This window comes from Lycium barbarum, chromosome 4, assembly GCF_019175385.1.
Source record: "Lycium barbarum isolate Lr01 chromosome 4, ASM1917538v2, whole genome shotgun sequence".
Classification (NCBI taxonomy): Eukaryota; Viridiplantae; Streptophyta; class Magnoliopsida; order Solanales; family Solanaceae; genus Lycium; species Lycium barbarum.
The window spans coordinates 23,489,692-23,561,780 of NC_083340.1; the positions used below are offsets into that span (position 1 = coordinate 23,489,692).

The window sequence follows — 72,089 nt, forward strand, 5'->3', positions numbered from 1 at the left end:
CGTCTCATATTTCTTGGCCACATTACTTGACTTTTCACGTTCTTTAAGAATAATAAATGAAGTACTCTCTTCGTCCCATATTACTTGGCCACATTATTATACTTGATTTTTCTTGTTCTTTAAGAATTAATAAAAATGAAGTACTCCCTTCGTCCCATATTACTTGGCCACATTACTAAAAATATATGTCTATTTTTCTATTCTATATTTTTCTTCTTTTCTATTATATATAAGTGTGGTGACTGGACTAACACATGCATAAAATGTTGTACCACAAGCTATATAAATTGTACATTTTAATCAACTGTTTTTTTATCCCACGTGGACATATGTCATAGTACTGAATATTTATCTCTTCTCATGTATACACGTATGCACTTCAAATTTAATTCTCCGATACATTTATTTCCTCCGTGCACTTATATTTGTTGACTTTTGACTTTTCAAGTTCTTTAAAAATTAATAAATGAAGTACTCCCTCCGTCCCATATTACTTGGCCACATTACTAAACTACTTTTTTATCCCACGTGAACATATGTCATAGGACTGAATATTTATTCTCTCCTCATGTATATACATATGCACTTCAATTTTAAATCTCCGACACATATTTATTTCATTCATGCACTTTTACTTGTTCATAAATGAAGTACTCAACATTACTAAAAATATATCTTCAAATTACTTGTTCATTTACAAAATCAAGATAAAATTAATTAAATCTTTTCCATCTTGCCGTTAGTAATAAATGTTCTTGAAAATAGTCAATTTTGATTAGAATGTATTTATTGGAGAGAGATATGGGTAAGATAGTGATAACGTCCAAATTCACTCCTCAAAGAGAAAGTGTACACGGTCGTCGCAATATAATTTACCCAACTATGAGTTGGGGTCGATCCCACAGGGAACAATATACTAGGCGATTTAAACAAGTAAGGAATTATCACCAACTAAGCTAAGCCAAGCACTTTTTTAATATTTGGTTTTTGAGAAAATTATAACTAATGCGGAAATGTAAACTAACCTAGAAAGCAAGTAAAATGATCAATGGCCACTCAAGTTTGGATACAAAGGAAATTACACTCAAGTAACGATCCAATGTATTTCATGGTTTTACAACTAAGAGCAGGTTTATGTTAATAGATAATGGTTTCTACAATCTCATTGAAAGTCTTCCAACCAAATCAATGAATTTCACTTTAAGCTTTTCCAAGCCTTAGAGTGTGATATCAAGCACAACCAATTGAATCTCAAGTAACTTTCCTATTCCTAGCTCAAGTTATTAGATGGGTTTAATGACCCAAATTCTTGTTAATTAATCTTTCCCAACCTAGATTTCCTCTTCTGAGCTCAATCAAAGTAAATGGGCGAGTCTTAGGGTTAGCTAATCCCTTAAGAAGCATTAAAGAACAAGATTAATTAAATCAACAAAGACCCACTTCAATAGCAATTAAAATCATTCAATACATAAGCAAAACAAGAGTTTCATCCAACACTTTAATCATAGAATATTTCCATAAACAAGATTCAAGTGAAGAAAATAAATACTACACACTTAGATATACAATACAAAGCAAGGAATTGAAGAAATGAATTAAAGGTTTAAGAAATGCTCAACCAAATCTTCAACCCCAAAGTGTGGTGTAAGAACCTAGTCTCCAAAACTTGTATGAAATGGCCAAAGATGAGTTCTACAAACCCTAGCATTCTATTTATAGAAGTGCCAAAACAGGAACAAAATCTGGACAAAAATACCCTGTGTGCACAACATGTGTCTCGCAGGTTGTACAAAACTCTCGCAGGTCTTGAAATGTACAGAGATGAATTGCAGCACATGCGGTCATGGATGCGACTCCCAGGTGGTACCTGCGTCTCGCAGGTGATGCTCGCAGATGCTGCATCCAATTTCTTCAAATTTTCAAAATCTCTGTACAAACTTGCTGCAGAACATGCGGCTCGCATGTGTGACCTGCGACTCGCAGGTCACGCTTCTTCTATTTTGACTTGTTTTGCTCTATTTTGCTCCATTTTGGTCCATTTTGCTCTGTTATGCTCTCCGGACATCTTATCCTACAAAACGACATAAATGCATGAAAAGTAACAACAAAAGTGCTTGAAGAGTCACAAAAGCTTAAGGAATTAGCATCGAATATCCCGTAATTTCACGGCACATCAGATAGTAAAATACATCTTTTATTTAAGATTTCTTTAGGGGCGTGCAAAAAGGAAAGTGATAAGTAATATGGGATGGAGAGAGTATACATTTTACCAAAATATTCATATTTATTGGTGTAAGTCTCAATAGCCTTCGAAAATGATTTGAAAATAAATAATTAATGTGAAGGGTAAAATTAATATTAAGAACAAAAATTTCTTTCTCTTGATATGTTAACGTGGACAAGTAAAAGTAAACGGAGGGAGTGACTTTTATCCCCGTTTTCTTCTTTGTCAATACTTTAAATGTGAAGAGCGGACGAACAAGAGCAATGCAAATTTGTGCCAAAAGTTATATAAATTATACACTTTAACCAACTACATTTTTATCCCACTTGAACACATGTCATAGTACTGAGTATTTATTCTCTTCTCATGTATACACGTATGCACTTCAATTTTAATTCTCCTACACATAAGTTGTCCACTTTTGACTTTTCACGTTCTTTAAGAATTAATAAATGAAGTATATATTTTATCATAATATTCATATTTATTGGTGTATAGTCTCAATAGCCTCATAAAATGATTTGAAAATGAGTAATTAATGTGAAGGATAAAATAAGGAGAAGAAAAATTTCTTTTTCTTGATATGCTAACGTGGACAAGTAAAAGTGAAGGGAGGGAGTGACTTTTATTCCCGTTTTCCTTCTTTATCAATGCTTTACTTATTTTACTCTCTTTTGCAGTCTCTGATTATTGTTTTTTTACATTTATAAAATGTATTACTTTATATTTTCATTTCGGAATTAAAATTTGGTGATTTATGATATAACATATATTTTTCTAATTTGATTTCTTTGTAACAATTTTTTTATCTATAATTGTTAATGTAAAAAATTATAATATATTTTTAATTTAATTTAATAAAATATTTTATTAGTTTTGCTTTTAAAAAATCCAATATATACAATAATGGTTCTTATGTTTGGATCTGAAGAGTTAGCTAATTGAAATGGATATCAACCTGTCAGTATACATATATGATATTAAAGAATTAAACAAAAAAAATCTAGAATCAAAATATTCATTTTCCATCATATTTTTACTAATTTTTTTTGGCACATCGATGAACAACTTTCATTGTCATGATAATAAGAAAAAAGTCCGACTCTTTCCATCTCAAAGACTTAATTCCATCATATGTTTTTAATTTTTAAACTCCATCTTTTAATTATAACTAAAGTGATGGTACATAAATACATTTTATATATGTTGCTATATATAATAACAATTAGAATATTTTTAAAAGTTATTTTCAAAATATAAACCTTAAAGACTGGCTAATTAAAGTGGATAGACATGTTCGTTATTGCTAGTCTTTCTTTAAGGTTGGAGTCCTAAAAATATGGGTACTACACACTGCAAATCCATCCCTCTGTACTAGACAGCACCCTGTGCCAGAATCCATTCATGGTCATTAATTATTAAGGTGAGTTTTCAAGTTAAATCAATTTTGTTAATATATGATCGGTCGCTAATCTTTCGCTATTTTACCTAAATTAAAGGTCATTTAAGTCAGAAAGTAATATAATCATTATCCAGACACTTTTTAATAACGTGACACCTGATTTAATAAAACAAAAAAATAAAAAAATAAACTCAACGCATATTAATAATAATAAAAAATCCTATTCGACCCAATATTCACCCTTAAAATCCCTTTATAGCTAAACAAATATAAAAAAAAAAAAAAGATACATAGTTTAAGCCTCTATTAACTCTGTCTTCTTCCTTCAAACCGTCTTCCATTTCAATATAACTTTTTCTAACAATTCAGGGATTACTAATATATCCCGCACTAAAACAACAAGGTGATACATTTATCTTTTGTAAAGCTTTCTCTTACCAAACGATCCTCAATATTAGCGATGAGAACTCCATTTCGCTCTTTCACATTTAGAAAGACTTATGGAATTTAAATGGTCAGAAAGTCTATTAGAAAATTGATGGAATTTAGAGGCATGTGAAGGCCCTTTTTTTTCAAGGTCTCGAGTCTTCATGTGCTCTCTCCTTCACAATACATAAGACTAATGGAATTTAAATGGTCAGAAAGTCTATTAGAAAATTGATGGAATTTAGAGGCATGTGAAGGCTCTCTTTTTTTCAAGGTCTCGAGTCTTCATGTGCTCTCTCCTTCACAATACATAAGACTTATGGAATTTAAATGGTCAGAAAGTCTATTAGAAAATTGATGGAATTTAGAGGCATGTGAAGGCCCTTTTTTTTCAAGGTCTCGAGTCTTCATGTGCTCTCTCCTTCACAATACATAAGACTTATGGAATTTAAATGGTCAGAAAGTCTATTAGAAAATTGATGGAATTTAGAGGCATGTGAAGGCCCTTTTTTTTCAAGGTCTCGAGTCTTCATGTGCTCTCTCCTTCACAATACATAAGACTTATGGAATTTAAATGGTCAGAAAGTCTATTAGAAAATTGATGGAATTTAGAGGCATGTGAAGGCCCTTTTTTTTCAAGGTCTCGAGTCTTCATGTGCTCTCTCCTTCACAATACATAAGACTTATGGAATTTAAATGGTCAGAAAGTCTATTAGAAAATTGATGGAATTTAGAGGCATGTGAAGGCCCTTTTTTTTCAAGGTCTCGAGTCTTCATGTGCTCTCTCCTTCACAATACATACTTTTTTTATATATATTTTAAATTGTAATTCTTTATTTTATCTTTATGATTCTCGTTCTATCAGTCCAATCTTTAAATGAAAAAGAGTAAAACGGAGATACCTCACATGGATACATTGAATATAAAGTTTATTATTTAAACGGTTGCTGAACTACTGAAAATAGGTAAATAAAGTTACTTATCTTTCATTTGAATTTGAAAAATTACTAATCTTTTGTTATTTCACTTAAAAGGTCATCTAGGCCAAAAAGTAATACGTCCATTTAACTTTTAATGGCGTGACACTGATTTTTTAGGCCAAAAAATAAAAAACATTGAACCCATTCCGTTTTAACGAACAACCTCTTATCCAATCTAATACTCGATCCGTAAAATTCCTTTATATGCTAAATAAAGGCACATAATTTAAGTATGGAACTAGCAAAGAGAATACAATTTAGGGGGATTTTAGTGAATTTCCCTAAAGAAAAAGACAACTAATATGACCGGACCCATGGGGAAGACTTGGGGTGAAAATGTCTATGGAGTTTAAATGCATGTCTTGTTGCTATCCTCTCTTTTTCCCTGATATGTGCTCTGCTCTCTCCTTCAGAAATAATATATCCTTTTTCTCTGCAATAATCATACACTGCTCATAATTTCACTCTATTGAAGACTCAAAGTATTGGCAGATGACATTCAGGGTCATTGAGGTGAGTTTATTTTTTGTTAGTCCATGATTTATTGTCATACTTCCTGATATTCTTAGGAATTTTTCAACATTTTTTTTTTAAGCTTCAAAAAAATTATTATAGCCTTGATGGATCTGCTTAGTTATAGCTATATCATATTATAGCCTGTTTGGCTAGCTTCTTCAGGATTAGAAGTGTTTTTTTTTTTTTTTCAAAATTGAAATGTTTTGCCAAGTTTTTAAGAAAAGAAAAAGTATTTTTGAGCAGAAACTATTTTTGAGAAACTAAAAAAGTAGCTTCTCTTCAAAGGTACTTGATATTTTTTTGAGAAAATACATTTAGAAACACTTTTAAAAATTTGCCCAAACACTAATTGATTTTCAAAAGTGCTTTTCAAATTGATTAACCAAACACAAATTACTTCTCAACAAAAGTACTTTTTAAAACAAATTGATTTTAGAAGTTTGGTCAAATAGATTAATATAGTTCAAAGTAATTTGTATTGTCTGAATTGGACGCAACTCTTTTGATAGCTTCAGGGGAAGAGGTAGAAATCCAGTTACAATTCGGCTGAACTCAGTAGCTTTTGATCAAACATTATATTTGTTTTAAGACATTCATTAAATGTGTACACAATAAATTCATCCACTCAATCTAAATTCAACTATAATCTTTGTTGGGATACCAAGGTTTGAAAAACTTGCTTTTGACCCCAGAATGTCTTTTAAATTCCCTGGATAGAATCAACCTGCTTTTAATTATAATTATCATCTCATTGCTCTTTGTTTAGGATCGGATCAGAAATTAAAGATACAAAACAGGCGAAAGAGAAGACGAATCAGATTGCAAGACTTAGAGCTGACTTCGTTTGAAGATCGTAAGTCAGTTTCTTAAATTGCTACAAGTATAACCACAGATGGATATATCCATTTTTCTTTTATCTTGATAACAATTACTACTTTCTTTGTCCCAATTTATGTGATATGTTTTACTTTTTAAACTGTCATAAAAAGAATACCACCTTCCACTTTTGGGAGCTATTTAATTTTAATTAGCATTGCCATTTTATCCGTATTGAGACTCTCACTAGTCGACACCACTCATTTAAATGAAAGGACATGAGCAACTCTTACCACCACTTATTTAAAAGGATAATTTCCATACTTTTCATATAATTGGCTTACATATCAAAAGTTTCTTTAATTTCCTGAACTTCATGTTCAATTCCATACTCAATCAAACACTATAACATAAAATGAGACAGAGAGAGTACTATTAAACGTTGTTATCATGAACATTATTTTCCTCCTCCAATTTGATACATGGCAAACTAACTATTCTCTCTTTTTATTTACTAATAAGATAATGATTGACCAACTAAGATTATGTACTTTTGACTTTAAACTTTTATCTTAAAGTAAAGATAATTTTCGGTGGCCCCTTCTAAAACTAGGAAATTTTAATCAATTATTACGAATACACTTTTCGTTTCTAATATATATAAACTAGCAAACTATGCCTGTGCGATGCACGGGGCCTAATATAATTATTTTGGTTACTCAATTTAGTTAGTTTTTATATGCAAAGGATACCGCGATTCTCCTTAGTGAGTCTTTATATTTTTTTTTTCTTTTCGTCTTATTTTTCCTCTTAATTTCTCAATTGTTGTTAAAATTTGTCTTATTTTGGTTATGTCCGCCTCTTTTTATATTTAGTAAGTTGACAATTCAAATATCCTACATGTCAAGTTTATAATCACAAGATTCAAATAATATTTTATTATATTATATACATTTTTAATTTAGGACCACAAGATAGTCTATCTTTATTTCTTAAACTCCATGTCTAATCAAACGTAGACACTTAAATTGAGACAGAAGGAGTATATGCCAAATGAAGGAAATGAAAGGATAATTGTGACACTGCGGACACGTGGGAACGTAAAAAGTAAGCACACAAGAGGTAGTATTAATGTTAAACTTCTAAAATGCACACATGTTAGTCCTGGCTTAGGGTACAATTTCAGTTATTTTTTGTACAACTTATTGTTGTTGTGTTCGTCCACCTTGGGCGTTTATATATAAGAAGAAGAAAAATATAGATATAAGAAGAAAGAAAAATATAGAATAGAAAAATAGACATATATTTTTAGTAATGTGGCCAAGTAATATGGGACGAAGGGAGTACTTCATTTTTATTAATTCTTAAAGAACGTGAAAAGTCAAGTATAGTAATGTAGCCAAGTAATATGGGACGAAGAGAGTACTTCATTTATTAATTCTTAAAGAATGTAAAAAATCAAGTAATGTGGCCAAGAAATATGGGACAGAGGGAGTACTTCATTTATTAATTCTTAAATAACGTGAAAAGTCAAAAGTGAATAAGTAAACGTGCACGGAGGAAATAAATATGTGTCGGATAATTAAAATTGAAGTGCATACATGTATACATGAGAAGAAAATAAATATTCAGCAAGAACGTGAAAAGTCAAAAGTGAACAAGTAAAAGTGCACGGAGGAAATAAATATGTGTCGCAGAATTAAAATTGAAGTGCACACATGTATACATGAGAAGAGAATAAATATTCAGTACTATGACATATTTCCACGTGGGATTTATTAATTCTTAAAGAACGTGAAAAGTCAAAAGTGAACAAGTAAAAGTGCACAGAGGAAATAAATTTGTGTAGGAGAATTAAAATTGAACTGCATATGTCTATACATGAGAAGAGAATAAATATTCAGCAAGAACGTGAAAAGTCAGAAGTGAACAAGTAAAAATGCAAGGAGGAAATAAATATGTTGGAGAATTAAAATACGCATATACATGAGAAGGGAATAAATATTAAGTAATATGACATATGTCCACGTGAGATTAAAAAAAAAAGTTGGATAAGCATACAAGTTATATAGCTTATGGTACAAATATTCATTGCATGTACAATTTATAAAGCTAATGGTACAAGTTGGAGCAATTGTGTTCGTCCATCTTTCATGCTTATATTTATATATAATAGAAATGTGAAGAGAGGACTAACACAGCAATACAAATTTGTACCATAAGTTATATAAATTGTACATTTCTTTTTTTTTTATCCCACATGGACATATATCATAATAATAAATGTTTATCTCTTCTCATGTATACATGTATGCACTCCACATTACTTGTTCATTTATAAAATCAAGATAAAATTAATTAAATTTTTAATATATATATAAGTGTGAAGAGAGGACTAAGACAGCAATACAAATTTGTACCACAGGCTATATAAATTGTACATTTTAACCAACTACTTTTTTATCCCACGTGGACATATGACATAGTACTGAATATTTATCTCTTCTCATGTATACACATATGTACTTCAAATTTAATTCTCCGACATATTTATTTCCTCCGTGGACTTATACTTGTTGACTTTTGACTTTTCAATCTTTAAGAATTAATAAATGAAGTACTTCCTCCGCCCCATATTACTTGGCCACATTACTAAGCTACTTTTTTATCCCACGTGAATATATGTCATAGAACTGAATATTTATTCTCTCCTCATGCATACACGTATGCACTTCAATTTTAATTCTCCGACACATATTTATCTCCTCCGTGCACTTTTACTTGTTCATAAATGAAGTACTCAACATTACTAAAACTATATGTCCAAATTACTTGTTCATTTATAAAACCAAGATAAAATTAATTAAATTTTTCCTTTCTTATCCTCTCCGCCCCATATTTCTTGGGCGCATTACTAAAAATATATGTCCAAATTACTTGTTCATTTACAACACCAAGATAAAATTAATTAAATCTTTCCCATCTTACCCTTAGTAATAAATGTTCTTGAAAATAGTCAATTTTGATTAGAATGTATTTATTGGAGAGAGATAGGGGTAAGATAGTAAAATACATCTTTTATTTATGATTTCTTAAGGGGCGTGTAAAATGGAGAGTGACAAGTAATATGGGACGGAGGGAGTATATATTTTATCATAATATTCATATTTATTAGTGTAAGTCTCAATAGCCTTCGAAAATGATTTGAAAATGAGTAATTAATGTGAAAGGTAAAATTAATAACAAGAACAAAAATTTCTTTCTCTTGATATGTTAACGTGCACAAGTAAAAGTAAACGGAGAGGGTGACTTTTATCCCCGTTTTTCTTCTTTGTCAATACTTTAAACGTGAAGAGAGGACGAATAATAGCAATGCAAATTTGTACCAAAAGTTATATAAATTATACACTTTAACCAACTACTTTTTTATCCCACTTGGACATATGTCATAGTACTGAGTATTTATTCTCTTCTCATGTATACACATATGCACTTCAATTTTAATTCTCCTACACATAACTTGTCCACTTTTGACTTTCACGTTCTTTAAGAATTAATAAATGAAGTATATATTTTATCATAATATCCATATTTATTGGTGTATGTATAGTCTCAATAGCCTCGGAAAATGATTTGAAAATGAGTAATTAAATGTGAAGGGTAAAATAAGAAGAAGAAAAAATTCTTTTTCTTGATATGTTAATGTGGACAATTAAAAGTGAAGGGTGGGAGTGACTTTTATCCCCGTTTTTCTTCGTTGTCAATACTTTACTTATTTTACTCTCCGCAGTCTCAGATTATTGTTTCTTTACATTTATAAAATGTATTACTTTATATTTTTATTTCGGAATTAAAATTTGGTGATTTACAATATAACATATATCTTTCTAATTTTGATTTCTTGGTAACAATTTTTTTTATCTATAATTGTTTATATAAAAAATTATAATAAATTTTATAATTAATTTAATAAAAATATTTTATTAGTTTTGCTTTCAATATACAACAATGGTTCTTATGTTTGGATCTGAATAGTTAGTTAATTGAAATGGATATCAACCTGTCAGCATACATATAAGATATTAAAGAATTTTTTTTTAAAAAAATCTAGAATCAAAATATTAATTTTCCCTCATATTCTTACTAATTTACTTTTTCACATTGATGAACAACTTTCATTATCATGATAATGAGAAAAAAAGTCCGACTCTTTCCATCTCAAAGACTTAATTCCATCCCAAAGACTTAATTCCATCATATGTTTTTAATTTTTAAACTCCATTTTTTAATTATAACTAAAGTGATGGTACATAAAATACATTTTGTGTATGTTGCTATATATAATAATAATTAGAATGTTTTTAAAAGTTATTTTCAAAATACAAACCTTAAAGACTGACTAATTAAAGCGAATAGACATGTTCGGCTCGTGCATCGCACGGGCATGTATTGCTAGTATTATTATAAAAGGCTTGTTTTAACGTTTCTTTATATTGTTTATTGAGGATTAAATAATCGGCAGTATCTAGGTATTACTACCAGTGGCGTACGCAGGATTTTTCGTCAGCGGTGTCACATTTTAAAATGAGAAACAATAAATAAAACAATATAGCACCTTATTAAATAAAGACAAAATATAAATAAAACACAATTCACATACATTATTAAAACTTTCTAAAAAAATACTACTCCCTCTGTCCCAATTTATGTGATACAATTCGGATTTCGAGAGTCAAACAAGAAAATTTTTGACCGCGAGTTATTCGTACGCCCTTAAATATTTTAAATTGTTAATTATTGTAACCTATAGTACTTTTTATGTAGTTCCTAAATATGAAAAAAATATAAAAAGAACCGCACAACAACTAATTAGGGAAGCAACGAGTTATGTCACAATAACATGCAAGTATGACTTTGGAGCAATTGGTTCCCATTTTGTTAAGGGCGCAAGTATGACTTTGGAGCAACTGGTTCCCATTTTGTTAAGGGCTTATGACCAAGAGGTTACGGGTTTGAATCTGAACATATGTCATTTTGTAGAAGAGGAGCAAAACTCTGATAAAATGAAATGATGTTGCGCGGATTCAAACCCACGACCTATCCAGAGAATTGAAGCGCCTAACCAATTGAGCTACAAGGTCATTTGTGTCAAGGGATGTCACGTTACGAAATATATACTCTATGTTACTTCTGCCATTTAGTTTTATATACATATTTAGTAAAAATTTCCGACGAAGCAATGTCACGTGACACCCCTCGGCACAAGGTATATCCGCCCCTGATTACTACTATATATTTGTAAGATTAGATAACATTGTTTTCATATTTATTTTAGCTTTATTCATGGATTGAACCTTTTATTTACGTAATTTTCTCTATTCATCTACGTTAACCTTTTCTATTCACAATACATAAATCATCATCCATAATTTTTTTGAAATTTTCATTTTTGTGTAGAGGTAATTCTTCACTTCACAACAAATGAATGCTTAAAAGGCCGATATCACATGCCATGTAGACTCAATTTATGAGTCCTAATCACCTTTTATTGGAAGGGTCATCAATTATTTCTCAACAAATGAATTCTTGAATATATGACGATATGAAGAGGATGATAAATGCCATTCTCTATGATTTCCATTTAGGGAATTCTTTTTTTATAGAAAAGAAAATATTTAAAAAATGGCATTACATAGGTGGTACAGTTTCCATAAAACATCAATATCTAATATAGTGGCATTACATAGGTTGACCCTTTTATAATATTTTGATGGGATGTGTGCCTAAAACATTAATTGAAGAAACAAAAAATATGTGGCTCATTACAACTTTTTCCTGGCCTAATTTAATTATTATTTACTTGTTTACTATGTATATAAAGACTTCTTTGACAAATTGAAAATATTGGTTCTTCAATTAAATATTTCCAGTAATGTACACATTTGTACTTTTCAAGCACCTCAAATCTGCTGCCACCGTTTTGTATCACACCTTTGATAAAATATGAATAAATAATTTTTTGAGAAAAGAAAAAAAGAGCAAGCGGTTTACTAAGTCCATTTGCTTATAAATAGAGCTGAAGTAAAACTAGCTCACTCATCTCTACTTATTAAGCATTGTTTGCTTTCTCCTTCTAAAACCTCCTGTCTTTCGATTTAATTAAGATGAACAACGTAACTATCACGCTCCGAATCATGGTCTGAGCGAAACACGGCACTCGGTGTCATACTGCAAGTGACCGAGCGAACCACATGGCTTATTGAATCATCATGAGGCATACATGAGCGAAAATATAGCATGAACGTGATGAGCTTTTATAAAACATGAGATGTCATAATAATTTAATGAAATACTTGTTTAAATCATAAATGCGGAAATAACATGAGTTGAGCCAAAGATGGCTAAACACCTTGCATCTCTAACATAACTAAACTGACTAGTCTATGAAACCTCTAATCATGAGTCCTGACTGGAAGACGTACTTGCTGGGATAAGGCCCCCAGCATACCTTTAAATGCATAACTAATAAAATAAAGATCACTGACTAAAACCCCGAATAAGATGGAGCTCACCAATAAGCTGATACGAGCGAATCCTACTGAGCAGATGTGGCGTCCTGTAAATCCGTACCTGCATCGTGAAATGCAGGCCCCCGGGCAATAAAATGGGACGTCAGCACATTGAATGTACTGGTATGTAAAGCAACTGAATGAAATAACATGGGACATGGAAATAACATAACAGAGACTGAACTGAAACATGATCATGAACATGAGTACATATACATATATAATATGCATAAAGTATCGTGAGTAGGGAGAGCAGTAAATATAACCGACAACATGGTCTGGTACTTGCGTCCTACCAGCAGAACACTCATACCTTGCCAGGGACATGAGATTTAATGATATTATGAAAGGATCCAGTCATTATGAGAGATCGTCCTAAGCATGGGTGGAGCAATCCTCATCCTACGGTGGCTACGTAGTTTCAGGCTGTTTGAAGCCTTCTCGGTAATTAATGCAATTTCCAAAAACATGAACATGTAAAAATAAGTGGCATTTGCTGCCCATGGTTTCATGAATCATAACTTGATTGTACGTGGATATCATGAATTATAACTAGCTTACATGAACTTGTAAAACAAAGTATTTTCTTGAAAAATATCATAGCATATCATAACTTGCATGTAAGAACCCATTGAATGAGATATACGGGTTTTCATGGATTATAGACTGATTCTCAATAATCATATTGAGTTATTAAGAATACAATGATAGAATAATAGCAATTCATACATAATATAGTCATGGACATGGACCTAGGGTTGTTATGAGCATGGTATAGAAACCCTAATTTTCGTAAAGATTCATACTTTATGGATTAAGAGGCCTGGGGAAGAACAATGATGTTCCCACACGTAGATAGTAACTCCACATACCTGGTAATGCTCTAAAACTTGAATTAAAGACTTGAACTTTGAAGAAGATTTTCAAAATCTTGAATCTTGAACCTTGAGATGGGTTTTCACCCTAGGTTAGGAATGATGATTTCTTGTTTAGATTACAAGGATATATATTAGAATTGACTTGGAATGATTAGAATAGGCTTACCTTGGTGTTCTTGATGATGGGAGAGAATAGAAGGTCGTTCTAGGGCTTGGGTGTGAAGAATGAAGTGAAAAAGCCTTAAAACGAAGTTTTAAAATTGCTGTCGGACCTGGTTTACGCCCCATTTTACGGCCTGTAAAAGTTTTACGGTCCTTAGATCCCACCGTAAATCAATTACAGTGATTTCGGCTTTCTGGACTAGTTTTACGGCCCAAATATACGGCCCGTATAAATTTTACGGCCCGTAGATTCCACCGTAAATCGGGCATAGCACTGTTTTAGTAAAACGGGCATAACTTTTTGTACAGATGTCTGTTTGACCTCCATAATATACCGTTGGAAAGGTATTTCAAAGATCTACAACTTTGAAGGAAATTTTCCTAAATTCCTTACAGATTTTTCCGTATACTCATTTTAAGTGAGACATAGTGCAAACTCACTCGAAAACACGCTCCGTAAGGTAGCTTCCGACTTTTCTTTGCTCAAGGACTCTTCTCATGTCTTGATTGGGTTTCAAATGCCATTTCTACACTACTCAAATTGGGTTCGTTATACCCTCGTCTTACAAGTCAAATCTTAGCCCGAATGCACGAGGTGTTACAGTAACATTCTTGTTGATAACAACATGTATGTATTCTTTCATAATCCATGTTGGTTTCGTTTATATATAGTTGTTTCTCTTTCTCCTTGCAAATGTTGATTTAACAGCACCAACTTTTTGATAAGCAATATTGGTCATTATTTAATTTTGGTCATTTTGAAGATTCTTGCTTCCCCCCTGTTTCTGGTTAATTTTCTTGCTAGAGGTGTTCTCCATTTGTGTTGTATTTTTATTTATCACAATCGTTTGCAGCTGTTCTCTAAACTTTTGAAGAGAAACCCAGCCCCAATAGTATTTATAGTCTTCTTTCTTGAAAAAAAAAAAGCACGAACCAAAAGTTGCTTACTTGAAAATTTTGCTGATAACATGTACAGTGCACTAATATTCATTCCTCATGTCTTTGTTTCTGTTTCTTTTGATTTCATTTATTAGTCAGTAATTGTTTCTCTTCTTGTTTTAACTAGAACTTGGGAATGCTTTGCGTAAAATTTACTGTTCTTTTTGTTTTTGTAGGATGGCAACATTTATGTTGGCTTTGCTAGCATGTCTAGCAGTATTGTGCACCACTGTTCTCGGCGCCAGAATTGTCAATATCACAATACTAGAAAGCGCAACTGACCAAGGCGCAGGTATAATTGACATACTGCTTAATGTACTTGATTGTACAATGCTTACTTTCTTAAGTACAAGAAAAGAGAACTCTTTTATTATTTGTTTAACTATTTTTAACAGTGTGCCTCGATGGGAGCCCGCCCGCTTATTATCTTGACAGGGGATTTGATACCGGAATTTCCAACTGGATTATCTTCCTTCAAGTTAGTCTTTTCTTCTTGTTCTTCTTTCTTGTATTTACTTTTCATCTTCATCATCATATATACAAGTCACCAAAACGTACATTCCATATTCTTAGGGCGGTGGGTGGTGTGACAGTATCCCCGATTGCCAAGGACGTGCAACTATGGACACAGGTTCTTCCAAGCATATGACGAAACAAACTCAATTTGCCGGGATACTTCATAACACTCCCCAAGAAAATCCAGGTGAACCTCATAGTTCAGTTCTTTTTTCTTGTGTATGCATAGATTTTTAACCACTTCTTCTAACTGCAAACAGTATTGGAATTGGTAGATTTTTACAACTGGAACAGGGTGTGGGTGAATTATTGTGATGGATCATCTTTTACTGGCGATGTCGAACAAGTTGATCCAGTAATATTCTTCTTTTATCCACTTCTTCTAAATATCACTGTAACATGTGTCTCTGATTGAAAATGCCAAATCTATATTAGGAGAACAACCTTTTCTTCAGAGGAGCAAGAATATTTAAAGCTGTTCTGGAAGATTTACGGAGCAAAGGAATGCAATATGCTAAAAATGTAAGATCCTATCGAATAAATTATTTACAAGTCACAGGCTATATTTTTTATACTTTTCAAAAAACGCAATGTTAGGCAATCTTGAGTGGAACTTCCGCCGGAGGATTGGCTACAATTTTGAACTGCGACAAGTTCAAATCCCTCCTTCCAAATGATGCCATAGTAAAGTGCGTAGCAAACGCAGGCTTCTTCATCAACGTGTGAGATCTTCTTCCGTCGTCTTATACAGTATTGATTTTTGTGTGTCTGCCATTTTGGAACTGATCAAGCGTTTCATGATTTATTTATACAGCAAGACAATCTCTGGTACTTCTAATATTCAAACGACGTATCATAGAGTTGTTACTTTACATGTGAGTACCGTCATCTTTTTTGTTTTATTTTATTAACTATTAATAAGCTATATATCCAAAGTTAGATTCTTCTGCTTATCTGCTTTACTATAATAGTAGTCTTACCTCTCGTTCAGGGATCGGCTAAGAATTTGCCTCCATCTTGCACGTCTACAATGGAACCAAGTCTGGTATGTAAGAGTTTAATTAAGTCTTTTTGAAACAAAAACCTTTTCCTTGTGTTATTCATATTTCCCCCTTAATTATAACACTAGCTTTTCATAATGATGGTGCAGTGCTTTTTCCCTCAACATGTTGTTCCATACGTTGAGACTCCACTTTTTATAATCAATTCCGCATATGACGCTTGGCAGGTTGATGAGACAAACGCTAATATCTCTCCTTTTAAGAATTTTGTTAGTAGTATTTTCTTTAGTTTCTATAAAATCTTAAAGATTTTTTTTCCAGATTAGCAACACTTTGGTTCCTGCAAACCTCGATCCTCGACATGTTTGGGAACATTGCAAGGCTCAAATAAGTAGCTGCACGTTTAGTCAGCGTATAGTTATTCAAGGTTAGCATTTTTCCATTAGTCCATACATTTCAAATCAGACAAGTATAGATAACGTTTTTCCTCCTCTAATCCTTTTTTATGAAATGTCAACTGACCCTCAAGGGCATTCTGGATTAAGCTCAAAAAGTGTTTCAGCTACATATTCTTCACAAGAATAACAATCAGGATCAGGGGATGAATAATTTTAGTCAGCCAGTACATAAATAATTCAGAGTACCAACTGCAGTTGTTTGCTATTGTTCTGTTGTATATAGAAGGCTCGAAAGCTCGGGCCTGGATGCCACCAAAGTTTGTCACAGCTTACTGTGACTTTGTTGTATATTGTGTTCAGTTTTTGTTAGATTCCAAAGGGAGAGAGTTCTAAAACTCAATTGATTTGGGATTGAGGCGTAGTTGATTGAGTGATCAAAGGTAGAGTATCAAATAATATTTGCATTTTAACTTGTAAATAGCCTTTAACCTTATGGTAGCGGCAGCATTTCAGTTCCAAGTGAACAGTTAGACATAGACTTCTGGATAACAGTTCTAGAGGATGTTCACTTAATTGAGTTCTTGAATAATCTGAATTGTCAACAACAATTGGCTTGATAATAATATACTGGAATCATTGTCTCGTAAAAAAAGATTGTTTCATTTGTCTCTTTCTTCTTTTAATATAGTTTTCGGAGTGGAGTTCTTGAGGGCATTCGAGGGACTCAACCCTTGTTATACGAGGGGTTATTTCATCACTTCTTGTCACACTCATGAGCAAATCGTATCGACGAATTATTGGTTTAGTGCTACCTCTCCAAACATACTTAATAAGGTAATCTTTCTTTTTCTTGTTTTATCCATATAAAGTTTGAATACATGCACATTTTTTGTTTTTGAATTTTGTCATGCGCCTATCTTTCTGAATTCTAATTTATGAATTAATAACTTATTCTGTTGTAACATTTTATCTGTGTAGACAATTGCGGAAGCTGTTGGTGATTGGTATTTTGATAGGGTAGGATTTCATCAACATATAGACCCATATCCTTCTGCTAGAGATTGCTAACTTCATGAAATTTCATGTTCAGTTGAGCTATGTACAACTGATACAATATCCAGTGAATGAAAAAAAAAAGAACTCATGTTTAGATTCCAAATATTGTTGACAATGAGGTGTTTGCCGTATTCTAACTTGTGTTAGATAGTATATCTAACCACATTGACAAAGTTTATTTCACCTCTTCTTTTTTAAATCTTTAAAAGGATTAAAAGTAAAGAGGCAGACAAATTAATGAAATGAAGCAATAAAAGGTGGAATTTATATAAAATTTGCTTACCCGTCCTTCTAATATTCCAAATATAAATAGCATTACTGCCTTAGATTAGATTAAAAAATTTGCTTGGTATTTTCTAACTTGTAGAGTTTTACTCAGAGGAATCATTTTAGACATTTGAATTTTCCTGTACTATTCTTATACAATTCAATGGGATTTGAATCATTTACTTATGATAATATATTTCGTCTTTTGGTTAAAAATATTTTCAAGCTATTTAATGACTGATGGCAGAGAGAATAAATTATTCTTTTATGCATTTTAGGAGGAGAATAGTATCCTATGAATGCAGGGCTGAAAAAGCAAATTACTCTTCTAGTCAAAGTAGATAATTCTGAAGAGCTAAGCATATATTGCTTAGATAGATATTAATCTTGATATAGTTGTGTGCATAATGCATCTAATCCAATGACAATAGTCGCTCAAAGTAGTTTGTTGGGCAAAGATAGTACTAACGGTTTACAAAATTAATCAAACAATATTGTATAGTAAAACAGACAAATGAATCAGATCATAATATTTTATATTAATCATAAATAGATTGAAAGATTTGACACAAAAATATTAAAATAAGCGAAGCAAGCATGGTATCGCAATCACAAAGAAGGTTAATTTTACGAAGCTAAACCTGAAGAAAAATCTCTGAAGTTGTCTCGTAATATTATTATTGTAGTGACATTACAAAGATAAATGTTATATTTATAAGAAATAATGCATATGCAAATTAATTTACTCCTACAATTTGGGGAGCACATTCTGGAAATACTAAAAAGAGTGTTTTATCGGGGGCCTCATCATACTCCTCCTTAAGGCCACAATGAAAGTCTATAAGTGATCCCTCCCTACACACTTTTGCTACCCACGGTGTAGGACTATCTTCTCTTGATGCGACCCAGTAGTCAATACACTCGCAGTAGCAACCTTCTTCTATTGATGGAGGATATGTTTTACAATTCACTAAGGTCATAGATGCTAATATAAAGGAAAACACGCAAATATGCTCCAATACGATCATCCGGTAATTACAAGCCATCTTTTCATTCAAATTTCCTGCAAAAATAAACAATTATTCGAGAACTAAAGAGTTGAATAAGCACAATTTCAAATTTCCTGCAAAAATAAACAATTATTCGATAACTAAGGAGTTGCATAAGCACAATTTCAAAATTTATATAAGTTAGAAATATTGTCTTGACATAAAATCCACTCGTCCGTACTATGGATTACCATTTCAATTGATTATTAAATGAATAATATAGGTAGATATGATATTACGCCTAAAATGAAACCAATGTTTACTTCTTCTCAAATATAAGATCTTTCCGCTCAGGACTAGGAGCCTGTTTGGATGAGTTTATGCCTATAAACTGCAAACAACTTATAAGCAAAAAAAAATAAGTGAGGGTAGTCTAACTTATTTTTTTTGGCTTATAAGCTGTTTTAGCTTATAAGCTGCTTTAGATAAGCTAAGTCAAATGGGCCCAATTATTTTTTGAGCTTATTTTAAGCACAAAATGACTTTAAGCTGGCCAGCCAAATATTCAAAAAAGCTGAAAACAGCTTATAAGCAACTTATAAGCCAATCCAAGCTGGCTCTAGCTCAATATTGATTTTCAGAAAGTCATCTCAAAAAAAAAAAAAAAAAATAGTTTGTACCCAAATGCATTGTTCCCCTCACAACAACAAACAGAGAAAAGGAAAAACTTAAAAAAACTCTTGCTTACCCCTTAAACTTACCTTTTTCGACAACAATATTATGGGGTATAAATATAGAGAGATTAAAATAATTTGGATATGTAAGAGACATACGTTATGAACATTTCATTGATTTTAATTAAAGGCTCAGAAAGCGTTTATATTCAGATGAATCAATCGTTTGGTCCATCTTCACTCAATAGTTCTAGAAGAGACATTAATGAAGTTTCATTAATATCATCAAAGATGTGGTGTAGTGACAGTGGATGAGGATGCTCCTCCCTTAACCAGAGGTCCCGAGTGCAAACTCTGCGTATGAATTTTTTTTTGGTACGGAGCACTCCCCCAAAAATGGGCCTCCAATTTTAAAGCAGAATTCGGATATAGTCGGACTCCAATGCGGATGCCGGACACCATTAAAAAATCAAATAGAAAAAGTTTCATTAATATGAGTAAAAAAAAACTCTAACAATATTAATTAGATCACACTTTTCTTTAATGACTAGAAGTGTCAAAATAAGGACTCGCATGGCCATGAGAATTTTTCACTTTTTTCCGGAAAATTACTTCACTTTATTTGGAAGTCAACATTTGGCCATGAAAATTTCAAATACAATTTTAAAGTTGTTTTTTGAATTTGAAAAACACCTAAAATCTTGTCTTCACTTTTTTCACTTTCAATACATTCAAACACAGGAGCGATCTAGCCTATATTTGGGTTCATTTGAACCCATAACTTGTAGTATAGACCTAAATTTATCGCTGTAACACCCACTGAAATTGTTGAAATTTTTTAATTATGAACACATAACTTAAACAAGGTGGTGGGTTCAGTTACTGGAATCCAAGTCACGAACCCATAGAATTAAAATTATGGCTCTGCCTCTGTTCAAATAACCAAATATTGTTTGTAAAAACTACAACCAAACACAACTCCATTTTCAACTCCAAAAAAGTCAAATGTCAATAGAAACTTTTCTCAATTAGTTAATTTTCAATATCTTTTTCGAAATCAGCATCGATAGCAAATACACCATAGTGAAGAGAGAATGAAAAAAAAAAAGTTATTTGTCGGAAAATAATCAAATGTCAATAGAAACTTTTCTACCCATGAACTTGCATTAGCATCTTAATCAGAGTCCGGAACCATAATACCCCTAGAAAAAATATTTTGAACCAAAATACCCTAACAAAAAAAAAAGTTACAAAACTACCTATAGCGCAGTATTTTATTGCGCTATAGCAGTAACGGAGACGGAGCCGTTAACTGCTATAGCGCAGTAAATTACTGCGCTATAGTGTCTAAATGGAGATGCTATAGCGCAGTAATTTACTGCGCTATAGTGCCTTTGTTTTTTTTTTCCAGCCCTTTTAGTTAGCCCTTCTTCCATTACACTTTTTAACGTATTTTGACCATAGATTAATCATGCTTCGCGACCCCGAAACATCAATATTTTATATAGAACCCTACTTATTTTTGTGCGATTAATAAGGTACGATCAATACATCAAGGATACGAAAAAGTTCGGATAGCCGTTTTAGTGGCTGAAAAGTGCTCGAACGCCATTTTCGTTTGAAGGTTCGGCGACATTATCTTGAAGTTCTTTGCGAATACTTAAACTTGTTCATCAATAATTAATCAAAAGTTTCTCAAAATGACAGCATTCATACAAAAAAAAATAAACTTAATTAAATTGCACCATTCATTCATAACCTTGAGTAGATGAAAATACTTAACATACTAATACCCTTCAAAATAACAACATAATCATAAATTAAACTTAAAACTAAAATCACAACATTCTTAATCATCATCAGAGTACAAGTCCTCAATATCATCCTCAGAAAAATATTGGCGGTTTCTTAAGACACATCTTTTTCAGTAGCAGTTAGTTCTCTACCAGTTGATGATGCTTGTTCTTCGGCCAACTTTAGCATGTAAAATCTACAACGTCTTGCCAGCATTCTGTTGTTTTCCTTTCTAATCCTTTGCACGGCAAGCTCGCAACTTTCTGGACCTACTTGAGGCATGGTTAAGGAGTACCTTGTTGGGATTGGAGCGTTGAGAATTTCCAAGTCACGAACAAGACGTTCTGATTCGGCAAGCCGATGTGACCATTCTCGACGTAAACCGTAATAATATTCCCGCGGATCTGAATATTTCACATGCAGAAATCATCATTACGCTCTATAAGAAGGTGGGAATTTAGCTCATCTAGTTTGAAATCACTGGTATCGCTCGAAAAACTGCTATGATTTGAACTTTCATCATCACTACTATTTGGTTCTTTTGGAAGGAGTAAAGACCAAGGTGAGTTTCTACTGCTTGACATTGAATAATATGGTGTAGTCTATTAACAAAAGAAAGGGCTACTTATATAGTTGCAAACCCCCAAGAACCCTCCCGGGGGGGGGGGGGTCTTAATGACCCTACCTACTTACCTTGTTGTAAGAAAAATATTAATCTTCATCGGACATTTCACAGTCCGAATCCCACTTGAATCTAAATCTTGTGCTATTATGTATACCATATTCTACGCTATGGTAACGTATTTGCATCCGATTGTTCTCTTCGCGAAAACGATTAAGAGCCAAATTAAACTGTTTTGGAGTTTCGCGAGGCATTGACATAACACGTTTTTTTGGGCGTTTAAGCCCTACTGACGCTAACTTGTGCTCCAGTGCTTCAGCTTCCCTAACACGCCAATCCCACTCCTCTCTCATTTTATTATTGTATTCTCGATTGAATCTGTCGTTAGGGTTATTTGAGTAATGAAAATCATCATCACCTAGTTCCCAGGTCCTACCCATTGCTTCAAAGATGTTTGCTGGAGTGAACGATATAACACGATTAATAGCTCTAAATTGGTCAAAAAATGACATCTTAACTCAATTTTGTGTGGAATGTTGTGTTTGTAACAGTTATTCGTCAAATTACGTTATATAAAGTTTGATTCGAATTATTTTGGCAGGTGAGGTGATGTTGGTTTAGCCGCATAGCGCAGTAAAATCATGTGTTATATAGTATAACGCATGATTTTACTACGTTATTCTGACTCAATGCTTCAATAACGCATTAATTTATTGCGTTATATTGGTATAACGCAGTAAACTAATGCGTTATGCAGTACTTCATCCATAATTTGATTTGACGTAACACTGCAAAACACTGTAATTGCATCCATGCGTTAGTCTTATTAATACCGAGTTCGTATAAGGCCAAAAAAAGCATAAAAATCTAAGTTTCAACTAGTTTTATCATTCTGTATTCCTCCTCAGATATTCAAAATATGAAAGATGTTCCAAGAATTAAAGTTTCTTTATTCTGGGACGGACAAATTATATTCGAGGAAAATAATTTGCGCTACGATTCTCCCTCAAAATACCATGTTAAGTTTCCACTTGACTTAAAATTCTCGAAACTACTCCAAGCCTTGTATAATAGACTATAAGTTAGTAGAAGTGATTTTGATCTAAGTATAATTGGAAGATATCCAGTGTCATTTACACCGCAAGGTGTAACTAGTTATGGACAATGGTACATTCAAGACGATGATTCTTTGACTGATTATTTCAAGGCGTCGTATGATTATAGGCGATGCATAACTTTAAACGTCCTTGAAATGTATATAGAAAAGGTGCCCATTAATCGACTTGAATTCATGGCTAGGAATCCTCAGGAAGCCCGAAATAGACCTCGTCGGAAAGCCCCATCTATAATTCAGGCCGAAGTTACTCAAGCGGAACCTACTTATCAACACAATTACCCTGAAATGAGTACCTATGAAAGCATCTTGACTAGCCAAATGCCTCTGGATAGATTAAGTCAGCAATTTGACGGGCAGTGGTAAATATTCATTATTAGCAGCACTTGAATGCTGCTAATGATGTCGATTATATTATTTAGGGGTTATACACCTGATATGGATCATATCGGACGGTCTCCTCAATCGGGATGGAGGAATCAGGTTGGAACATCCTCAGCCTATCCAACAACTCAAAGCGATGGACCTTCTTCCTCAAGTTTCGGTGCAGTTGATTACTATCGATACGTCTATTTTTTTAACATCAATAGTGTTATTTGATGTGTAGTAGTTAAAACATCCTAATTTCTAATGTAGGGATAATGTGGTGGTTGTACCAAATTATAGGCAAATGACTGCTATGGATGGTCCGGATTATCCGAATTATATAGTGACATCACCCAACGATAGTGAGGAAATACCTAATGCGGAGGAAAGTGACGATGAGCAAAGTGACGATGAGATTGAGGTTGGAATTAATCCTCAACATCAAGTAGAACTGTTGCAAGACATAATGGACAGTCCGGCACACAAGGAGGAACTGAATTCACAACAACCATTTGAACAGCAAGAGTCGACTCCGGTTTAGCCGCAAAGCCAATTTCAACAGCAAGAGTCGACGCCGATTCAGTGACATTCCGATGAGATCCCCTATCTTGATCATCTTCAAGATCACCCAGATGCCTTTGTCTTTACTAGGGATGATGATCATATTCGGCGAAGTTTGTGAAAAGAGCCAGTGGATCTTTTAAAACATAAGGCTCATATTGAAAAAGGGATGATTTTCAGCTCAAAAAAATATTGCAAAGGGCTGTTAAGATTTATTGCATCCAGGGGATGAGAGAGTTTAAAGTTAACGATTCCACACGAAAAGTTTGGCGACTGGTCTGTAAGTGAAAATATCAAGGCTGCGAATGGATGCTTCGTGGTAAGGAAACTGCTGAAAAAATGTGGACTATTTCAAAGTTCTACACAAAGCACACTTGTGATATGGGTGACCTCCCAGATGATCATTGCAATCTAGATACTAATTTGATTGCGCGTGTATTAGTTGCCGACATTGGAAAAAACCCAAGGTATCCCCTTCGCCTAAGTTTATTTTATTTTTGGTGTTAATGTAATGTTCGTCGTTGTTACATGCTGATATTTCAACTTTTTCAGGTACCCTATTAAAGATTGTATTACAGCCGTCCTGAAAGTATATAGCAAAACTGTCTAGGAAGAAGGCGTATCTTGGGCGTAGGCGTGCACATGAGATAGTCTACGGCAATTGGGAGGGCTCTTTCAAGAAGTTGCCGAGATACATGGGCTCTACAACATTTCAATCATGGTACTGTTGTTGAATGGAAGCTCAAATCGAAACCTGGTGTGCCCGGTAATATTTTTGATTTTGTGTTTTGGGCATTCAAACCATGCATTGATGATTTTTCTCATTGTCGGCCTGTAATATCAATAGATGGAACACATGTGTATGGGAAGTATGATATAAAGCTGCTAATAGCAGTTGGAATGGATGCAAATGGAGCTATATTCCCTCTAGCTTTTGCAATTGCAACTAATGAGAGCATTAGTACGTGGGGTATGTTTTTGGACTACTCAAGGCAACACGTTATTAAGGATCGCATGGGAATTTGTGTGATATCAGACAGAAATGCTGGCATATTGCATAATATGTTCAATTTGCAGGGGTGGCAGCCACCCTTTGCCTACCATCGTTATTGTTTAAGGCATTTGAAGGCAAACTTCCAAAAGGCATATCGAATCCCAGCATTTTGCAATTGGATGTGGGCGGCTGCAACAGAGCATCAAGAGAAGAACTTTAACCTGCAGATGGACATTATTAGGCGGGCGAATGAGGAAGCCTTCCACTGGTTGAATGCAATTGATAAAGACAAATGGACATTACAGCAGGATGAAGGTAGGCGATGGGGTATGCTGACAACAACTAGCTCTGAGTCATTCAATGGTGAGAATGACATTTAAGCAGGTTGTGGAGCGGTTCGTCACTAGATCAAAAGAGGCCTAAGAATATGCAATAGAAGGTCTAAGACGGTTGCCAAAATCGTCAAAATTGTTCAAGCACCACAAATATAAGGCTCAGAAACATGACCGGATGGAGTACAACCCTGCAGAGCGCATATTTGAACTCACAACAAGTGTACACCAAGGTAAAGGAGGTAACATCCACACAATTTATGAGATTCCAAGAACATGCACATGCGGCAAGTGGCAATCATATCACATGCCATGTTCTCATGCCTTCAAGTGTTTCATCACAATGGGAAAGAACGCCTCCTCGTACATGACTGAGGAATATACAGTTGAAAATTATGCAAGAACGTATGCTGGAAGGTTCTACCCACTTGGCAATGACAGTTATTGGCCACCGGATCCATTTTCAATGGTTGCAAATAAAGCATTTATCCGTAAATTGAGAAAGAATGCATACTCGTGTATTCATAATGAAATGGATGTTCCACCGGGGAGATACACTCGAAAATTCTCATTTTGCAATTATGCTGGTCATGATCAGCGCAAGTGTCCCTTACGACATGGTGGTCAAACTACATCTCGCGGTGGAAGTACCTCTCGTGGTGGAGGAAACTTTCGTGGTGGAAGTACCTTTAGTGGTGATGACACGTCTAGCGGTGGTGGAGGAAGATCAACTCAAGGGCATTAATTGATGAATGTTTTTAAAGATTTTTTCTTACTTTGATGATTGTATTTTAAAAAGTTTGGCTTGAAGAATATTAGTATGTTAAGTATTTTCATCTACTCAAGGTTATGAATGAATGATGCAATTTAATTAAGTTTATTTTTTTTGTATGAACGCTGTCATTTTGAGAAACTTTTGATTAATTATTGATGAACAAGTTTAAGTATTCACAAAGAACTTCAAGATAATGTCGCCGAACCTTCAAACGAAAATGGCGTTCGAGCACTTTCAGCCACTAAAACGGCCATCCGAACTTTTCCGTATCCTTGATGTATTGATCCTACCTTATTAATCGCACAAAAATAAGTAGGGTTCTATATAAAATTTTGATGTCTCGGGGTCGCGAAGCATGATTAATCTATGGTCAAAATACGTTAAAAAGTGTAATGGAAGAAAGGTTAACTAAAAGGGCTGGGAAAAAAAAAACAAAGGCACTATAGCGCAGTAATTTACTGGGCTATAGCATCTTCGTCTAGGCACTATAGCGCAGTAATTTACTGCGCTATAGCAGTTAACGGCTCCGTCTCCGTTACTGCTATAGCGCAGTAAAATACTGCGCTATAGGTAGTTTTGTAACTTTTTTTTTTGTTGGGGTATTTTGGTTCAAAATGTTTTTTCTAGGGGTATTATGGTTCCGGACTCTCTTAATCATATCAATTTCTCTCTTTGTTTAATACTCCCTCCGTTCAATTTTACTTGTCCATTTTGGACTTTTCACGTTGTTTAAGAAATAATAAATGGAGTACATAATTTACCAATGTATTCATATTAATTGATGCATATTTTTATTAGATTTGAAAAAATGATTTAAAGTGAGTAATTAATACTATCGGTAAAATAGGAAAAAATATTGTCTTATCTTGATATGTGAAAAATGACAAGTAAAAATAAAAATCTATTTTAAAAATAGTAGACAAATAAAAATGAACGAAGGGAATAGTATCAATTTCTCTCTTTGTTTAATAGGATTACTAAGACCTCGTAAAAATTCAGACAACTTTGGCCCGTGTGAACCAAGAAATTGCCGAACACAACTAAAATGCAACAAATTTAGAGCATTCTCCGTAATATTAATGTACATAGAGCACAACCAAATAAACTAACAATTCAAGCTAATAGCCTATTTGGCCAAATTTATTTTTTCTCAAAAGTGTTTTTTACTTCAATAAGCACTTATTTTTAAAAAGTAAGGTATTTGGCCAAGCTTTTCGGAGAAAAAAGTGCTTCTAGAAAGTAGCCGACGCTGTTTTTAAGAAGCTAAAAAAATAATTTTTGCCCAAAACCACTTTTTTGAAAAACACTTTTGAGACAAATATACTTAGAAGCATTTTCTAAAAGTTTGGTCAAACACAAACTGCTTTTCGCCAAAAGTATTTTTTTAAAAAGTACTTTTGAAAAAAAACATTTTTTAAAATAAGCTGATTTTAGAAGTTTAGCCCAACAGACTATAAATGTGCTATGAGTACGAGGAGCATCTAGAATTAGTTTAGAATTGTGAGCAATTAATGTCTAAACAAGTTAGTGCTTACGTAGTTCAACTGTCCTAAGCTTTAAATTGTCACGCCATTGGATCATAAGAAGAGCTCAATTCCGTAGATCAATTTCTTGAGTTGCCTATTTATGATTTATTTACCACAATTTGATTAGCTGATTTTGATAAAATATTCTTCCTTAGTTAGCTTTAATGAATTCAAATATCTAAATCTTGCACTTACAAGGCAATTTATTCCTATTTGAAAGAAGAAATCGGAATTACATCTGTTAATTGAACATAAAGCTGGAAAAATGAATTATAAATTTATGTATTCGTCCAATCCATCCATTTAAAAATAGATTGAATGATTGATTTATTTTAATCTAATTAAATATGAATTATATCCACATAATCTGCAAAAAATGTATAATTGAGGTATAATAACCCATCAAATCTCATTTGATTGAAACGTCCATTATCTCTAGTGTATCTTACGTGTATCGTCCAATATAATGTGATATACTGGCCGATTCTTTGCGCTTGTGTATTATGATATGTGCTTTTCTAGTTTGAGGGCCATATATGTTGGGTTTCTTATATTGTAGGAAAATTAGCTTAAATAGCCCGCCGCCGAGAAAAATAACCAGCAGATATATGATATATGTATAACTAGTGTATAATGTATGTATATTGGCTAGTGGCTGTGAATATTTTTGACCGAGCAGCTAAATGTGTAACTTTATATGGCTGAGTGGTTGGAAATGCCACTGATTTTGAATATATTTAGAAAAAAGTCAAACAACAGAATCCTTGTTTGAGTGGTAATTAGATTATGAAATTTAAATATGAAAGTGATTGAAGCTTTTAGTTATTTTCATGGCCTTGGATCATCATTACTGCCTGACTCTTATATAAAGAGGATTTAACAATATACTATAATTTTATTTTTATAATTTTAGTAATTGTTATCACTATACTTCAAATACATAATCAAGCAGCTACATTTTACCCGTCTGATCTTTTTTTTCATTTGCAGATATTTCTAATTCATCAAAATTTGACATGAGTCAATCTCCAGTTTTATGTGTGGTTAAATGCTTTATAATAAACTATAAGCAATCGTTTTTACTTTGTGAGATTTGTATGTAGGGGGCATCAAATAAGCGACTTGGACCTAAATATGGATAGATAAAAATGGGTTGAGTCAATAACTGGATGTATCATTCGGGGTGGGCACAGTTTGGGCCAATCCGAAATCCAAACCAAAATCCTAACTTTTAAAATATTTGGTTTGGATATTTGGATTATGGATTGGACTTCGGATTTTATTTATAAAATTTATGAATTTCGGATTGGATATGGATTTAGTACTATGGATTTTTGGATATCCAAAAATCTGAAATTTTTATATCTTATATATAGCCCTACCTATATCATATGTGTCCAGAACTAATAAATCTAGTTTCTAACGGTCCAATAGATTAGTACCTAAGGCCCGACCCATTAAAATATTAAGTCTAATATACAATTATCTACTAAATCAAATATAATATAGGATTTTCTTACTTCTCAAGTCTCAAAAGTCTCACGTTAGTATCACCCACGGCAGAGTTCTTTGTTATTTTTCCAGATGACTACTTAAATTTTATTTTGTTCATTTCCACTTTTTTAGAATGCTTTTATTTGGTATGGATTTACTATGTTGGACATGACTTGGATTTGCTAATCCTAATTTTAACTAGAAGGCTTTTATTACTGACCAATTAAGATTTAGATTTACCTCTGTCGAACTAACACATGAATTTCGTTCCTAATAAGTTTGCCTTAAGTCTCAAGAGTCAAATTCGAAAATCCGAAATATCCGAACCGAATAATCTGATACCGAACTTAAAATATCCAATCCAATCCGAACTTATTTGGATTGGATTTAACCGAAAATTTCATATTCAATCCGATGACCTGAACGCCCACCCCTACGTATCACTAATGCATCCATAGTTATTTAAGTTGAAATGAGTCGGCTTGATGGGCTAAAAACAAGATCAAAATCCTACCCACCCAACTTTAACGGAGTACATAAAATCATTTTTTTGCACGGATTTCCCTTCAAAGGATTCGCTTAAAAAAGTGACCGAATATATCCCGGGATTCTGGGTTCGAACCCCGATCAGTAAAAAAAAAACAAATCGCAAGGCAAGGCTTCGCGAAAAGTCTACCTTAAGGCAAAAGTTAAAAATTCTTTTGCAAGTTAAATTTTGGATCCAAAATGCTATGAAGGACAAAAATTGGACCATTCAACATTGCTTCAGGGAAGGCAATCAAGTAGCAGAACATCTTGCCCATCTTAGCTTGAATTCAAACTCAAACAAGCTTTTCTTGCCGACAGATGCTATTCCAAACCAGTTGAAGGGCCTCATGAATATGGATAAATGGAAAATCCCTAACTTTCGAGTTAGGAACAAAAAGAACCACGAAATCACCCATGCAGATATCATCTAGCTATATCCTTTGGATGTTTTTGCCTTTATCTTAATTAAATTGTACAGACGGAGATCATCAATAGATTTTTGCCCTGATCTCTCTTGCAGCAATATCATTAGAGCCAATCATACTAGGTTGGTCTTAAGCTGTAAAGAAGTGGGCATGCCCACTCTCTTCTATATTCTCGGAGAAGTTAGGCTTCACATCCCTCTCGCTCATGTATTTTGCTATGTTCTATTAATATACAAGGTAGGGTCAAGCCTAACCGCCCGCCATGAAGGTGGCTTTGAATTGAAAAAAAAATAAATACATACAATATACCCTTGTATGTCTCTGTATTTCATTGTATAACACTTATATTTCATGAGATACACCTGTATCATTGCTGGAAACCACCCCAACCACCACTAATAATTACTCGTATGTCAACGTATGACACTTGTATTTTATGAGATACATATCAGAATGGTGGTGGAGTAAGTCAAATTTTACAGAATGCACTACCACCACCACCACCACCCACCCCCACCCCCCAATCTCTCACTGCTCCGCATACAAATGGGAAAACCCCCAAAATTGATTCAATATAATTTTGATTAGTATTTCATCTGAAATTAAATTGTTGATTTTGTGGTGATAATGTTTGCTGGGAACAGTTGAAGAGGGAGGAACCGAAGTGTGATTATGTGAAATTGAGATAATCTTGGAAGAGGTTAGGCTGAATTTACGTATATTGCTATAAAACTCAAACTATTGTTATATTGTGTAATTATTTTAAACTACCACTATAAAAAGTAATTAGAGGGACTGAGTTAGCTAAGCCATGTATTTTCCCATATAAAAAGATAGACCAGTTACAATCTTTTTTCAGGTACATGGCCGATTGAAATTCTTTTTAAAAAGCCATCCTATGCAGTGTTTTAAAAGGCGGGGCGTTTTACATACGCCTCGACGAGGCGTAAGCCTCGAGGCACGGGGCGTAAGCCCCATGGGTATTTAATTTTTAGTATTTCTTAAAATAATATAATTACAATAAATATTTTTAAATAGGTAAAATTACATTAAAAAATAAAAGAAAACTGTAAATAAATGATATATATATATATGTATATGTATGTGTGTGTGTGAGCGCGCGCGCGCTTGATCCTCACAAAAAAAATGATCAAAGCCCATTATACACCGCTTATAACTTGTAATTATATATAACATAATTTTACAAGTATAAACAATACAATGAAATAAAAGCTATTATGAAATGCAAAAAAATTCTAACATTTTAACTTTCAAACACGGAAAAAAACACAGTTTCTTAAAACACTATTACTATCATACTATTCATTTTATCTCCCTATAAGCAAATAATCAATAAAATTTATCAATATTACAATTAAAACATAACTTCTTCATGAACAAAAAATAAAATTATATGATAATTCTGATACATAGGACTTATGACCAATGACAAGTGAAAATGTACAATTCCGCTATGTGTTTTTTTAAAAAAATAAGTGATATTCACCCTCACGACGTTCTCAAATAGTAAATATCCAATACTACGACTTGTTATATGAGTTACACCCAATCTTCTATTTCTATAGATGAAAAACTATTAAGTATCATTATTTTGTTAAACAATTATGAGGGTGAATGATTTTAATTAAGGAATTTAAAATATAATTTGTGTAAGAACTGTTAGGCGAGCCCTGGGCGTTGGGCGTTAGACGTGTTTAGGGCGTACGGTTGGGCGCTTAGGGCGTAAGCCTCATAGGAACTAAGCCCCGCACGTTAGCCCCAGGGCGTTTTGCCACTGTCTTGTCCCGAGGCGAGCCCCGGGACGAGTCCTGACACTGTCTTTTAAAACAATGATCCTATATAATACTATGTGCTATATATTAGATATTGATGTTTTTGGCAATGGCATTTAAACTGTTTGTTCCGGAAGGACCCTTTTTTGTATAAGGAACTCATCATACTCAACCACAAAAAATATCTAGTTGTATTTTACTAAGAAAACTGAAATTTCAACTCTGCATATTAAAATTCAAAATTCACGTCTTGAATAATCATTCATGACTTTCTTCCATTGACAGGCGATAAAGACATGTTATATGACATGTGATCTATGCTTTAAATGTAAAATTCAATATCTTTTTAGGTATTCAATTATTAAATTGAAAAATTACCTGAACATAACATATGTTATGTTTTGAAAGAAATTTAAACAAAAAAGATTGTGTATAATGAGTACTAATTGTGAATCAAAAAAACCACATACGGCTCAATGAGTGATTAGCCAAAGTATATAGATACGGCTCAATGTGTGATTAGACAAAGTATAATGAGAAAAATAGTAACTAATCATATATGAAATATATAGTAATAATACCTACAGTACTGATTATTTAATCCTTAAGAAACAATATAGTTTAAGTACAAGACAAAAATAAACATACTAAAAACACGTTAATTGAAAAATAGCTTTTCGTAATAATATATGTGAGTGTATGCTCTCTACTTAGTGTGGAATCCAAAAATAAATTTCATGTAAAAAACAAATTAAAGTGAAAATTATTCAATTTTAAAGCCGGAAAAAGAAGTTCTCACTCGTTTTGGGTGAGGGGAGTGATGGATCGATTAAGTATTGCCTACTCAAGTCTTCTTGCGTCAATCTCCTCCTTAAAATGCAGATTTAAATGATCTTCTATGTAATTATATATTGTGAACGAGAGAGGGTAAAAATTTACATGCATGTATCAGGGTATTTACACTAAATTAATAGATGCATGATATATGTTTGTATATTCATTTCTATCACTTAATTAATGTATATTTTTACTTTATTAAATCACTTGGTCACGGGAAATTATTGGTCTGGTATCATCTTGTGCAAGTAAGTATTTATCATAAAAGAGGTTGTGTATGTAAAATAAATTTTCATTTTAGCAAACCAAGAGAGATTTATTTACTTTTTCTTCAATTTTGCTCTTATCAATTATCATAAGTAACTATTTTCTAAACTTATTAGAGTACTAATAGTCAAATTTGATTTTCCATCACATAATTTATATGAATAACTTAATAAATAATTTTTTTTTAAAAGGAAAAAATCATGAATACTTGATTATTCAAAGGGAATGGAGGGAGTACTATTACTTCATTTCATAAATTATTGCTAGCTACTCAAGCAATCTTCAAGTGGAATGGGTATCTACACCCATCCCAGGACACAACATGTTCGTTAATATTGTCCAAGCAATTATTCTACTGATTATAATGAGACACTCCTCATTCTAACAACAAATCAGTACGTCTATGCTTTTTGAAGTTCAAGGAAACTGTGACTCCATTCTGACCAATGCAAGTTTATTTCATTAAATTATAATTTCACGTACTTTAACTCATACTATGTTACTTACTTTCTCTTATTTTTTAATATTTCTCATTAATTAAATGAATTATGGTATATGAGAACAAAAATGATAGTTATTACACTATAACACTCGGTGCAAGTTGGCAGACATCTACACCCATTTTAGGGCATGACAACTCCGTTGACTCTTTCGAGCAAAAGTAGGATTTAACTTCTTTTAGCGTATATTGCTTTTTAGATAATTATATTATTCACGGGTAATGCTCCGGAGACCAATTAATATTCAAATTTTAGTGTTTTTAGAGGGTCATGACTTATCAGTGAATTTAGTTTTCGGAGGTTTTTATGTTATATTTGTGATTCATTTTTTTTCAAACTATATTGATTAAAGAATTAATTAGTACTAGCTTGTTATGTTAAGCTTATTAACAATCATTAGCCAGCAAGACCGGGATTCACTCAACGAAAGGCCCAATTCGAATTCCGTTTATGTACAAAAATATCCTCTTGGATAACTTACATAATCTCAATTACTAATCCTTTGTGTATCTTGGTTGCACTTGCCATTCATTGGTTATTAGCGGCATCCCGAAAACGTTTGGATCGAAATATGACTTCAAATTAAGTTCCAAATTAGTGGATGCTGCCAAGGAAAGCGACGATGCCATACACAAAAATGTGTAACGTGTGGTCACTGAGTCGTCGTAAAAAGGAATATACTGTTTCACGCATATGATCCAGAGGAAAAAGGTTTTGTTTCCACTGAGCTAAAATAATATGTTGATGTCTCTAGTAAACAAAATTATTGTTTAATAATACAGATTGAATGTCAATCACGTCCCACCCAGTTTGAGAGTGTGACATGACTGTCATTCTTCTTTACTGAAAATGATTTTTTGTCCATAATATAGCATATTAGGATAGAAGGATAGTAAGGCTAGTAGGTAGTCTCACTTATTCTTTCGCACTAGTGATCGTAGTTTTGCTCTATCGTTTATTGCCCTTTGATTTCTGCTTATATTTGTTGGGTCTTGTCTTTCCAGATTGTTTTATCATGACTTCTTCACTCTTGTTATTTGTTATTTTCGCATTACTCTGATACGCTTGTCCGTATCTGACTCTTTTGTCTTGTTTTCTCTTGAGCCGAGGGTCTTTCGGAAACAGCCTCCTACCTCCCAAGGTGGGGTAAGATTTGCGTACACTTTACCCTCCTCAGACCCCACATTGTGGGATTTCACTGGGTATGTTGTTGTTGTAATATAGGAGAAAAGGGTCAAATGATCTATTACCACTTAGGACTAGAAAAGGTTTTTTAAGCAAGCTCTTTCATTGGCTGCAATAGTGGGTGATTTCATCACATGGATTATAAAGAACAAGCCCCATATTGTGTTGACAGTAAGAATTAGCAAAAAGGTTGGAACACACATTTGACAAGCCAAATAGACCTTCTTGAAAAGTAATACCTCAATAGGTATTGCTTTGATTTGGATGTTTCTATTTTATAAAAAAACTTCTAGGCAGTGATTTCCTTTGCTTTCACCCCAGTTTTTGCCACAAATATTTATGTCATTTGATCATTTCCTTTGCTTTGACCTCTTTTTTCCTTCAATGTTTTATGTCATTTGGTTATTTCATTCTTGAAAGAGTTTGATTTCTTGTACCATCGTTCAATTAATAGTAATTATATAAAAAATTTACTTTTCTTTATTTTATAATAGAAAAGTTACTCAACTAATAGTAATTATTTCATAAAGTCATTTTTCTTTATTTTGTAATAAAAAAGTCACATAACTATTACTATCATTTCTCTACAAAGTCATTCAACGAATTCAGGTGATATTTCCGATAAATATTGCTAACGTGGGAATTTTTCAAGCCAATTTTTTTTAAAAGTAAGAAGCTATCCATTTTAACTAATCATTAAATTGATGTCATCACACAAGTTATTACCAAAATTAAAAGTTCAGAAATTTATGGGGTTTTACATTAGTAACCGATTTCCTTTTATGATCACATGAATTACTCCCATATGACATGTGCACTACTTTTTACAATTGTAATTTTCAAATATTATTTTTGAAGTCATTTATTAGGAATTAAAAAGTTACTCCAACATGACATGTGCCATTTAATATGACATAGTTTGTAATTTATTTTTCACCGCTATAACTACGAGACGTCTTCACGCACAATCGTTGAACTTATTTTGTTGAAATACATTTTCTTCCTAAAGGCCTCAAGCAGTATAGTGCATTAATTTCATCTCCGCCTCAAACAAATATATAGTACTAATGTTAGCACTATAAATAGAGATGAAGTCAAATCATTGGTTCACATCTTCTCTTTAAGATAAAAAAGGTTTTCAGGGACTCTCTTGGTACCAATACGGGGAGTAATTTGTGCGGGACGACAATCTTTCTGATATTAACTCTGGGTACTGCTTGACGCTTAGATGGACTAAATATCAGCATCACCATATATACTTGAAAGCGCAACAACTTTCAAGTGCGGTGATGCTGATATATAGTCCATCTCCGGCGCCGAGCAATATTCAAGTTAATATTAGAAAGGTTTCCATCCTGCACAATTAACGAACCCTTGAAAGGAAGCATTGTACTTATTATGTTCTTGGAGTGGTAGCCCTGATCCAGAAGCTACTGCTGATTGATACTTAGAAAATAGCAAAATTTCAACATATAGACCGATACTCTTTTGCCCGAGATTGCTAGTGAATTTCATGATATTTAGCTCAGCGGAGCATTTAATTTCATGAGGTTTACTAGCAATCTCTGGCCGTATGGGTCTATAAGTTGAAATTTTACTAATTGTCAATTTCCTTCAAAATCACTATTAGGCGTGTTGATAACCCTTTCTCGAGATTTAATTGTTGATAATAATAAGGATTCTTTTGTTTGGTATTTTTTTTGGCAATCTAATAAGGATTCTGCATGAAAACTGTTTTTTGGTCTAAAATGTAGGCGATTGGTTTTGTGGGGGAAGTGCACTGATAGCCGATTTCGGCACCCTGTTTAAGTTATAGCCACGGTGTACAAATTTTTACAAGTTTAGCAACTTCATAATCAACTTTTTAGACAAGTTGCTTGAGGTTTGGCATATTTTTTGTGCAAGCAAATTTTCGACAAACTCCACCAGATGTTTTGCTTCTCAAGGCCAAACTTCTTTTGAAGTTTTTATTACTAATATCTGAAGTTTCATACATATATCGAAATTAAGAGTAATTTTTTGTTGTGAATTATTCTATAGTGTGAACATTGTACTAGAGGATTCTGTGGATTATTCTATTGTTAAAAACTATATATATATATATATATATATATATATATATATATATAGCGCCAAACCGCCTCATTTTTCCAATATGTAAATAGACTTAAATAAGAGTTTTTACAGAAATGTATGAAAATAAATTCATGTTTACCATAACTACCAATATTATTTCACTTTTAGAAAATAGCAACAAAAACATATAGAACCTCCAATAAATCCTACAAATTAGGGATTTTGTCTTATCTTTTACACAAATCCTAGCGGCCGATGTCCCAATCCACCTGCCATCTGCCGCTACCACTGCTTTATCGTTGCTTCACCGGAAAATCCTGGAGCTTCTCTCCTATAGCTTTTTTGCTTTTTTTTTGTTGTTTTTTCTTCAAGAAAGTTTTTTTTTTTTTTGGGGGGGGGGGGGGGGGGGGGGGGATTTCTCACTCATGGCTTCCACAACTTCTTCTCTCCATGTACGCTTGTATATTATCATATATTTGTATGTCATGTGTATGTCAATGTATACAATTGACATATGCAGGACATATTGTAATATACATAGACATACACAAAATATATAGTGATATACACACTTGTCGTCGTGTGTACTCATATTTTGTGTGTATACCGCATGTATAGTGTGATACATAGGATATATAATAATATATACTAGACATACATTTATTCCACCTTCAAACCACCATAACCACTCCATGATCTGAGTAGAGGATGATGAAGTTAAGACGGCGGCAAGAGTTGCGAATGGGGATGGGTCGGCTAGATAAGTCCTACTGTTCTAATTTGTTATACTGTATTATGAAAAATGTTAGTATTATGTTTGAGTAATTAGTTTAAAGTATGCGAAAAAATGTTTTTATAATACCATTTTGTGTTAAGAATTCATCACCAACTTAATTAATATCTAAGATATTTCATGAAGAATCTAAAATAGTTAGAGTTGTAGTGAATTGGGAGGAGCACTCTAGAATTCTCATTCTAGAGTGATTCTAGAAAAAGATATATAAGAATAGAGGCGGAGCCAGAATTTGAAGCTTGTGGATTCGGGATTCTAATTCGTTTACGTTACAGGGTTCTAAAACAATTTATACATATTCAATGAATTTCTCAAGACAAATACAGGATTTAGACCAAAGTTACTGGGTTCGGCTGCTACCCCGACTACCATGCTAGCTCCGCCCCTGTTAATAGGAATATTCTAGAGAAAGTTTGTAAATATCTCTCTCATTAGATCATTCCGTCTCCACCTAAAAATAGAGGTGGCCATTTGTGTTGCAAGCAAGAGAATATGAAGTGCTCAAGCAAGTAATAAGTGAATACTCAAAAGAGAAGTGTGACAGAAATAATAAAATTCAAAGTTGTGCCCCACGATTTTCAACAATTTGATCTTAAAGGCTCAATATATAGATACATAAGCCTTATGGGGATAAATATCCACACAGAATAAGATGCAAGACGAATCCATAATACCATTTCAAATGTACATAGAAATGCAACAAACAAGTTCTCGCGCAAGGCATGCTACCACCTGATTGTGGCAACATCAGAATAAAACAAGTAAAAGACATTTTTTCTAACTTAATTAGAATATAGCTTAGGCACTCTTGATAACTACATCTGGTTCATAGTTTACTGCTGGCCCGCCTTTAAAATCTTCTGTTTCTTCAAAGTAATCCTCCCGAGCATTATTAGCTAGCATCAAGCAAACCAACCAGAAGAGGGCAGAATCAAGAGACAAAAAGGCACCGCCACCAAGAAGACCAGTCTTGGCAGTTGGGCATTCTGTTTGCAAATTGTGGTGTATGTTCCGCGTGATATGAAGTTGCTCACTGATTGTAGGCCACAACAACAGTGCTGCGGCTAAACCAGTTGTACCCCTTTGATTTACCAGCAGAAGATCAAAACCAAACGAGTCAAAGCAAAATAAGATAAACAGAATTGAAATAAGGTAAACGAAAATGACTAGAATTTCTTCTTCCGCTCGCCCTCCCTCCAAAAAGCAATGTGGATATAGTGGGAATAGTCCATTTACCAGTGGACATCAAAATCACTAAAGAGCTAATGCGAGGCGACTGAGACACAGAAATATAAAATGAGATATTCATGTAAGGAGGATATCTATGATACATGACATCTATGTCTTTGTTCTCAAGCCTTAATATATTTAAACCTTAGGAAACTAAAGTAAACTGTCTTTGCAAGACACCATAAAAACACAAAAAATTTAGAAAGTTCAATCTCTTTTTTTTTTTTCTCAACTACCATGCTGCTTAAAGGCTTTGAGTAGTTTGCTGTCAGATAGATTTGCAAGACCATCATCACACTACCAGTTTTTCCATCCATAACTTTGTTTCACGCATTATCTGACTACAGATTAGCATCATACACTAACTTCAGAATATTCAGGTCAAAATTAATAGTCATTAGAAGTGCTTTCTATCCCTGATTATCTTTAGCAGAGGTCCTTTTCTTTCTCAAAGTCAACTTCCTGACTTGTTAGTCAAGCTTTGAAGTCTCTACTTTATTTGGATTTATGGGATTATTGAAGAAGCAGGGGTTTCTCATCATTAATAAACTTCTATTGCCTTCTTCTTTTCTATTCGGGGTAACTAATGAACTTCTATCTTTTAGGGGAATAATAAGCATCTCATATGCCGTCCCAGTCGTCTTAAAACTAATTGTCAAAAAGCTTTCTCTGCATTTTGTTCCAGGTGATTTCCTAGAGCATCTTTACGCTCACATATGTAATAAAAGTTGTATATTTCCATCTTATTCATCCATTGAGATTTCCAGCCGGTTAAATCATCTTGCAAGTCGATGTTAATAGACGCAACATCAGCTCAAAGTTTCCCTCTGAAATTTAGTTAGCATGTAAACTATCCTGAAGTACGTGAAAATAGCAAAAGGGATAGGCTATCTATTTAGTTCGTATATATCACACACGAAATAGTAGAGAAGTGAAATATACTTACAGAGCAACATTGAGGAATACAACAAAAGTAGTGCTTCTCAGCAGAATAGCCTGAGGAATTGATTTCCCTTTATATGGGTGAAACAAAGACGAGAAGCCAGCCACAGCAGATGCAGCAAGAAAGATAACAGACAAAAAGCCTAGGGCAACAGTTGGATCAGATCGATATTTACAAATAACAGCCCCTTTTCCTGGTATTGCGGTTCCAGCTGCAGGCTGCAACAAAAGAACACTAAGTAAATCCAAAATGACACAAGGAAAAATAACAGAAATGGGACATACTTAGAAAATATCTTGTTGCCATGCTTCTAACGAAATTTAGAAGGTAAAGCGTTTATATGCTTCCATGTGTAGTTCTTTGCAATATACGAAGTCTTGTAGTGTTATATTACTCAGAAAAATATTGCCACGGTCTAACAGACCACAAATACGGAAGTGAAAAAAAAAAAAAAAATTCCAAACTATTATACTAGTTCTTCACGCTTATCTTATGGTTATTATTATAGGTCCCCTTTAGAAATTTAAGGGAAAACCTCCAAGAAAATGTCATCTAGCTCTGCATGCATCTAGACTCTAGTGTTGGGTCCATCTCATAATTTGAGGAAGAAAACATCTCCCTCATTTTAAGGAAGAAAACAAGGAAGAAAACATTTCCCTTGTTTTGAGAAAGAAAACATATTCCTTGTTTTAATGAAGAAAACATCTTCCTTGTATTTGGCAAATTATCAAGTATTTGCTTGAGTCACAAATGACATCAATAGGTTCATTTCATCCCTATAAATAGGGAAGCTTTCTATCATTTGTAGCATCACCAAGAGCAAGAGAGAAAAACAGTAAGGAAAACACTTGAGTGAGATATAGGTATTAAGTTTAGGATTGGTTTTTTGTAATAGTTGAGTGTGAGAGTTGCTCCTCCTATTGTAATTCTGTTCCGGTTATGAATAGAAGACTTTTCCAATCCTAACAAGTGGTATCAAGAGCTTGGTTAATCTTCCAGGCCAATCTTTTAAAGATTCGTAAAAATTTTAGTAAAAATTTTTGTCCCAAAATTATGCTCTGAGTATACCATTAGAAAGATCTCGTTCCGAGGATTCCGAATATATATTTTTCGGAATTTTTCGACCACCGGAAGGCCTCCAAAAGTCCAGTCAAAGTTTCTCTATCCACCATCGCCGCCGCCGCTCCGCCACCTTCCGGCCACCAGCTCGCCGAAGAAGACGACCGGAGAAACCCGATCCGACCAACCCGTTTTGTCCAGACCAACCCGTTTGACCAGAACCAGATCTGGTTAAAGTCTAATTGCCACATCATCCTTTTGTTGACTCTTTCAACCAACCAGTGGTTAAACTGGCCCGGTTCGGTTTGAATTAGTGCAGCCCGGTTCACTCTGTTTTTGTCCGGTTTTTAGATTGGTCAGACCGGTTCCCTAGGTTTTCGACCATTCCGGATTCAACCGTGAGTCCCGGTTTGCCTGATTCTGCTTCCACAGTCCAGTACAAGCAGATTAGGTGCACTTTATCATGGAGAAATCATCATCGGATACCATGATTCCGCTAACATCCTCAAATTATAACATGTGGAAACCTCGTATGGAGGACTTGTTAAATTTGAAGGATTTAGCCGAGCCGCTCGAAAATAAAGGTGTCAAACCCGACAAGAAGACAGACGAAGAATGGGCAAGAATGAATAGGAAAACGGTCGTACAAATTCGATAGTGGATTGACCATAGTGTATTCCATCATGTCGCGTAGGAAACGAGTGCTTACAAACTTTGGGAAAAGCTTGGGAGCATGTACCAAGCAAAAACGGCTCGAAATAAAACATTGTTGATGAAGCGATTGGTAAATCACAAGCTTCGTAGCGGTACCTCTGTCACAGAACACACAAGTCAGTTCCAAGATCTCGTGAACCAGCTAAGTGCAGCCAAATGGGTTCTCAAAGATGAGGAGCAAGCAATCTTGCTCCTAAGTTCTCTACCTGATAGCTGGGAGACTCTTGTCGTCACTCTCAGTAATTTCGCCCCCAATGGTAAGATGACCATGCAGATGGTCACGGACGCCTTAATAAACGAGGAATCGCGAAGAAAAGAAGTCGGGGTAGATCAATCATATGCCCTTGTTTCTGAAAATAGTGGACGCAACGGAGGTAGAAGCGGAGGTAGAGGAAGAGGTCGAGGCAAAGGTAGAGGTCGAGGTCAAAGTAGAGGAAGATCTCAAGTTCGAGGGAGATCACGAGAGCGGGGAAAGTCCGTCGATACCAACACTTGGTTCGAGGGCTATTGTAACTACTGTGGCAACTATGGCCACAAGAAGGTGGAGTGTCGAAAGCTTAAACGGGAGCAGCCTCAAACTAACCAGAGTTCGAGCAAAGAAGATGGTGAGACCACGGTCACCGTGTCACCAGACATTGCACTTGTTACATGCGGAGAGGAAGCATGCCTACACGTGGGCACAAATGATATTGAGTGGGTGATTGATACTGCTGCATCATTCCATGCCACTCCACACCGAGATTTGTTCAGTACTTATAAATCTGGAGACCACGGCGTTGTGAAGATGGGCAACACCAGTTTCTCGAGCATTGTTGGCATTGGTGATGTGCACATAAAAACCAGCAATGGAAGCTCACTTGTGTTAAAAGAGGTTCGTCATGTTCCGGATCTGAGATTGAATCTGATCTCAGGAGTAGCTCTGGATCGACAGGGGTATGGAAATCTGTTCAAGGATGGTACGTGGAAGCTGTCCAAAGGCTCTATGGTTATTGCTAGAGGACATATTTGTGGTACTCTTTACAAAACCAATGTAAAGTTGTATCGACCGAGTCTCAATGCAGTTGAAGAAGAGACATCGCCAAACTTGTGGCATAGACGATTGGGCCACATGAGTCTGAAGGGATTGACGACTTTTGCAAAGAGAGAAGCCATCTCAATAGATAAATACGTAACTTTGGATCCCTGTGATCACTGTTTATTCGGGAAACAACATAGAGTTTCTTTCAGTTCCACCAGAAAGAATCGTTCCGAGTTGCTGAGCCTTGTCCACTCTGACGTGTGTGGACCCATTGAAGAAGAATCTCTTGGTGGTAGAAAATACTTCATGACATTCATCGACGACGCATCACGGAAGGTTTGGGCTTATTGTCTCAAATCGAAGGATCAAGTATTCGATCGTTTCAAGACATTCCATGCTATGGTAGAAATGGAGACTGGAAAGAAGCTGAAATGCCTCCGATCCGACAATGGAGGCGAGTACACTTCCCGGGAGTTTTTGGCATATTGTGCTGAACATGGGATTAGACATGAGAAAACGGTGCCACGAACACCACAACATAACGGTGTAGCTGAAAGAATGAACTGCACTATTGTTGAGAAAGTCTGATACATGCTCAGTATGGCTAAACTGCCAAAGCCATTCTGGGGCGAAGCTGTTCTGACAGCTTGTTATCTTATAAATAGGTCACCTTCAGTCCCATTGAACTTTGAAGTTCCAGAAAAGATATGGTCTGGGAAAGGTATTTCATATTCTCACTTGAAAGTGTTCGGGTGCAAGGCATTTGTGCATGTATCCAAGGAGTTGAGGCAGAAGTTTGATCTCAGATCAACTCCGTGTATCTTTATCGGCTATGGAGATCAAGAGTTCGGATACAGGCTGTGGGATCCCGAAATAAAGAAAGTGATTCGAAGTAGAGACGTCGTGTTCCATGAAAACCAGTTTCATGAGTGTGCTCCAACAGTCAACAAACAACGAAGTTATCATGCTCCAGATGATGTCCCTGAATCACCATACATTCCTTTCAACAACGAGGAACTTCATGATAATGTCCATGATGAACAAGAAAACATTGATCCGGCAGATGTTGATGATGATCAAAACGAAGAAATTCTTGAGCAGGGGGAGGCTTCACCCCAAGACGCAGCTGGAAATAATCAAGTTCGACGTTCTTCACGAGGGTTAATCCCTCAAAGGTCATACTCGCCAACAGAATGGATCTTTCTTACAAGCGAGGGGGAGCCAGAGAGCTTTCAAGAAGCTCAATCTCATCGTGAAAAATCCAATTGGCGACAGGCCATGGAGGAAGAAATGAATTCTTTACAAAAGAATCAAACATATGAGTTGGTGAAACTTCCTCCGGGAAAGACGGCCTTGAAGAACAAATGGGTCTTCAAGCTCAAGAAAGATGCTATCGGAAATATCGTGAAGTACAAGGCAAGGCTCGTAGTCAAAGGTTTCCAACAGAAGGAAGGAATCGACTTTGATGAAATTTTTTCGCCGGTTGTGAAGATGATGTCTATCCGAGTGGTTCTCGGATTGGTGGCAAGTATGGATCTTGAACTTGAGCAGATGGACGTGAAAACATCTTTTCTGCATGGTGATTTGGAGGAAGAAATATACATGGAGCAGCCCGATGGTTTCCAAATCCCAAAGAAAGTGCATCTCGTTTGCAAGTTAAGGAAGAGTCTCTACGGTCTCAAACAAGCCCCAAGGCAATGGTACAAAAAGTTCGACTCATTCATGCTGAAACATCAATACAAAAGAACAACTGCAGATCATTGTGTGTGCTTGAAGAAGTTCCCCGATGGAAAATTTATCATCCTTCTGCTCTATGTAGATGATATGCTGATAGTAGGCCAGGATGCAACTATGATCAACAACTTGAAGAAAGATTTGTCTAAGTTCTTTGATATGAAAAACTTAGGCCCTGCACAACATATCTTGGGCATGAAAATCATTTCGTGATCGAAAGGCAAAGAAGTTGTTCTTGTCACAAGAGGAATACGTTGAACGCGTGATCAAAAGGTTCAACATGAAAAATACCAAGCCTGTTGGTACTCCACTAGCAAATCACTTCAAGTTGAGCAAGGAAAGTTGTCCTTCTTCCGAAGAAGAAAAGAAGAAGATGAAAGCGGTGCCCTACTCTTCAGCAGTTGGAAGTTTGATGTATGCAATGGTGTGCACAAGGCCAGACATTTCTCATGATGTCGGTGTTGTGAGAAAATACTTATCAAATCCAGGAATAAAACATTGGGAAGCTGTCAAGTGGATACTACGGTACCTGAAGGGTACATCCAAACTATGTTTGTGCTATGGGGGAGCTAAGCCGATTTTGGAAGGTTACACTGATGCTGACATGGCAGGAGATTATGATAGCAGGAAATCAACTTCGAGTTATATATTCACATTTGCAGGGGGAGTTGTGTCATGGCAATCTAAGTTACAAAAATGTGTAGCACTATCAACCACAGAAGCCGAATACATTGCCGCAGTTGAAGCTGGGAAGGAGCTTATGTGGCTAAAACGTTTCCTTCAAGAACTGGGTTTCCGACAAGAAGAATACATAGTTCATTGTGATAGTCAAAGCGCTATGGATCTCAGCAAAAACTCGAGGTACCACTCACGCACAAAACATATTGACGTTCGATATCACTGGCTCAGAGAAGCAGTCGAGCAACATGAACTGAAGCTCTCTAAGATCAACACAAACGACAATCCTGCAGACATGCTGACCAAGGTGGTACCGAGAGACAAGTTCGAATTGTGCAAAGAACTTGTCGGCATACACTCAAACTAAAAGTCAGTGTACCCTCCTTCAGGTGTATGGGACTGGAGGGGGAGATTTGTTGGGTCCATCCCATAATTTGAGGAAGGAAACATCTCCCTCATTTTAAGGAAGAAAACAAGGAAGAAAACATTTCCCTTGTTTTGAGGAAGAAAACATATTCCTTGTTTTAAGAAAGAAAACATCTTCCTTATATTTGGCAAATTGTCAAGTGTTTGCTTGAGTCACAAATGACATCAATAGGTTCATTTCATCCCTATAAATAGGGAAGCCTTCTATCATTTGTAGCATCACCAAGAGCAAGAGAGAAAAACAGTAAGGAAAACACTTGAGTGAGATATAGGTATTCAGTTTAGGATTGGTTTTTTGTAATAGTTGAGTGTGAGAGTTGCTCCTCCTATTGTAATTCTGTTCCGGTTATGAATAGAAGACTTTTCCAATCCTAACATCTAGGGCCATAGCAATCTTTCTCTCCACTGATAGAACGATAATCACTCCATTCTTCTGAATAGATGAAATTGAGAAACATCAAGCACATACATAAAAACCTCTCAGTTAACTGCTATGGCCAAACGGGAATAAGTATAACCAATGTTGAAAATCTAACAGCGTGTTTGGCCAGCTTCCCTGAAGGCAATTTTTTTTTTTCAAAAATTAAGTACTTATTTTAGAGAGTTGAGGTGTTTGAGCAAGCTTTTAGGGGAAAATAAACACTTCTGAGCGGTAACAGAAGTTTGTTTTTTCATAAGCTAAAAAAATAGCTTGTCCCTAGATGCACTTTTTGAATCTGGGAAAGTACAAATTGCTTGGCAAAAGTGTTTTTCAAATTAATTAGTCAAACACAACCTAATACTCTCCAAAAGCACTTTTTAAAATAAGCAGATTTTGAAAGCGTGGTCAAACAGGCTATTAGTAAGAAAGCACAACAAGGGCAGATTGGGTTTTCAAGGACAAGACTCTATTCAATTCCTGATTCTTTTTAGTTTTGAAAAGTCAGTCCAGTAGGGTAGTTAGCACTACGTTTTAGCGATACCTGAATCGGTAGTTAGCACTAGACATTAGCGATACTCAAAATTCAACACCTTAACAAATAAACAGATAGTTTAAGCACACAATCGTGCCACCAAACAAACTATGCATATGCTAAGTTGCTAGGTCTGGCATATGTCCTTGTTCACCATATGCAAGAATTGAATCCGCCTTAGAATGAATCTACTCCCTTAAAAACGAAAAAAAAAAAAAGGAACTTCACTTTCAGATTGTCAATTTCACAGAAATTGAATAGAAAAAATGAGGGGTATCATCAACTAACCTTCTTGTTCTCAGCAACAACGCCAAATATAAACGATATGACACCAAGAGTTGCTATAATAATGGACATATGCTTCATACTCATAGCCATTGTACTTCCAAACTTGCAATTACCACCTAAAAATCCAAAAAACCCAACTTTTAGGAAATTGAACAGAAAGATTCTACTGGAAAAACAATATATCAATTAAAAAAGAGAAACACATTGAAACTAGAACATGATCTAACACGGGAAGAACTTTATAAGAACATATTTTCTGTTTGCATGAAGGATTTAATTCTAAAAAAGTAAAGATCCAAATATCCAAAACTGTTCCTTTTTTTTTTTTTTTGGTTGCATGCATGTACTTAAGATTAACACGAAACAAGACTGAAAAGAGTTAAATTTTGACGAAGTGGGGATGATTTAGAGCCAAAAAGATAAGACCTGAGATTACTCTTTCAGCTTATCTGCAAAATATATAATTAGCACAGATTATATATTCAACGCTTTAAAACATGGAGTTGCACTGTATATCAGCATATAATGTGGAAAATGATAAGAGATGAAGAGGCCAATTTTTTTCATTGAAATGTCCGAAGGGCTTTACTCTTAACGGAATTCTGAGCCAACGTGGGAAAGAAGGTTGTCCACATTCTATTAAGAGGACCTCGAACTTGTCGAAGACCCTTTTTTTTCTTTTTTTCTTTTTTAAATGGTCGAAATACCAATAATATTTGAGATGTATTTTACGGAAAAGGTTTAGATATGTCCTCGTGTTTACCGTCATATACTTGGTCCAAATATATTTTTATTTAAAATATAGTTAATCAATTAGCACCAGATCTTGATACGTGTCATAATCCTGAGAGAAATACTCCATATGAAGGGTATATTTTCACTCGCATACTTTGAGGATATATTTGATCCGTTAAAGTCTTAATCTTTTATGATATTTTGTTTGTTAATTGGTTGCCTTGTTGGTTCATGGCAATATAATAGAAGTTTGTAATGATGAAATTCCTCTCAAATTAATTGTTTTTTCCTGTAAATCTTAAATGCGATCAAAGCGAAGCAAAAGTAGTGTAAAAAAAAAGAACCTAAATCATTTGTGGGAAGAGAAATTCAAACTGTGGTCAGTCAAGAACACTAATAGTATGATTTTTCATCTAAAAATGGCATCCTAGACTGAATAAACGAATCCCCTAATTTTCTTCTCAACTTCTAGATCTAAATTATGATATATTTTTCTCAAGTCAGACTCATATTTTTTTGGATCACCGTGTAATTGCTCCTTTGAAATTCTTTTGTGGGCCAAAATGTCCTCAAAGTATGTGCGTGGGTCAAATATGCCCTCAAAGTATGTATGTGGGACCAAACATGCCTTTAATATGGAGCGGGTAAGTCTAGGTCTTTTAGGATTATGACACGTGTCAAGATATAGTGCTCATTAACAAATTAATATCATAATTAGGCTAAATGGAAGCGGTAAGGGTATATTTATTTTGTGCTTGTCTTATTTTTATCTTTGTAAAAGTTCTTATGCTATTTTTCATCTCACCTTCCCATAATTATTGTAATTAGTACAACAATAACAACAACATACCCAGTATATTCCCACGAGGTGGGGTCTGGAGAGGATAGAGTGTACGCAGACCTTACCCCTACCTTGAGAGGTAGGAAAGCTGTTTTGGTAGACCCTCGGCTCAAGATAAGGTGTCAAGACAACAATACTAATAAGCAGTAATAGCAGCATATAACAGGATAAATGACGTTAAAGAAAGAAGCAAGCATGCTATATGAGAGATCTAGAAAAAATAAGCGAGTGAATAAAGATCATAATACTCCTAATACGGAAAAGAAATCCTCGCGGCCCCCTCTGCTGCACATGGCCGAACCATCTCAACCTCCCTTCCCGCATCTTATCCACCACTGGGGCCACACCCACCTTGTCTTGAATCACTTCATTCCAAATCCTATCTCTCCCGGTATGCCCCCACATCTATCTTAGCATCTGCATCTCTGCTACCTTCATTTTCTGGACACGGGCTTTCTTAACTGGCCAGCATTCCGTCCCATACAATATAGTCGGTCTAATCACCACTTTGTAGAACTTTCCTTTTAGTATAGGCGGCACCTTTTTATAGCACAACACCCCGATGCGAGCTTCTATTTCATCCATCCCGCTTCAATACGAGGTGTGACATCGTACTCAATCTCGTCATTCCCTTAGATGATTGACTTCAGGTACTTGAAAATTTCTTTCTTCGAGATGACCTGAATATCTAGCTACACGTCCTCGTCCTCTATCTAATCACATCACTGAACTTGCACTCTAAATACTCTGTCTTAGTCCTGCTCAACTTGAAATCTTTAGACTCCAGTGTCTGTCTCCAAACCTCCAGTCTCGCGTTCATCACTGAACTTGAACTCTAAGTACTCTGTCTTAGTCCTGCTCAACTTGAAACCTTTAGACTCCAGTGTCTGTCTCCAAACCTCCAGTCTCGCGTTCATCACTGAACTTGCACTCTAAGTACTCTGTCTTAGTCCTGCTCAACTTGAAACCTTTAGACTCCAGTGTCCGTCTCCAAACCTCAGTCTCGCGTTAACACCGCTCTGCGACTCGTCAATAAGCAATGTCATCTGCAAACAACATGCACCACGACACCTCTCCTTGAATGTGGCTTGTCAGTGCGTCCATTGCCAGAGTAAACAAAAATGGGCTAAGAGCAGACCCCTGATGCAGGCCGATCGTGACTGGAAAATGTTCTGAGTCACCTCCAACCGTCCTCACCCGGGTCTTAGATCCATCATACATGTCCTTAATCGCTCTAACGTAAGCTACTGGAACGCCTCTAGCTTCCAGACATCTCCACAGGACCTCCCTTGGAACTTTGTCATAGGCCTTCTCTAGGTCAACAAACACCATGTGCAAGTCAGTCTTCTTATCCCTGTAAATTTGATATTTTTAATTTTTCGGCAGCCTACTTCTAATTACATACTGAAAAATGTATATTTAAACCAATTTGATCGTTTTAGGAGTAAATTAAATATTTCAAGAGTAAATTTAACTTTTTAGAATCAACAAAAGAAAAGGTCTTAGAATGTCTCTCTCATGCTCTTGTGCATATCGGTATATACTAATTTCCAGTTTCATATTAATGTTTAGATAGTTTGTATCTTAGGTATTGAACTCAAGAAAAAAAAACGAAAAAAAAAAAAAAGTACGCCCGAGATAAGAATATTTCGAGTTGTTATTTTTTTTTAAGTCTTAAATCGAACAATATTTTTTTTACTGCTGTATCTATTAGTAGAATATCCTATTTTAGTTGTTTGATCTTATTTGTTTTGCCACTTTTTCAATTAAAAGTGTTGTAGAAATATATCCACACTTTACTTTTGGTAATGCATTAATTCGAAGTCCCACACTACTTTTAGTAATGCATTATTACGAATATTACTTGTGACTTTGAAGTGCACTTTGGTGACTGCCTAGGGCTAGGATATATTGAACCCTAAAGTTCGTCTAATTAAGCAACCTTCAAATATATTTTCATATCTTAATAGAGAAAATAGTCAGATGCCCCTCAATGTTTGACCGGTTTAATTATGACGCATCCAACCTTTGCAGGCGTGCTGTTACCCCCCTGATCATTTTAAAAGTGGAATAATTTGCCCCCTGAAACTCTATGTCCAGATTTGAAGTATGCAGTGGAATACACTCGCCAACCAGCATTTAACACGTGTATTTTTCATTTAAATCCATTTTTTTTTACTAATTTGTCCATAATTGTTCTTCTTTCTAATATACTTCCACCATTTTTGCGCCATTAAACAATTTTAGAGCTCCAAATTGAAGAAAAACGGAAACCCATTTTCCCTAATTGTTCTTCATTCTAACATACGTCCACCATTAAACAATTTTAGAGCTGCAAATTGAAGAAAAATAGAAACCCATTTTCCCTAATTGCTCTTCTTTCTAACACACTTCCACCATTTTTCCACCATTAAACAATTTTAGAGCTCCAAATTGAAGAAAAATAGAAACCCTTTTTCCCTAATTGTTCTTCTTCTAACATACTTCCACCATTAAACAATTTTAGAGCTCCAAATTGAAGAAAAATAGAAACCCATTATTCAAAGGCTACCAAAAATCAATAGACAAAGTATTGGTTCGTTGAGAAAACTTTGCACTAGCTTAAATTAAAAAAAGAAAAAAGAAAGTCGTCGGAGTTGAAGAGGGAGATGGCGGAGGTCGCCGGATTATTCTATTTTTTTTAATTTCTTTCTCATGTCACAATTTCCTTCCTTGCTTCAAGATCTAATTTGTTTTATAGCAATTAGTGTAGAGATTCGTCTAGTTTTACTCAAATTTGCCGGTTTGTTATGGGTGTTCATGATATGAAGTTTTCTTATCTAGCTAAATTCTTGATTTGATTCTTATTTTATTTAATGTCGGCATTTAGATTGATGGGTCGTTTTGATCTTATTTGTTGTTATGAGAAAAAATGGAGTTTTGCCGGTGAAAATTTTTTCGGCAACCAAAATCCGGTGACCTGTTGAAGAGAAGAAGAAAGAAGAGAAAGAAAATGAAAAAGAAAGAGAAAGATATAAACAAATCAGAAAATTAAATAAAAATACAGTTTTTATAAACTATTTTTGTGTCTCACTCTCTTTGAGAGATTGAAATGCACTCTCTTTGCCGCCTCAGCATTCAGGGGCAAATTATTCCACTTTTAAAATGTTCAGGGGGTAATAGGACCCCCGCAAAGATTGGATATGTCATAATTAAACCGACCAAACGTTGAGGGGGCATCTGACTATTTTCTCTATCTTAATGTATGATTGATGAAAAAAAAATCTTAATATATGATTAAACAATAAGCCAATAAGGACCTCTCATCTTTAACCTTTTGACTATTATATTTTTTATTTTAGACACCCACAATGATAACAAAAAGGGAAACCAAAGACAATGAATTAGGAACTTTTTTTTCAGTAGCTTTAAACAAAATCCCTTCTTTTTATATGGTAAAAAGTTTCTTTTCTTCTAATCTTGAGCCCGTTTGGATTGACTTATAAGTTGCTTATAAGCTATTTGCAGTTTTTTTAGTGTTTGGTTGGGCAGCTTAAAGTCATTTTGTGCTTAAAATAAGCTCAAAAAAATAATTGGGCCCATTTGACTTAGCTTATATAAAGCAGCTTATAAGCTGATTTTCAGCTTATAAACCAAAAAAAATAAGTTAGACTACCCCAACTTATTTTTTTTTGCTTATAAGCTGTTTGCAGCTTATAAGCATAAGCCCAACCAAATAGGCTCCTTATCGTAATCTAAGAGAATTTGTTTTCATCTAGTAATCTACCAAGGGCAAGTCATTTTTCGTTAATGAACTTTCGGGTTCAATAGCCGAAGGCTAGGGTGTTCTAGGCTAGGGTCGATTTTGGGTTAAAATTAAAATCAAACCAATCTAGTCGGTTTTAAAATTATTAAAACCAAACCAAATATAATACATATCCATCGGTTTGGTCGTAGTCGGTTTGGGTCGGTTTTTAAGAAAATTAACGGTATTTCTCTCTTTCATGTCTTTTTCCTACAATTAGGAGAGAATTTTCTATTATTTTCCAACTTATAATCCATTATTACCCTTTTATTGTGGTAGCTATAGTTTCTTGCATTATGGAGAAAATATCTTAGGATTTATGATTTAAATTAATTGAATAAAAGTTATAAAAATACAAAAAATAAATTTAGGTAAATCTCATATAATTATTTCTTTGAATAAATGAATTTGAATTCATGGATTTATTTTTTAAAATCGGCTTAAGGTATAAAGTTCATTAGCCTATTAGAGATAAAATAAATTTTTGCTTAAAAATTATATAAATTATTTAAAGTATTTATAAAAATTAATATATTGGATATATATAATTATAAAAATTATGTATAAAATTTGTCGGTTCGGTTCGGTTTTTTTTTCGGTTTGCTTTTAGTAAAACCAAAACCAAATCAAATATTATCGGTTTTTAAAAATTCAAAATCAAACCAAACTTAACCCAAATAAATATCGATTTATTCAATCAGTTTAGTTTTGGTTTTCGATTTGAATCGGTTTTTAACCAAACCGTGAATTGGAAAAACAAATAGATCAAACAACTAAAATAGGATATTCTACTAATAGATACAGCAATAAAAATCATAATGTTTTGATGTAAGACTTAAAAAAATAACAACTCAAAATATTCTTATCTCAGGCGTTACTCTTTTATTGTTCAAGAAAATAAAATATTTGCATGAAGAATAATAAAACTAGATTCATAAATCATACGACTTAACCTTAACAAACATTCAGCCGTTTCCCGTAAAAATGGAACTCGTTAATTTTGATCAACTATAAGACTTATTATTTCTTCCTAGAAGGGTAAAAACAAATCTTAGAATATACTAAATTTAAAGTGAATATGCATATTTTTTCTTAGAAGTTCAAGTAAATTTTAATTTTTTTTTTTATCCAGAGACTTTAATTCTATTTATGGGTCTCACACCTAATCTTTCTTCCAAGTGAGTATACCTAATTCTCTTGTAAAAGTCTAAAGCGTCAAGGGATGGCTAAAAAGCCATTTGTGACCCCATGCACACACTTGTTTCCACTCTTTTTCTCTGCCATCAATCATACAACACTCAAGATACTTTAACTTTTAGTACTATCTTTTTTCTTAACTACATTAAAATGGGAATTTAAAATGGTCATAGTTTTTTCTTTCTTTCTATTTTTATGTCCTTATACAATTACTAAGAAAATATCTCTTTCCAAAAGAGAAAAAGAAAAGAAAAATATTGTTGCATTAGAAATGTTGGGAGAATAATTGAGGTCGCACTTTAATATTATATATGCAAGTAAGATGATTTTAGAATTTTCCATGTTGATGAATTGGACACTGAATAATGTGCAACTCAAAAAGAAGGGCGGACCACTTTGACAAGGCTTTTTCACCATTTATTTGCGGAACGTGTGGTTATATATGGGGGCGGATCTACTTGGGGGCCAGGGTGTTCACCCGAACAGCCTCAGCAAAAAATTACAGTATAGGGTAAATTTTCTGTGTTTATGTGTATATATTAACTTTTAAACACCCTCGGCAAAAAATTACAGTGGATCCGCCACTGGTTATATATACACACAAACACACACCACAATCTATACAAGTATAATGTTGGTAAAGAAAAACACACTTACATTTTAGCTATAGGAAATATATAATTTTAGATATTCACAACAGGTAAGTTTGGAGCAGTTCGCTTCCTACCAAGAAATTTTTTATTTTAGGCTTGAAGTCGAAAGCTTTAGTTAAAGCTTTGGTGGTTGAGCGTCTTATTTGTATTTATACAATAATACAATGTTAAGGTTATGCCGTGAACGATAAGATGGAATCTTTTATACCTAGATATAATGAGATAGACAGTCTAAGAGATTATTTGAACAAAAAATGTAAGCATTAATTCTATGAGGTGGCTTATCAATAAAAGGTCAAATTCAATTTAGGAAAGAGAATTAGAATTTAATCTATCAATCTTAAACGAAATGACTAAGAACAGATATTTAGCAAGGATTATAATAATGTACCACCTAAAAGAAGAGTTAAATGTGACGATACAAGGGTTCACTAGTTATGAATTATGATTTGGTCTTTGTTAAAGCTCATTTTCATTTCTGGAAGAAAATATTATAGTACACTATAAAGAAGTACTGAAGCAGATTTTAAGTAACTTCTTAATAATCCAAAAAAAAAAACACATTTACATAGAACTTGTCATATTCTTTGCTTTTGTCATAATAATGAGCAATTATTGTGCGGCAAAATTGCAAAAGCAGACCTCATCTAACTTTTTGCGCAACTGAATATAAAGTTTACCATCAAGAGATCGTGAGAGTAGTCAGTAAATGTAATCCTCCGTTTTAAATCGGTCGTTCCAAGTTCGAATAGTAGGAATGAAGTTGTCTTTAATGGAAAGCGTTTTACTCTCAAAATTGGAATTTCGCGACGCAAATTTAAATTAGTCGAAGACTAAGGCGGTACAGATCACCAAGTGAGAAATTAAAAAAAACAAATGCAAGAAAATTGAAATAATTTATGTAGTTGTGGAGAGAAAAAGTATTGAACATAACCATTAAGGATGTAGTGCAATGGATGGAGCTGCTCATCTCTTAACTAGAGGTCTCGAGTTCAAGTCCTGATATGAAAAAATCATAGGTAGGGAGCGGTTGCCTCCTGAATGGAGCCCTACACGGCACAAATTCGAATATAATCGGGCTCCAATTGGATACCGGACGCCCGAAAAAAAAGTATGTGACATCTGAACAATTATTTTGCTACAAAAACTCAAAAGCAAAAGCAAACATTGATCAAGTGTAGTCTAACATAGTTCAGTTTAAGTTTTGCTTTACTTGCGCACTATAGGCATACACTTCACTTGAGGATATATATATATATATATATCACCATCTCACATGTAGCTATCATCCTCAACTTTCTCTTCTTCTTGGACAAGTATTTGACTCTGACTCATACTCAGAAGCTCCAGAATACACTTCACTTTTTATATTTGTAAAAATTCCATTAACAACAGGATTGGTTTTCTTCCTTGGGATGTAAAGTGCTGATCTTTTGAACACTCCCTTTTTTTTTTCTCTGTTTTCATTTCATTTTTATGCTTTCTTGCCTCCTCTGTTTTGGTATCTTTTTCAGCTTCTCCTTCAAATGATCTTTCTTTCCCAATTCAAAATTTGAACTCCTCTTTTCAAACCCTTTTTCTTTGTCCTCTCAACCACAGTTTTCCAACTCTTTTAGATTCCAAATCTTTCACTATCTTTGGTGACATATGAGTGTAAAAACAGATAAAGTTACTCTCTTTCTTCTTGTTGGCAAGTTTTGTGCCTCTTGAAATTCCAATTCTTGAAGACCCTATTGGATTCTTGAGCTAGTTTGTGAGTAAAAAAGTTCAAAACAGAAAAATTTCTCATCTTTCTTGTTGTTAGCAGGTTTTAAGACTCTTAAAATTCCAATTCTTGAAGTCCCTTTTGGTTTCTTGAGCTAGTTTGTGAGTAAAAAAAGTTCAAAACATATAAAGTTCTCATCTTTCTTGTTGGTAGCAAATTTTGACCCTCTTAAAGTTCCAATTCTTGGTGACCCTTTTGGTTTCTTGAGCTAGTTTGTGAGTAAAAAAGTTCAAAACAGATCAAGTTCTCATCTTTCTTGTAATTAGCAAGTTTTAATTCCAACTCTTGGTGACCCTTTTAGATTCTTGAACTAGTTGGGGGAGTAAAAAAGTGCCAAAACAGATAAAGTTCTCTTCTTTCTTGTTGTTATAAAGTTTTAAGCCTCTTGAAATTCCAATTCTTGAAGACCCTTTTGGCTTCTTGAGCTAGTTTGGGAGCAAAAAAAAAAGTTAAAAAAACAGAGATAAATATGATCATGGTGTTTTCGGAATGAAATAATTACAAGTTTATTTTCTGTGTTTTCAGCAAGTTCTTGATTCTGGTGTAAAAAGGAGATGGGAATTTTGGGGATGAAAGTTGGTTTTTGGATTTCAATGATTTTGGGGTTTATGGTATTGGGAAAAGTGCATGGAATAGGAGCAAACTGGGGAACACAAGCAACACATCCATTGCCACCAAACATAGTAGTGAAGATGCTGAAGGACAATGGGATTCAGAAAGTGAAGCTGTTTGATGCAGATTCAGATATCTTCAAAGCACTCAGTGGTTCTGGAATTGAAGTCATGGTTGGAATCCCAAATGATTTGCTTTGGAGTTTAGCTAACAGTTTGGGTGCTGCTGAGAAATGGGTAGAAAAGAATCTCTCTTCATATGTCTCTTCCAATAGTGTTGATATCAAGTGAGTTTCTTCTCATTATTGTTGGCTTTTTAAGTTATATATACTGATGGTGCAAAAAAAAAAAAAATGATAACCTGATAAAAATTATGACTAGTCCGCTATCCTAGGTTAAATTATACAGTATACACTTGTCAGGTGTTAAATTAAGTCCTTATAGCTGTTGTTATCTTTATTTTGCTGTCTCATTGTTTTCTTGTCTCATTCAATTTGGGGAATATTCTTCTAGTATATTCATTGTTTCTATTGAGATTTCTGAAATCTGATACGGACCCAACCCATTACCCCTTGGCTGAAAAAAAAAAAGGTCGGGTCGGGTTGGGTTATTTTAGTGGATAAAAAATTATTTGAGGGGAAAATAATTTTGAAGGGCTGGGATGATGTCACGTGGCAGCTGTTAGACATAAGAGTATAATTGACCCTATAGTATAACGGTAAGGGTATAATTGATCCTAAAGTATAACGAAGGGTATGAATGAACTATTTCCCAAAGTTCAGGGATAATTTTGGCCCTTTTCCGTTTCTGAAATCTGAATGATTGGTTCATTTATAGTATGTCTCAAATTTAAGTTGAAGATTATCTTATCCTGAAAGTTGGAGTAACTAGATTTTGCAGTTTTCTCTGATATATTTAAATTTTTTTAACTTTTTTTTTTGTCTGATTTTCAAGTATTTATTTATGATTAGTTAACTACAAGGAACTTATTGGCTGTAATTTAAGTAACCTGCCCTATTCTTGTGCAGCCCTTGTATAAAAATGGTGTGTTTTCATGCTGCCCAACATAAGTAAATTCAAAAAGTTTGATAAATGATACTCCTTCTGTCTCAAAAAAATTGTCCTCCTTTCCTTTTTAGTATGTCTAAAAAAGGTTGTTCCCTTTCTATATTTAGAAACAATTTAATTTTATGAGATGATTTACAGCCACACAAATATCTAAGGTCTGTTTGGACCACACATATCAAAAATCTTCATTTATTTCTTAAACTTTGTGTCAAGTCAAAATAGGACAATTTTTTTGGGACGGAAGGAGTAATTATTTTTAATGAATATACAAAATTCTCATATCTGCACAATCCTTTCTAGAAACTTAAAAAAAGTTGGACTAAAGGATTGGAATTTGGAAATTCACCAACCAATAAGTACCCCACCCAAAAAACAAAAAAAAAAAGGTCAATTTCAGTAATAGCTGTGCCTTTTTGTTGTTAGTAGGAATTGCTTCTTATTTTAGCATCAACAGGTAGGCATTTAACATAATAAAATGAATGAAAGGAATATGAAGCTGATGGCACATACCCTGTGTTTCGACAATCAGAAATTCAGAATGTTCTTGTAGACCTTATGCTAGATGAATTCTTAAATGGCTATAAGTTCAATGAAACCAGGAGATTGGACAGAATAAATCTATTGCTAATGAAGTTATTTTCTGTTCAGATATGTTGCAGTTGGCAATGAACCATTTCTATCTCAGTTAAACGGAACATATCTGCCAACAACATTCCCAGCTCTTCAAAACATCCAGGCAGCCCTCATAAAAGCCGGTCTAGGCAATCGGGTGAAAGTAACAATTCCTCTCAATGCCGATGTATACGAGAGTTCAAGTTCACAACCTTCAACAGGTGACTTCCGCCAAGACATCCGTGATCTCATGGTGAACATTGTCAAGTTCTTAAATGACAATGGAGGCGCATTTACTGTCAATATCTATCCCTTTATAAGTCTATATAATGATCCCAACTTTCCTGCTGACTACGCTTTCTTCGACGGATACTCAAGCCCCATAGATGACAATGGGAAAATCTACAACAACGTGTTTGATGCAAACCACGATACCCTCCTTTGGGCATTGCAGAAAAATGGATTCCCAAATATGTCAATTATAATAGGGGAAATTGGATGGCCAACGGACGGAGACAACAACGCAAACTTAAAGGCTGCCCAAAGATTCAACCAAGGATTCATGACTCATATTTTAGGTGGAAAGGGGACTCCAATGAGACCTGGCCCCATAGATGCTTACCTGTTCAGTCTGATTGATGAGGACGCGAAAAGCATCCAGCCAGGCAACTTTGAACGACATTGGGGAATATTTTACTTCGATGGTACGCCTAAGTATAGTCTTTCCCTGGGTGGAAACAATAGAGGTGGTTTAGTACCAGCAAGTGGGGTCCGTTATCTGGATCGCAAGTGGTGCGTGTTGTCGCCCTCGGCTAGCCTTGATGATCCTCAGCTGGCTGATAGTGTGGGCTATGCATGTTCGCATGCTGATTGCACCAGCCTCGGACATGGGACATCGTGCGCGGATCTAGATGCTCGTGGCAACATTTCGTATGCATTCAACAGTTACTATCAGGAAAACGACCAGCTACCTACTGCCTGCAAGTTTCCAAACCTTTCGATGGTCACAAACACGGATCCATCACCACCTGGTGGAACCTGTAAATTCAAAATCATGATCCAAGCAAGTAAACCTAGCAGCGATAAGAGCAACGCATTTACTTCTAAGCCTGTCAATGTGATGTTTCTGGTTGTAATAGTTTCTTTGTTGAGTGTTTTGTAGAACTTGTTGAGTGTTTTATATATTCCTGTCACATATGCTGAAATTGTCATCAATGATTTTTGTTTACTACGTTACTCTGCTCCTCTGTTTGACACCATTCTTTTTAGGTCTGCAATTTTATTCCATTGACCTGGTTTTACGATCATTCTCTCTATGTTCCTATTTGCCTATATTGAAGAAATAAGGAATTAGCGACAGACAATTGTTGTAGCTAAACAGCAAAAAATCGTCGATAATCCTATTTAGCAATAGGAAATTGTCGCTAATCCTATTTATCAACTGATTATTAAAATATTCTATTAACTATCGGTAATTAAGCGATGAAGTCCATAGCTAATTTTATTTTATATATATATATATATATATATATATATATATATATATATATATATATATATATATATAATAATTGTTACTTATGTTATCAATCTCACTAGTCTTTTTTCTTTTCCGGGTTTCTTTTCAATAAAGCAAATTCTTTTGTATCTTATGACTTATATTGCATGACTTTTATGAAATAAGTTTAATAATAGGCCTTGTAATATAGCTTGGCTTTAGGTCACCAACTCCGTTGAGCCGCCCCTGTTTGTATCTAAAATGAGGGAAAAGAGATCAACGTTAGCGAAGACGAGTGCATGGGCAAAAAAAATTCTGAACTCTAGCTATAGGGTTGAGAAAAAAAAAAAACTAATTCTACCCCTGTGGATCTTTTACATCCTCAAATAGTTCCATAACTATATATGTTTGCTTCAAGGCACAAGCTAAGTTGAGCTATATGATTCCATCATTCAGAGAACTTTGTAAGCCTTCCCATAATATCTGTTTATGAATGGAGGCTTGACCTGAGATACATCAGGTGAGGGCACAGGATAAAATTGATAAAATTTCATGCTCTGAAATGCAGCTTTTGCTTGCTCACTCATCTCCTGAGGACCTGAATAGCTTTATCCCTGGTTTTTCTCGCCTGTACGTTATTCTTCTTTCCTTCATTAACCTTCTCCTTCACAAATTTCACAAATTCATGTTTTAAATCTGGGGCTAACTCGTCTGCTTCAATAAATTTTTCTGCCATTTACTTTGGCTCATCAAATTCCCAGTCGAACTCGCAAAACACAGGCGGTTCTGTTGGGAATAGAATCTGCACGATGGTGCTCTCTTCAAGTTCATCTTCTTCCGCGAATGGCTGATAGAGATAAGGTAAGCAATATTCAACTTCTTCACTCGATCCAAGTTTAATACTATCGTGTTTATTTTTATTGTTCTTAAAATTACAGTGTATGGTGTGTAGTAAATGAAAAAGTTTAATGTTTGTAATTACAGATTTGGTGGTTTTTGCGTAGTTACTTGTTTCATTTACCGATAACCACCACAACAAAAGATGTAATCTATCCAAACATTATATTCATTAACACAACAAGCAATCTAATTTATTGCTTGTTGAGTTGTTGTGTTAATTTTTTGTATTTTCAAAAACATATTATGTAAAAGTCACTAATAGAAGTTAGGACACGATGCCATACATACTTTGTAGAAATTTGGCAAAAACTCTCTAAACATTTTTATTGTTTAAAAGGTGATGAACCAAGAAAATATAAAAGATAGACAAAATAGAATTTCATCCCACTATTTTATAGTAGTGTAAAATAATGTTAAGCTAAGAGAAAAGAATATCATTTAGATCGCACAAGCGGGAAGAAATCAATCAGGATGAGACTCATGAACTTAGTCTACTAAGATTAAATATCCAATAAGAAAATTTAAATTATACAAAAGGAAATATATCTAATACCTTGCAGCTTGCTATCCAGGATCTTTGTAATACCTTTAGCTTATTAGTTACTACTCAAAATGGTAGAACTAATTCAATTTCAATAGGAGTAGTAAAATAGGTTTCAGAGTTAATTATGTTGTCGGCTAGTAGTCATTTTCATTGCCCCGGGCTCAAGCCAAATTTTTTAATATTTTATTATTTTTTAGCTTAATATTTAAAATATATTTTACACATATAAATTTAATCAGTACGGTTCGATATTTTTTTGATTTATTTCTATAAATTAAAAATCTACCTAATTCTGCGGAACAATTATGAATTTATATAAAAACCATTTGTTTTATTAAAAGAAACATAAAAAATGGTTCGGTACAGTTCTGTTTGGTCGGTTAAGTTGGTTTTTTGAAAATTACTTGACTCCTGTAAAACTCTAACGGGCGGTTTAGTTTGAGGGATTAGGGGGTTATCTTAATATATTTTTGAGATTAAATTTGTCCAGTATTTAATTGCGAAAACGAGCTAAAATCAGAATTAAATTTATACCAAATTTTAGAATTATCTATCCCCTAGAAAAGGTGGGGTCTCTGAATAATATTATCGTATAACGTTACTAATGAAAAATGAAAAGAAGATAAAACAAAGAAGAATAGAAAGATGGAGAAAAGTACTTATTGCATACTCGAATTTTAACACATTGTGCTAGAGTTAACTTCTTAAAGTTCGAACTTATGCTGGAATTTCACTTGTAAAAGCGTGAAATTCTAGCACAATATGTTGATCTTTTTTTGTGTGCGTTTTAACTAAGAGTATTGTCATACAAATTTTAGTTCCGCATTAAAAATGTTACTTATAATTTACCTTAAATATTTACAAATGCTGCTATTTTTCAATTAAGGGTCGAAAAGTCGGCAGGACTTTTTTAACCCTTGAAATGTGCTATTAGTGCACTTCACCTACGAGCAATTTGCACGATTGTCCTTGTTTGGGGTGGTTTTTAAATTTTGTCCCTTAAATTGCTAGTCTTTAATTTTTGCCCTTCGTCTAAAATTTATGGGTTTCGGATTCAAACCCCAGCTCAGTTAAAAATTTTGCAAAACAGAATTTGGTTGCAAAACTCTACCTTAAGACTTAGTTTGCTACCTTATAACACAGAGCTTTCCACCTTAAGGTAGAGTTTGCGATTTTTTTTTAAATTTTTGCCTGAGCGAGGATTCGAATCCGGAACCCATAATTTTTAGGCGAAGGATAAAAAATTAAAGACCAACAATTTGGGGGACAAAAATTAAAGACCAATGCCTTTGAAGGCCAATCCGTCCAAAAAAATCTTCACCTGCTGGGTGAGCAGTTGAAACTACAACGGATCATTTGCATTTTTGACCCTGTTTTGTGCCATTTAATTTTTGGCCTTCAAATGGGATGGTTTTTAATTTCGATCATCAAAATCGAACTTATGCCTCATAATATTGACAAATTAAGCCAATACGCTTAAATAACTTATTCCTCTACGGGCACAAGTTTGATTTTAAAGTGATTTTTTTTTAAAGGACAGTCCATGTGAAGGAAAAACCGTGCAGTTACTTCAGCTACAACACCATATGCTGGAGGTGTTTTCGTATATTTTAGCTAGGTGTACTGATATCCAAATTTTAATTCAGCATTAAAAAGTTTTATTTTCTTAACTATTTACAAATGATGGCTATCATTTCCAAAAGTGGTCAGCCGTCGTAATTTTCACCCTAAAATGGATCATTTGTGCACTTCGCCTTCATTGGGCTTTCCACTAGGTTCGGGTCAAAAAAAAGCATTCGGGTCAAACAATTCTTCGAGACTCAACTTTCCTTCCCCGGTGTGTTCACATATAACACAAACACAAAGATGGTGGCGGGGGCTTTTTTGTACTCTCTCTTCTACATTCCCATTCACAGAATCACTTCAAACACTTTCTCTCTCTACACCTATCTACAAACCCTAGCTTTTTGATTTTTTTATTGATTTTATTAAAGTAGTAGTATATATGGAGGAGGAGGAGCCGCAGCAACAACAATCATTGGCGGCGGAGGAGCGGCAGCCGGAGGCGCCGGCGCCGGCGCCGGCGGAGGAACATGAGGAGGAAGAAGAAGGAGAGGAGGATGAAGAGGAATCGGAGAATGAAGGGTTGATCATTAAGGCACAAGCGTTAATGGATAAAATTACTGCTTTGCCTGATAACCCTAATCCCAATACTATTCATGCTCTCTCTTCTCTTTTTGAAACTCAAGAATCTAGGTACTGTTTCTTCTTCTTTGTTGATTAAGTAATACTTCCTTTATCCCAATTCTAATTTATGTAATACACTCTCCTTTTTAGTCCGTCTAAAAAAGAATGATACATTTTCTTATTTCCTTATATGGCAATAATTTTACTTTAAACTTTACCTTTTAACCACACAAATATCTTTGACCTATCTTGGGATGGAGGGAGTAGTAATTTAGGTATATAATGGTTATATATATTTACGTATATATGACTTAAGCTGGAATTTACTTGTCGAATCGTGGGGTTTAAGTGAAGTGAATTTTGTGTTATATTCTCAAGAAACTAGGTACAGTTTCTTTTTTGTTGATAAAGTTAGTAGTAATTTAATGATGCTGGGATTCTAACCCAACAGTGCAGGTATATAATGGTTATGTATTTGGTTTAAGATGGAATTCACATTCTTTTTCATTTGTTGAAATTTTGTGGGGATTTCAAATTGTGGGGTTTAAGTGAAGTTACTTGAGCCGAGGGTTTTATCGGAAACAGCCTCTCTACCTGCCAACTGCATACACTCTACCCTCCCTAGACCCCACTTTGTGGGATTATACTGGTTTAAGTGAAGTGAATTTTGTGTTATACTTGGGTTGAAGTATGGTTATGTGGGGTTCCTTTTTTTTTTTTTTTTTTTTTTTGGTGAAGTAAATGAATTGCATTAAAAAGGCCTTAAGCAGATGCAGTCATGCAGAGTTACAAAGCATCTAACTGTTAGCTTCAGGACATTACTACGTCAAGCTTCGTCAACTCTCCAAAATATCCAACTTTCATAGGCATCTTTGATGGAGTGGGGGTTCTTAAAGGGCGCGTAAGAGGATTTTAGGGCTTATATTGATGCACAACAAGACTTCTACTCGGCAATGTTGCCTCCATTAACGCTTGTGGCTATTGATGTAGGATTTTAATTTTAGAATCTGCTGGGTTTTAAAATGGTAGAGATGGTTTAACGTTTAGCAAGCAGATAAGCATAGACACACATACATGTATATTTTCATGCCTCCTATTTACTCTGTACATTCTGGAGTATTTCACTCATTGGATATATAATAGCAGGGTAGTTAAATTCTGTTATATGTACCTATGCTGGTCTTGTTCTTTCTTTTTCTTTTTTGTTCTTCTGAATTTTCACTGGTTAACAATGTAGACATGTGGCTTATTGGTAGTGTTGGGGGAGGGGGGACTGTCGTGAATTACGGGCATGCCTGTGCTAGTTTACAATTGTTTTAGTTATAATTATCTGGACACTGGTCCCATATAATTTTATTTAGTTTTAATGTTTCCAGTGCTGGTTGTGTTAAGATAGGGTTGTTATTGGGTTTTTTTGTTTTTGGATACGGTTGTTATTTGGTTCTTGGTGCATCCTGTCTTCTATATTGGCGTGAAATAGTACACTTTCATCTTTGTGAAACCGTCTTGCTATTTGGAATAGGCTCAATCATAAAGTTCTGCCTCTCTTAGTACTGCTTCTTCTCTCCCAAAGGATCCCTGCTTCCCCAGAGTAGACCTCACATTTTTAATTCACTCAATTGGTATATCCATATTAAAATGGAGCTTGAAGAGGTGAATATTTTACTAGAATCGTATCTCCATATTACAGTGCAGCTTTTGGATTCTTTACCAAGTTATGAACCTAGACATCATCTATCTTTTATTTGTTCACCAGTCTGGACTTAGATTTTTACTCCCCCCCTATGAGTTATATTCTTTTCCAAGAGTCCCAAGTCAGAGATTTGGAGTTATACCTTTATTATTAGTTAATCAGCCAGTTGAACTGCACCTAATTGCCGTAACTGTCGAATGGGTTGTACATGCTCTACATTTCTCTCTTTTGGTATCTCTGGAAGTTTTTACAGAGCATCTAGCAAGAGGAATTAGAAAGGTCAATTCCGTAATTCCTTACTAACCAGAACATTGAAAGGTCATTGTAACAGTTTGACGAAAATTCTATATCTGATGATACTGTTAGTAGATTGGTTGATATTTCTTTTCATATTGTATATTAGATGAGGCAAAAGTTTTGAGGACATCAGAACTAAAGTTTCTAAATTTGTATTGACTACCTTAATCCATTGCTAAGAACTGGGATGTAAGATTAGATTGAGCAAGAAAAATTGGAAGTGGGTCTGAGCAAAGCATCAAATTTGCATTATTTATTATGTGGCTCTCTCCTCTTTTCCTAGTTTCTGTGCCAAAAGTTTTTGATCAAATTTCTAGGCACAAACTTGTATTACCTCCATCTTATTTTATGTGACGTTTGACCGGACACATAGTTTAGGAAAGAAAAAAAACCTTATTGAAATTTGTGGTCTAAGACAAGCTATAAATATTTGTGCGGCTATAAATCATCTCATTAAGGGTGAAATATGAGAAGTTAAAGTTAAACTTTTTTTAAATATGGAAAGGTGTCATTCTTGGGACATACTAAAAATGAAAGTGCATCACATAATTGGGACAGAGGAAGTACTCATTATTTTTGGGGAAATCTCGCGCTCAAGATGTGGTCTAGTGGTCTATGAAGTGGGTTGGAAACCGTTAGGCTTTAGGTTCAATTCCCCGTGGAGGCAAAAAACACAAGGTAATTTCTTCCATCTGTCCATGCATTGGCGGCACAGTTGTCTGGTACTTGTGCGCAAGCTGGTTATAAAAAAAAATTATATTTGAGAAATTTCAAATATGAAACTTGGATACAGGGGGGGAAATATATAAGATAAAGGCCTCTTATGTTGCTATGCCACTTTTGGTAATAAACCATTGTTTCTTGTCATCGAGTGAATTTTTTTAGATTGCTCAAAGTACAACCATATTAGTTTTATGATAGTGAAGAAGATCCCGTGAAGTCAAACCAGTTAGCTGTAGTCCTTTGCTAAAATATGTAAAACCAATGTTATAATTTTGAATGAAAACGATAATTTTAACTAATATAGTATATAATTGGTGGACAGAGTCACCTCTTGCTCGTGGGAGGTGGCAGGTATCCCGTGGAATTAGTCGAGGTGTGCGCAAGCTGGCCCAGACACCATGGTTATCCCCCCCCCCCCCCCCCCCCCCCCCAAAAAAAAAAAAAAAAACAAGTATATACGTGGTACTTGCAGGATATTGGGTTCTATCTGACAATTGGGATTAACTTTAGTTTCTTGCTTCAATGGTCAGTCTGAATGATATTTCTTGATCTTGAAGTTTTTCCTTTGTTAAGGTAAAAGAGAAGCACGGCCAGTGGGGCTCAAATCCACAATTGCTTTATTAGAAATCTTTAAGTTGTTGGCTCTTTTTGATTGCTATCTTTCTGTGTAAAGGTTTTATGTTTACTTCATTTATTAAAGGACCTGAGAACTAGTACCCATCACTAATAAAGGGAACAGGGGAGGTGGAACTAGTTCAATTGCATTTTTAGTATAGTTGCGCCCAGTTTGTGATGAAGAATGCAGTATTTTGGAGAGTGGGAATCTTGCCTTTATTGTGGTTTTATATTAGTGCCGCATATTATTCTTGACTTTTAGTTGTTGTGATGCTTAAGATTATGTGGATTATGTTTGTTAGAAACTGCTGTAAATCTCTATTATGTTGCATGATGTGTTTGGTACCAGCAAGTTGAAACCTAGAGTGCTGTTTTATTTCACAGTTTTAAGATGGGTAACAAGAAGTTATGACGTAGTAATTTTATAATTATATGTAGTGGGATACTACTAAAGTGCTACGTGACATTTTTTTAAGGAAGGTGAAGTTTTGTATAACTAGGGTGTACATGGACCAGGTTGGTTTGGATTTTTCGAATACCAAACCAAACCAATTGTGTTGGGTTTTTATATCTACAAACCAAATCAAACCAATAAAAGTCGGGTTTTCCAACTTTGGTTTTTCTCAAGATTTTCGGGTTTTTTCCGGTAATCATATAAAACGTATAACTTGTGCTTCAAATATTTCTTTAGTCCTAGTAAGATAGTTGTATCTAATTATTTTTTTTTAAGAAAATAACACAAAATGTGAGATGAGTGCTAACATTGTACTAAAATATTCAACAAAAATGATAATGCAATCGCTAAGCCATAATGAAAATGATCAAAAACTAAAGGTACTAAGTCATGCTAAAATAAGTATGGTTAATAAGTATTAATTACATGACTAAATATTAAAGAAAAACTAAATTAAATTATGTATTTTCACTGTCCAAACCGATGCAAAACTAAGAATAGATATTCAATATTGTTGTTACTCCTAGTGTTAGAATTGAATTTATTTTGGTAGCATTAATTGATTTGGGCTTTATTTGAGTCACAAACATCTATGAGCTATAAAACTTATTGGCCCATTCAAAATCTTAAGTCCAAGCTTGAGATAATATATGAAAAGACAAAAACTATGAAAAAATTTAAGAAATATTTATAAATTACATTACAAATAAATATTTTTATGTATAAAGTATTTCTAAAAATTGTATACATGTAATGTCGGGTTGGTTTGGTTCGGTTTGACTTTTTTTAATTAAAACCAAACCAAAAGGTCGGGTTTGTTTTTTCAATACCAAACCAAGTCAAACAAAACCACTTGTCGGGTTTTTTTCTCGGTTTGACTCGGATTGTCGGTTGGGTGCGGTTTGTCAGTTTCCTTTGTACACCCCTATGTATAAGGATGAAGAGTATGCTGGTATGAAGCATCTGTGTACATCAACATTAGTTCTCACAGATATGCAGAGAACCAATAAAGTTGACCATGCCTCTTTGTTATAAAAAGTGCTAAATGACATTAGGAAATCATTTTCTATATTTGCCTTTTTTTTCTTCTTTATTATCAAATGTAAATTCTAAGTCATTATCTTCCAACGTTTGTTCCCTTCTTTTGGAATAGAAAAAACATGATAATTGAGCGTAGCCAACAATAACAAGTGGAGCTTGGTCTTTTTTCCCGTTTGCATTATTCATATCACTGCAAAATCAGTGTTTTGTCTCACTGGATGAAACAAGACAAATGACAGATCTGTTCACTCTTTCAAGTGCAGTTACATGGAAGAGAGTGGTCATTCTGCCTCTAGTAATGGCCGAGCTTCCCATAATGTTGGACGACTAGGGAACCTTATCCGGGTAAGCTTTAGTATCTCTTACTTTTCTTCTTTGACTTTTTTAAATCTATACCTCATATACAAGAGTGTCAGTATTAATTGCTCACTTCCCATTATCTCGTATTGTAGGACAATGATGAATTCTTTGAACTGATATCGTCAAAGTTCCTATCTGAGAGGAGATATTCAGTTTCTGTGAAGGCTGCTGCTGCAAGGCTGCTCTTTAGTTGTTCACTAACTTGGACGGTAGAGTTCTATTCTTTATTATTTTATTTCAAGGTTTTTTAAGGTCAAAGTTATTCATGTAGATTAATTCATAGCAAATGGAATCCAGTATCCACATGTTTTTGAAGACCCTGTGCTGGAAAATTTAAAAAGCTGGACAATGGATGACACAACCAGATTGTCTGGTGATGATCATTATTGGAAGCATGAGTCAGGTGATCGGAGGTCCTCTGATTCTGAGATGCTGAAGACATACTCTACTGGACTTCTTGCTGTGTGTTTGGCGAGGTATGCTCTTAGGCCCATACCCTTTTTGGTTTTATGACACATCTCCTGTCACAATCATATTCAATTTTTGCTCTATTGATGGTAGTGGTGGTCAAGTAGTTGAGGATGTATTAACATCTGGGCTCCCAGCAAAAGTTATGCGCTATCTTCGGATTAGAATTTTGGGGGAGACCACCACAAGCCAAAGAGATGCAACATCTTTGTTGGATGGCAAAGCATCATCTACAGGTACTGGTGTAAGATCTAGAGAGGAATGTAGAAGTAGATTCCGGCAGGTTGCCGAAAGTTCTCATTTGGATATTCCCAGAGTAGCCGAAGATACAGATAAGGACCGCGATAGAAGTGCCAGTAGGCATATGCGTGGGGATGAACGTTGGGCTGATGAAGAGCCACCTGATTCTATGGCTGTTGATGATAATTATCAGGCAGATGCAGATGGTGAAGAAAGATGGCATATTAGAGATTTACGTGACGGAAAGGCAAAGCCTGGTAACAGACCCCTAAGGGAAGACGAGCATGATGAGAGTGCTAGAGATGATTTATCAAGACGCAGGGTGAATCGTGGGTGGACAAGACACAGAGGACGGGGAAGGGTGACTGAGGGCGTTCCGGATAATGAAGCAGCTTTGACCTCTCCAGGTTCTGCAAGTAGATTGGGTGAGCAATCTCGCAGCAGAAATTTGACCAGGAATCAAGAATTGAGAAGAGCAACTGATAACAAGAAGAATTTGAGTAGGACAAATGTTGATGGTTTTGCGATGGAGAGGGACGAGAATGATGAATGTTTCCGAGAATGTAAAGTTGGCTCCAAGGATATCACAGATCTGGTGAAGAAAGCTCTTAGAGCTGCTGAAACAGAAGCAAAAGCAGCTAATGCTCCAACTGAAGCTGTTAAAGCAGCTGGTGATGCTGCTGCAGAAGTAGTCAAGAGTGCTGCTTTTGAGGTTTGTCTTCACTTCTTATCCAGTTTTGTATTTTATGCAGTTTACTTAATGTTTATCTTAAGACCGTCTCATTTCTACGTTATCTCTGTGTCTCAGGAGTTTAAGAAGACAAATGATGAGGAGGCTGCAGTTTTGGCTGCTTCAAAAGCTGCATCCACAGTCATTGATGCTGCTATTGCTGTTGAAGTTTCAAGGTTGGTGTGTCATTTTTGTGTATGACCCATCCTCAATTGATGACTGGGAAGACATTTTATTTTGCATTCATCTGCTACTTCCTGTGACATACAATTAACTTATTTTAATGTGGTACTGATATATTGTAGGAGTGCTATTTGTGAAGGTGAATCACAAGACACAAAAGCAACAGCACAAGAAGCAAATGAGGATGTTGATGAATTCTTCATTCTGGATAGTGACTCTCTTGCGAAGTTGAGAGAGAAGTTCTGCATCCAGTGTCTTATTATTTTGGGAGAGTATGTTGAAGTACTTGGTCCTGTGTTGCACGAAAAAGGAGTGGATGTGTGTATTGCACTATTGCAGTGTAATTCCAAACATAAAGAGGGGTGCAAAATTTCGCTTCTTTTGCCCGATGTTCTGAAGCTAATCTGTTCTTTGGCTGCGCATCGGAAATTTGCTGCAGTATTTGTGGATCGTAGGGGCATGCAAAAATTGCTTGCTGCCCCAAGAGCTCTTCAGACTTTTTCTGGTCTTTCTTCATGCTTATTCGCAATAGGGTCAATTCAGGTAACTGTGTGTCTATTTTTTCTACTCCTTTTAATGTTATAATTGGCTGTGTACCTTAAATCTTGATTCATTATGGTTCTGGAAATTTTAGTTGCTGATTCAATAACTTCTGAAAATTGATTTCACAGGGAATAATGGAACGCGTTTGTGCTCTTCCTTCAAACATTATCGATCAGGTGGTTGAGTTGGCGCTTCAGCTTCTTGGATGTCCTCAAGATCAAGCCAGAAAAAATGCTGCTTTATTTTTTGCGGCTGCATTTGTTTTCAGAGCTGTCCTAGACGCTTTTGATGCTCAGGATGGCTTACAGAAAATGCTTAATCTTTTGCAAGATGCTGCATTAGTGAGATCTGGAGTTTCTTCTGGGGCATTAACTGCTTCAGGGTCATTACGGAGTGACAGATCGCCACCAGAGGTGCTGACCGCTTCTGAGAAGCAGATAGCTTATCACACCTGTGTCGCACTTCGGCAGTACTTCAGAGCACATCTTCTCTTGCTGGTGGATTCAATTCGTCCTAATAAAAGTGTTCGCAGTGCTGCACGAAATATCCCGAGTGTTAGGGCTGCGTCTAAGCCGCTTGACATTAGTAATGAGGCTATCGATGCAGTTTTCCGTTTAATACAGAGAGATAGGAGACTTGGTCCTGCAGCTGTCAGGGCCCGCTGGACAGTAGTTGAAAAGTTTTTAAGTTCCAACGGGCATATTACGATGTTGGAATTATGTCAGGTAGTACATGCTTTTATAAACCGTTCATTCTTTCTACCTGCATATGCTTGCTGGTTTACTTACTATTTTTCCAAATGTAGGCTCCACCTGTTGAGCGTTATTTGCATGACTTGCTTCAGTATGCTCTCGGTGTACTTCATATCGTCACTTTAGTACCTTACAGCCGTAAACTTATCGTCAATGCAACATTAAGCAATGATCGTGTGGGTATAGCCGTTATATTGGATGCAGCTAACAGTGCTGGTTATGTAGAACCTGAGGTATGGTCTTAATACACTTTTCATTCTCTCATTGTAGCGATTCAGATGCTTATCCATTTATTCTTGATATTGGTAGATTGTTGAAGCAGCATTGAATGTGTTAGTTTGTCTCGTGTGTCCTCCACCTTCAATCAGCAATAAACCATCTGTGTCTTAATACACTTTTCATTCTCTCATTGTAGCGATTCAGATGCTTATCCATTTATTCTTGATATTGGTAGATTGTTGAAGCAGCATTGAATGTGTTAGTTTGTCTCGTGTGTCCTCCACCTTCAATCAGCAATAAACCATCTGTGTCTACACAAGCACAGCAAACCAATGCTATCCAATCTGCAAATACGCCTGGTGTGGAGACCAGAGAACGGAATCCAGATCGGTGTGAGACCAGGGACAGGAATGTGGAGCGGTTTCTTCCAGATCAGGCTGTTAATATCCCCAGCCAGAATGAAAATAGAGAGAGAAATGGAGAATCTACTTTATCAGACCGTGGAAGCACAGCAGTTTCTGGCACATCTGCGGTCGGT

The 72,089-nt window shown here is 34.8% G+C and overlaps 4 protein-coding genes across 6 annotated transcripts in view; 3 read left to right on the forward strand and 1 right to left on the reverse strand.

The window, feature by feature from the left end:
• Window positions 1–5,331: 5,331 nt before the first annotated feature.
• Window positions 5,332–18,071, forward strand: LOC132638285 (pectin acetylesterase 11-like). 3 transcript variants are annotated; one of them, XM_060355226.1, is made up of 14 exons: window positions 5,334–5,545; window positions 6,315–6,401; window positions 15,089–15,204; window positions 15,308–15,390; window positions 15,486–15,615; window positions 15,689–15,783; window positions 15,864–15,950; window positions 16,026–16,150; window positions 16,243–16,303; window positions 16,420–16,473; window positions 16,579–16,656; window positions 16,751–16,856; window positions 17,516–17,661; window positions 17,806–18,071. In XM_060355226.1, the coding sequence occupies exons 3-14, from the start codon at window positions 15,090–15,092 to the stop codon at window positions 17,893–17,895; spliced, it is 1,170 nt and encodes a 389-aa protein (XP_060211209.1). In that variant the 5' UTR covers window positions 5,334–5,545; window positions 6,315–6,401; window position 15,089; the 3' UTR covers window positions 17,896–18,071. The 3 variants fall into 3 exon arrangements, with proteins under 3 accessions (XP_060211211.1, XP_060211209.1, XP_060211210.1); XM_060355227.1 differs by having other exon boundaries at window positions 5,336–5,545; window positions 15,704–15,783; window positions 17,806–18,070; XM_060355228.1 differs by lacking the exons at window positions 17,516–17,661; window positions 17,806–18,071 and adding an exon at window positions 16,959–17,495 and having other exon boundaries at window positions 5,332–5,545.
• Window positions 18,072–38,445: 20,374 nt separating this feature from the next.
• LOC132638286 (uncharacterized) lies at window positions 38,446–47,498 on the reverse strand. Its single transcript, XM_060355229.1, has 4 exons — window positions 47,265–47,498; window positions 46,839–46,954; window positions 39,972–40,186; window positions 38,446–38,876 (listed from the first exon to the last, which is right to left on the reverse strand). The coding sequence occupies exons 2-4, from the start codon at window positions 46,926–46,928 to the stop codon at window positions 38,594–38,596; spliced, it is 588 nt and encodes a 195-aa protein (XP_060211212.1). The 5' UTR covers window positions 46,929–46,954; window positions 47,265–47,498; the 3' UTR covers window positions 38,446–38,593.
• A 7,835-nt stretch (window positions 47,499–55,333) lies between these two features.
• On the forward strand, window positions 55,334–59,340 carry LOC132635570 (glucan endo-1,3-beta-glucosidase 6-like). Its single transcript, XM_060352000.1, has 2 exons — window positions 55,334–56,711; window positions 58,141–59,340. The coding sequence occupies exons 1-2, from the start codon at window positions 56,368–56,370 to the stop codon at window positions 59,264–59,266; spliced, it is 1,470 nt and encodes a 489-aa protein (XP_060207983.1). The 5' UTR covers window positions 55,334–56,367; the 3' UTR covers window positions 59,267–59,340.
• A 3,457-nt stretch (window positions 59,341–62,797) lies between these two features.
• The window catches only part of LOC132635571 (DDB1- and CUL4-associated factor homolog 1), a 14,958-nt gene continuing 5,666 nt past the window's right edge, over window positions 62,798–72,089 (forward strand). The window contains exons 1-10 of the mRNA XM_060352001.1: window positions 62,798–63,302; window positions 68,320–68,401; window positions 68,509–68,625; window positions 68,714–68,892; window positions 68,978–69,836; window positions 69,933–70,030; window positions 70,160–70,580; window positions 70,709–71,305; window positions 71,386–71,565; window positions 71,787–72,089. The exon at window positions 71,787–72,089 is cut by the window's right edge and continues 294 nt beyond it. Coding sequence (XP_060207984.1) covers window positions 63,052–63,302; window positions 68,320–68,401; window positions 68,509–68,625; window positions 68,714–68,892; window positions 68,978–69,836; window positions 69,933–70,030; window positions 70,160–70,580; window positions 70,709–71,305; window positions 71,386–71,565; window positions 71,787–72,089 — 3,087 coding nt within the window. The 5' untranslated portion in view covers window positions 62,798–63,051. The remainder of the gene's footprint in view (window positions 63,303–68,319; window positions 68,402–68,508; window positions 68,626–68,713; window positions 68,893–68,977; window positions 69,837–69,932; window positions 70,031–70,159; window positions 70,581–70,708; window positions 71,306–71,385; window positions 71,566–71,786) is intronic.

Excerpts from the sequence above, each read along its gene's own strand:
- LOC132635570 (XM_060352000.1), top strand. The coding sequence starts at position 56,368 with ATGGGAATTTTGGGGATGAAAGTTGGTTTTTGGATTTCAATGATTTTG. Across the intron at positions 56,712-58,140 it reads TCCAATAGTGTTGATATCAA|ATATGTTGCAGTTGGCAATG; the intron begins GTGAGTTTCTTC and ends TTTTCTGTTCAG.
- LOC132638285 (XM_060355226.1), top strand. The coding sequence starts at position 15,090 with ATGGCAACATTTATGTTGGCTTTGCTAGCATGTCTAGCAGTATTGTGC. Across the intron at positions 16,657-16,750 it reads CCGCATATGACGCTTGGCAG|ATTAGCAACACTTTGGTTCC; the intron begins GTTGATGAGACA and ends TTTTTTTTCCAG. Across the intron at positions 17,662-17,805 it reads CTCCAAACATACTTAATAAG|ACAATTGCGGAAGCTGTTGG; the intron begins GTAATCTTTCTT and ends TTATCTGTGTAG.
- LOC132638286 (XM_060355229.1), bottom strand. The coding sequence starts at position 46,928 with ATGGCTATGAGTATGAAGCATATGTCCATTATTATAGCAACTCTTGGT. Across the intron at positions 40,187-46,838 it reads TTGTTGCTGAGAACAAGAAG|CCTGCAGCTGGAACCGCAAT; the intron begins GTTAGTTGATGA and ends CTTTTGTTGCAG. Across the intron at positions 38,877-39,971 it reads GTATTCCTCAATGTTGCTCT|GGGTACAACTGGTTTAGCCG; the intron begins GTAAGTATATTT and ends GGTAAATCAAAG.